Source organism: Musa acuminata, chromosome BXJ1-11 (genome assembly GCF_036884655.1).
Source record: "Musa acuminata AAA Group cultivar baxijiao chromosome BXJ1-11, Cavendish_Baxijiao_AAA, whole genome shotgun sequence".
NCBI classification, from domain to species: domain Eukaryota; kingdom Viridiplantae; phylum Streptophyta; class Magnoliopsida; order Zingiberales; family Musaceae; genus Musa; species Musa acuminata.
Window position 1 is genome coordinate 13,806,417 of NC_088337.1, and position 72,089 is coordinate 13,878,505.

The 72,089-nt window shown below is 38.2% G+C and overlaps 1 protein-coding gene and 1 non-coding gene across 2 annotated transcripts; one reads left to right on the forward strand and one right to left on the reverse strand.

Moving 5' to 3' along the window:
* Positions 1–4,682: 4,682 nt before the first annotated feature.
* Positions 4,683–4,753, forward strand: TRNAG-GCC (transfer RNA glycine (anticodon GCC)). The gene has a single exon. It is a non-coding gene; the product is annotated as a tRNA-Gly (tRNA).
* A 33,100-nt stretch (positions 4,754–37,853) lies between these two features.
* LOC135596598 (sugar transport protein MST4-like) lies at positions 37,854–39,751 on the reverse strand. The gene is made up of 3 exons (XM_065088659.1): positions 39,333–39,751; positions 38,542–39,168; positions 37,854–38,437 (listed from the first exon to the last, which is right to left on the reverse strand). The coding sequence occupies exons 1-3, from the start codon at positions 39,741–39,743 to the stop codon at positions 38,000–38,002; spliced, it is 1,476 nt and encodes a 491-aa protein (XP_064944731.1). The 5' UTR covers positions 39,744–39,751; the 3' UTR covers positions 37,854–37,999.
* Positions 39,752–72,089: the final 32,338 nt, after the last annotated feature.

The window sequence follows — 72,089 nt, forward strand, 5'->3', positions numbered from 1 at the left end:
GAATGGAGGAGCAGTGTGCTGGAAGAGTTCCAAGCAAGATACCACTACTGACTCGACCACAGAGGCGGAGTACATTGCAGCATCAGATGCAGCAAAAGAGTGAGTCTGGGTGAAGAAGTTCATCACAGATTTGGGAGTTGTGTCAGTTAGCGAGGAGCTGATCTCCTTATATTGCGACAACAACGGGGCGATTACTCAAATAAGGGAACCCGGGTCTCAACAGAAGTGTTCTGTGGAGGTTCCAACTAATTAGAGAGATCGTAATCCGAGAAGATATATCAGTGGAAAGAGTTCCATACGAAGATAACATTGCAGATCCACTAACAATGCCGTTGTCTCATTTTGTCTTTGAGCGTCACAGGGGTCTGATGGGGATCAGACACATAAGTGATTGGCTTTAGGTCAAGTGGGAGATTGCTATTCATAGGTGCTCAACAAGCCAATCACGTGAGTGATGACATATGTTTTTTTTTTTTGGTAAGTAAAAGTAAATTGATTATGTGTAAAGTTTCTACAACTAGCTTTATCTATACAAGTCATAGACAAAGCCAAGTAACTCATAGAGTGCGAATGCGATAGTTATGACTACACATGCTGTAGACTATAACTACCTGTGGGTACATTATTTGGCATCATTCCCAAGATCTTTAGCTAATAGCAAAATTAAATTTGATAAAAATATCTTTTTCTCTTCGGGTGAAGTGCTCGGTTTTGAGATCATGCTCCATACAGGATCTTGAGTCTCTAATAATCTCTTTCAAGAGCTGAGCATTGTTTGTGTGTTGACATTCAAAGATTCTATTACATCTCTCCTTCCACATCCACCAAATAGCGCATCTGAAAGTAACCTTTGCCAGTTGTGTAAGAGGCCCTTTTCTTGAGAAACATTGCATAAGGTCGCCTAGTTCTTGGTGCAAGTTTGGTTGTGGCAGTCTATTGAGTTCAAATCGCTGGAGAATCTCCTTCCATATCCATTTTGTATAATCACAAGCAAAATAGAGGTGGTCAACAGTTTCTTCTTGTTGCAAACAAAGGGAGCATCGGTTAACATGATACATACCTCTTCTTTTCATATTGTCTATTGTAGGTAGTTTATCGAGAAGGGCCTGCCATGTACATAAGGAGTGTCTTTGTGATCCCGGTCGATCCCATGTCCAACTGCTTGGGACCCACTTGTTATTTCTTTGCCTAATTTGATTCCATGCGGATGTGGCACTAAATTTGCCATTGTCATGAGGCCAAATAAGTGTATCTGAAGAGTTGTTCCTGATTGGAATAGCTATGATAGTCGGCCAAAGTGATAACATTTCGGGAGAAATAGAATTAGGGAGACACCAAGTACCGTTAGCAATGAACTCGGAAACCTTCCAATCTTTGGGAGCCCCAAGATCTTTTCGTATTCTGTCGCCATATAATTGAAATATACTCTTCCCATTCACCCAAGGATCGTACCACATATTAGTACTAGTTCCAGAAGAGATTGCATACGAAATGTGTTTGATTAGCCAATTCCTTGCCTTTAAAATTCCTTTCCAAGCTGCAGAGTGGTATGTTCTTGTTGAAATTTCCCAGATTGATTCCTTTGAAAGATACCTAGCAGAAACCCATTGTGACCATAAGGAACATTTGTTTTGCAAAAGATCCCACAATTGTTGTACCAGGCTTGCTTGATTCCAATCTCTAGTATTTCTCAAGTTTAGCCCCCCTTCATCTTTCGGTTTGCAAATGCTATCCCAATTTACCATATGCATTGCCTTATCATTTGTGCCATTCCAGAAGAAGTTCATTAATAACCGTTCAATATCTTGGAGAAGTCCAGCAGGCAAAAGAAATGCATTACACCAATATATAGAGTAGGAGTGCAATACAGAACGAATGAGTTCGAGTCGTCCTGCTTTTGATAGAAGCCTATTTTTCCAAGAAGAAATTCTATTCTTTATTTTTTGCAGGATAGGCTGACAGTGGGTTTTGTGAATGCCTGTGGATATGAGCGGGAGACCCAAATAAGGAACAGGCAGGCTTCCTTCACTAACCCCCAAAGTTTGTGCAATAAAGACCTTATCCTCAACGTAAGGGCTCATATATACTTTACTTTTCGCATGATTTAACTGAAGTCCAGAAACCATACCAAAGTCATGCATAATAGTAGCCAGGTTTTTTACTGAAGTTGGATCATTTAGGAGGAAGATAAGTAAATCATCTGCAAATGTTATATGTGATATATGAATAGAGCCAGCATTGGGTACCTTAATGCTGCCATTTAAGACTGCATGTTCCAACATACAGCTAAGTCCTTCCATCGCAATAGTAAAGAGATACGGAGAGAGTGGATCACCTTGTCGGATGCCATTCGTGCTCCCAAAAAAACCAATAGGTGAGCCATTAAAGAGTATCGAAAACTTTGGAGTTTCCAGGCAAGATTGAATCCAATTAACCCATTGCTGTGGGAAGTTCATATCGAGGAGCATCTTATAGATAAATTTCCTATTAACTGAATCAAAGGCTTTCCGTAAATCAGCTTTAAAACATATTTTTGTCCCTCTTGCTTTTGAATGTAAATCTTTGACCAAGTCATTAGCAAGCAAAATGTTATGATGTATACTTCTCCCTTTGATGAAAGCAGCTTGATTTGGGCTAATGATCTTGTGTATTACCTTTTGCATTCTATTTGCCAATACTTTGGAGATGATCTTGTAAATAAAGTTGCATAATGATATGGGTCGATAGTTCTCTAGTGAATCTGCCCTTGCATTCTTCGGGATTAAAGAAATAAAAGTACAATTCATCTCTCTAAGAATTTGACCTGAAGAGAAAAAATGTTGGCAAGCCTTGATCACATCATTTCCAATAATAGACCAAGCAGTTTGGTAAAATTCAGCTGGAAATCCATCTGGACCTGGGCTTTTGTGCTTTGGTGACTTAAAGACAACACATACAATTTCATCGTCTGTAATTGGGGCATTGAGGATTGAAATAGCTTCCGAATCAAGTTTTCTAGTCGGCTCCACATGAATGTTATTAGTTTTCCCAGCTTGATTGAGTAATGAATAAAAAAATTGCTCTGTGTGTGCTTTAACCTCATCTAAATTCTCAATAAGATTATCATCTTTGTCTCTGCATTTGCTGATACGGTTAACAGCCCTTCGAGTAGCAATTGAAGCATAGAAAAATTTAGTATTGGAATCTCCTAGTGTAAGCCAATGCTGTCGAGACTTCTGTTTTGCAAAGCTTTCCTCCTGTTTTAAGGCTTGCATGAAGTTATTTCTAGCTTCTGTCTCTTTGTAGATAATATTCTCATCATTTGGCTGAAGTTGCAGCTCATGTTGCAATGACATTAGTTCCTTCCTGCAAAATTGAACTGTGGTGGTAATATTGCCAAAGGTATTTTTATTCCACTCCTTTAGTGCTGCTTTACAGGCTTTGAGCTTTTGACATAAGATGTAAGGGGGGGATCCATGCACGTTAACATTCCAAGCAGATCTGATAACATCAAGAAATTGAGGATGAGTACTCCACATGTTAAAGAATCTAAACGGTTTCTTGCCTCTTGGTGTCGCTTTGTCTGCGTGTATATACATTAAAGAATGGTCAGAAAACAAAGGAGCACCATACTCAAGAAGTGAATCTGGGTAAACTGTTAACCATTCATGATTAATCAAACACCTATCAAGTCGGGCCATTATTTTTCTGTTAGCTGCACCTTGATTACTCCAGGAGAGCCAATTACCCACAGATTTCATATCAAACAAAGCTGCAGTGTCAATGTAATCATTAAAACTTTGAAGCTGGCTTTCTGAAAGTTGTCTACCCCCCTCTTTTTCATTTGTGTACCGAACAGTATTAAAGTCTCCAAGAACAATCCAAGGTACATTGAGACAGCCATTTGCAATATTAGTCAGGTCAAACCAAAGAGTATTTCTTTCTTGCATACTATTTGAAGCATATATACCAGTGAAATTGAATTGACAGCCATTCTTTTTGTCCTCTACCTTAAGATGAATGAATTGATCAGTAGCAGAAATAAACCAAGCATTAATAGAGTTAGGATGCCATAAGACCCATATTCTACCAAAAGTTTCATTTGAGTCATTGGTAAACAGTTCTGCGTCCGGCCATATTAAATTCTTTTGAGCTTGAATGCGCGATTGCTTAATTTTCGTTTCTACTAAAATAACAATATCACATGCGGCAGACTTGATTATTCTGTTGAGCTCCCGACATTTCTCCGGCTTATTAAGTCCGCAAACATTCCAACATGTTATCTTCATCAGTAATAAAGAAATGAAAAGGTGGTAAGGTATTCATCTTATGACTTTGGTTGGGCTGTACCATCCTTTTTCTTATCCTTTGGTTTTGTATTTTCCTCCCGCACAATATCCTTACCTTTTATGGCTTTATTCCTATATTTATCCACTTCATCTACAGCTTGCAGATTTTTAAACTTTAAAATACCTTGAATCATGTGGTCTTGATTGGCAGGGTTTGTTGATGCACGATAAGATTGTTGCAGCACAATATCCTGGATAGTACTTGTTGGAGTAGCCTGGCTAGAGAGGTTTGTTGGGGCATGAGTTTGTTGAGATAGAATATCCTTGTTGACGATGTTTGTTGTGGCCTGAGTTTGTTGAGGAAGAATATCCTTGCTGGCTAGATTTGTTTGTTGGGGCATGCACTCCAAAACAGCACCAGTGGTCTAGTGGTAGAATAGTACCCTGCCACGGTGCAGACCCGGGTTCGATTCCCGGCTGGTGCACGCGTAATTATCATGTTTTACAGTATTTTGAGCGGCGGCCAGATCTAGGGCGACCACTGTAGCGGCGACGACACTGTAGCGGCGACCAGATCTAGGGCGACCACTGTAGCGGCGACGACACTGTAGCGGCGGCCAGATCTCCCTAGGGCGATCTGACTCCTGCAGCATCGGCTTTCTCCCACGGGCGGCTGACTCCTGCAGCATCGGCTTTCTCCCACGGGCGGTACTGTAGCGACGACGACACTGTAGCGACGAAACAGCATCGAAGTAGGTCGCGCTCTAGATCGCGGCAGCCTGCCCTCATTTCCAGTGACCCTAGGCCTTGGACTAGCCTCCGGTTGGAAGTCCGGATCTAAGCTTGGAATTCTTTACTCCAGAAGTTCAGGCTGATAAGAAGATTGCTGTATACGAGACTGCTGATTCAGCAGAGCTTATTGAGACATGGTCTATGGTGATTGTTGGCTATGTGGTAGGTCTCAAAACATCTTATTTCCCACTATCATCATTTATCAAAACTCGATGGGGAATATCGTCATTTGATCTTCATATGCTGGAGAACGGATTCTTTGTTTGCAAGCTATACTCTGAAGAAGATTTACAATGGGTCCTCGAAGGATTCTGGACTATTCGCGGCCATCCAATGATTCTACGACGCTGGTCTCCTGATGTCCGTTTGGAGTTAGATAGCCTACAGTCTATTCCATTATGGGTATCCTTTCAAGGTCTTCCTCTACATCTTTGGAGTCGACATTTTATTGCAAAGTTATGCAGCACTCTGGGACAGCCACTCTACATCGACAAAGCAACAGCTGCTCAGACGAGATTAGCATTTGCACGAGCATGTGTACTGGTTTCTTCCGACGAAGATCTTCCAAATGAGGTTTTCTATCGTGATCTTGACGGGAACACTCGGAAGGTACATGTCTCATATTCTTGGAAGCCACAACGATGTCAGCATTGCTTATCTTTTGGTCATGCAAATGGAGCTTGTCAGCAAACTCCAAAACAAATCACAAAAGTCTATCGACCACGTCAAGCACCTCAGCAACAAAGCGAGTCTTCTCTAATGGCAGTAGCACCGATGGTGGCGAAGACTATTGAGCATTCCGACTCGCAAGGACAGCACCGCGGACAGAAAGACAAATCCAAAACTATATCTCTTCCTATAATGTCGGAGCCTTCCACAACAGAGGTTTCCGTTGGTACTAGTGGACAGGAGAAACATAAGTCAGGAACTTCATCTCTTCTAATATCATTGGATCCGTCCACAATAACTCAAAAAACTCAAGAGTGATGACATATGTGACTTGATACAGAATCTTTTTGCTTATTATATTTTGGCGTTTATCACTTTATAACTATTGCATTTGTGTATATATATATTGTGATGTCCTTGGATTTGTGCAATGGGAATCAGATCGTGATGAGATCCCGATAATGAGATTGATTCACCTTTAAACACATATCCTAAATAATCCCGGTCATAGGTGACTCGAGAGGGACATCGTGATAACCGGATAGACTGGTGTGCTGTATACCCGTCCATATGATGGATGCAGCTGGTCTCATAGCTGCTCGTGTAGGGACACTAGGGATACAGTACAGGTGCGCATTGGAGAATGAGTTTACTGATTGATCCGCTTACGGAATGTTGGATGGTTGATGATGCCTTATTGTCAGACAGCGATTCCGTAGTCCTAGTGGTAAATTTGGTCCTTATACTTGAGACACCAAGGATGTCCTGTATAACTGCTCCACTCTTTGATACCAGACTTATAGGTTTGGCTGTCCTAGATCTAGTACAGCTGGTCATTAGGAGTGGTAGTCGACCTTACGAGGGCTATTGAGTGTCGATAGAGGATCATCCACTCTCGGCGTCATGAGAGGAATATCCCATGTGTTCTTGCTCATACAAATCCCTGGCCAGGGTCATTCGAGTTGAGAGAGAAAGAATTCTCCGGGAGAATCCGATTAGAGAGACTCGAGTAGAAACCGTATGGGTCTGACAGCACCATGCTCGATATACGGTCTCTGGGATATTAGATGGATGAGGGACTACATATACATGGTAATTGAGGACAGACAGGTCCAATGGATTAGATTCCACTATATCGTATGGGGACTACGACGTAGTGGCCTAGTACGTCCGTAGTCGATGAGTCAAGTGAATTATTACAGATATAATAATTCACTAAGCTAGAAGGAGTTCTGACAGGTATGACTCACGGCCAGCTCGATATTGGGCCTAGAGGGTCACACACATATGGTAGGCATTGCGATGAGTAGAGGTTCGGATATGAGATATCCGACGGAGCCCTTGTCTTATTGGATGCAGATCCAATACCCACTAGGGGAGGACCCATTAGGGTTTGATAGGGGACCTCTATAAATAGGAGGGATTCAGAGCCTCATAGGCTAGAGCCTTTGCTTTCCTCTCCTATTCTCCTTCCCCTCTCCACCTCAGAGCAGGCTTGGAGTTTTGAGAAGCGTCATCGCAACCCTGCTGTGTGGATCACCACTAGAGAGGAGGACGCTTGACCTCCTTCACCCTCTCCTAAGGATCTGCAAGGAAACAGGGATATACGATCTCCCTAGGTAACATAATCTACTCTATATTTAGTCTTAAGTTTCACGGATTTTACGCACCAATCTTCGCACGACGACGAACATCTCTTTGGGAATCGGGGATTTTATTTTCTTGTTCTTTCGTTGCGCATATGATGTCGCCCCCTAGATTTCCCAACATATATGATGCAACCTGAGGGATTCATATCCAAGAACTGCTCAGATAAAGTGTGCAGGTTTCTTAAATCCATTTATGGACTAAAGCAAGCTTCCCGAAGTTGTAACATAAGATTTGATAAGGGAATCAGATCTTATGACTTCGTTAAGAACGAAGATGAGCCTTGTGTGTACAGGAAGGTAAGTGGGAGCACTATCACCTTTTTGGCGTTATATGTGGATGACATTCTCATCATCGGGAATGACGTAGGAATGCTATCCACAGTAAATACTTGGTTATCTATACATTTCTCCATGAATGACTTAGGGGAAGCATCCTATATCTTGGGGATTAGAATCTATAGAGATAGATCCAAGAGGATGCTTGGCTTGTCCCAGTCCAAGTACATAGAAACCATTGTCAAATGGTTTGGCATGAAAAATTCTAAGGGAGGTCTCATATCGATGAGATATAGGATATCATTTTCTACGAGTATGTCCCTATAGACGCCAAAAGAAAGGGCGAACATGGATATGATACCTTATGTCTCAGCAATAGGGTCTATCATGTATGTCATGCTATGTACTAGGCCTGATATAGCGCAGGCTCTGAGTGTCACGAGCAGGTATCAGGCAGATCCAGGCTTGGAGCACTGGAAAGCAGTAAAGTGTATCCTTAAGTACTTGAGAAGGACCAAGGATCTCTTACTAGTATATGGAGGTAATAGCCTTAAGGTTGAAGGCTACACGAACTCAAGTTTTCAGTCTAATGTCGATAATAGCAAGTCGAATTCAGGGTATGTGTACACCTTGAATGGAGGAGCAGTGTGCTGGAAGAGTTCCAAGCAAGATACTATTACTGACTCGATCACAGAGGCGGAGTACATTGCTGCATCGGATGTAGCAAAGGAGGGAGTCTAGGTGAAGAAGTTCATCACAGATTTGGGAGTCGTGCCGAGTAGCGAGGAGCCGACTTCCTTATATTGCGACAATTATGGGGCGATTACTCAAATAAGGGAACTCGGGTCTCATTAGGAGTGTTCTGAGGAGGTTCCAGCTTATATCAAAGAGATCGTAACCCGAGAAGATGTAGTAGTGGAAAAAGTTCCATCCGAAGATAACATTACAGATCCATTAACAAAGTCGTTGTCTCAGATTGTCTTTGAGCGTCACAGGGGTCTGATGGGGATCAGACACATAGGTGATTGGCTTTAGGTCAAGTGAGAAATTGCTAGTTATAGGTGCCCAACAAGCCAATCACGTGAGTGATGGCACGTGTGACTTGATACAGAATCTTTTTGCTTATTATATTTTGGCGTATATCACTTTATAACTGTTGCATATGTGTATATATATATTTTGATGTCTTTGGATTTGTGCAATGGGAATCGGATCGTGATGAGATTACGATAATGAGATCGATTCACCTTTAAACACAGATGCTAAATAATCCCGGTCATAGGTTACTCGAAAGGGGCATCGTGATAACCAGACAGACTAGTGTGTTATATACTTGTCCATATGATGGATGCAGCTGGTCTTATAGCTGCTCGTGTAGGGACACTAGGGATACAGTACAGGTGCTCATTGGAGAATGAGTTCACTGATTGATCCGCTTACGGAATGCTGGATGGTTGTTGATGCCTTATTGTCAGATAGCGATTCTGTAGTCCTAGTGGTGTATTGGTCCTTAGACTTGAGACACCAAAGATGTCCTGTATGAGTGGTCCACTCTTTGATACCAGACTTAGAGGTTTGGCTGTCCTAGATCTAGTACAGTTGGTCATTGGTAGTGGTAGTCGACCTTACGAGGGCTATTGAGTGTAGATAGAGGATCATCCACTCTCGGCGTCATGAGAGGAATATCCCATGTGTTCTTGCTCAGACAAATCCTTGGCCAGGGTCATTCGAGTTGAGAGAGAAAGAGTTCTCCGGGAGAATCCGATTAGAGCGAGACTCGAGTAGAAACTGTATGGGTCTGACAGCACCATGCTCGATATACGATCTTTGGGATATTAGAGGGATGAGGGACTATAGGTATACGGTAACTGAGGACAGATAGGTCCAATGGATTGGATTCCCCTATATCGTCTAGGGACTACGGCGTAGTGGCCTAGTACGTCCGTAGTCGATGAGTCGAGTGAATTATTACAGAGATAATAATTCACTGAGTTAGAAGCAGTTCTGATAGGTATGACTCACGGCCAGTTCGATATTTGGCCTAGAGGGTCACACACATATGGTAGGCATTGCGATGAGTAGAGGTTCGGATATGAGATATCCAACGGAGCCCTTGTTTTATTGGATGCAGATCCAATACCCACTAGGGGAGGACCCATTAGGGTTCGACAAGGGACCTCTATAAATAGGAGGGATTCAGAGCCTCATAGGCTAGAGCCTTTGTTTACCTTTCCTATTCTCCTATCCCTCTCCACCTCAGAGCAGGCCTGGAGTTTTGAGGAGCGTCGTCGCAACCCTGCTGTGTGGATCACCGCTAGAGAGGAGGACGCTTGACCTCCTTCACCCTCTCCTAAGGATCTGCAAGGAAATAGGGATATACGATCTCCCTAGGTAACATAATCTACTCTATACGCAGTTTTAAGTTTCGCGGATTTTGCGTACCAATCTTCGCACGGCGACGAACATCTCTTTGGGAATCGGGGATTTTGTTTTCTTGTTCTTTCGCTGCGCATATGATGTCACCCCCAAGATTTCCCAACACCAATGACAAGAGCGAAAACTAAAAGGATGAAAGAAGCCTTAACTTGTTTATTAGAAGGCATTTGGAAGGAGCAAGCTAGTCAAAACTTGGTTAAGGTTCTATGGATACAAGAAGAGCCTAAAATAATCAACCTGATTCAAATAAGTCAACATCATGAAGAGAAAGTCCAACCTTGAGAGAAGGATAAATTTTTAGCCATCTTTGAAAAATAAAGGTCATTCAGCCATATTGGACCATATTAGGAATTGTGGGCTTATTCATGAATAATTATTCAAAACAATTCAATGTAGATTTATGAGTAATCTACATTCATGTATTAGGAATATGAATATCATTTAATATATTCATTCTCTTTGTACTTGGCCTTTGTACTATATAAACAAGGCTGACTCTCTTTGTAAGGGGATTGGAGAAGCATATTCAACTTACAACACCAGTGAGTGTTTTGTTTTTAAGTAGTTGCATGAACTTTGGACTTATCAAGCATTTCTGTTTGTGGCATTCAAAACCCAAGAAAAATCTTTGTTTTTCCTTTCAACTTATCAAGCTTCTTAGTTTGTGGCATTTTAAGGGAATCAAAGTACTATTCTAATTACTTCATCAAATTTTTATTGATTATGTGATTAGAATAGTTTTCCTAACTTCAATCTTGAACGATCCATCTTGTTTCAAATTGTTGGAGGGGGTCAATTTGCATTCCATATATCATAGCTCTTTAGCTATCGGGGTATATGGTTGCTAAGTTAAAGATTTCCATCAGCAAGACTAGCTTTGATCATGAGAGGTAAATTGATTGAAGCAGGAGGAATTGAATGTTGGGCTAAAGTGGAATATGTCTGAAAATTAGACGTCAAGCTGGAGGATCTGTCAACGTGTTGGCAGAAGGCTTCGTGCCATGAGTTCGGGCATCGGGCCTAGAATAGCGGACATTGCGCTAAGAAAATCGGAGTTACGGAGGTCAACATGCCAATTGGGCAAAAGGCCATAAAAGAGGACGATGCGTCGAAGGATTGGACGAAGCGTCGATAAACCAATGATATGACGGACAATTTAGTATTCTTGTTTGTAATAATTTGTCTAAATCGAGTTAGTTTAGGTCGTAATTGGGTTGGTTTAGAATGTAATTAAGCCAATATAATTAGGGGCCAATTGGGCCTAAAGTGGGGTTATTTTAGGTCAAGAAAAAGGCCTATATAGTGACCTAAAAGTTGGGTCAAGTGGTGGCACTACCGGTCTAGGTGTTGGCACTGCTAGTGACTCTATCTATGAGACAATCTTCAAGATTGTGTCAAGCGGCAGTACTACCAAACTAGGCGGTGGTACTGCCAGTCTAGGTAGTAGTACCGACCAGACATACTCTCCTAAACTATGTCAAGCGGTGGTACCGCCCAATGTCAGTGCTACAAGCGGTGGTACCGCTAGTACCCCGAAAATCGAGGATGAGACACTTTTTGGCTCCAAGTTTCAATCCACTTAGAGCCTATAAATATCCCTCTCATCCTTGCTCAGAATACACAATAATTTTTTTTGGTAAGTAAAAGTAAATTGATTATGTGTAAAGTTTCTACAACTAGCTTTATCTATACAAGTCATAGACAAAGCCAAGTAACTCATAGAGTGCGAATGCGATAGTTATGACTACACATGCTGTAGACTATAACTACCTGTGGGTACATTATTTGGCATCATTCCCAAGATCTTTAGCTAATAGCAAAATTAAATTTGATAAAAATATCTTTTTCTCTTCGGGTGAAGTGCTCGGTTTTGAGATCATGCTCCATACAGGATCTTGAGTCTCTAATAATCTCTTTCAAGAGCTGAGCATTGTTTGTGTGTTGACATTCAAAGATTCTATTACATCTCTCCTTCCACATCCACCAAATAGCGCATCTGAAAGTAACCTTTGCCAGTTGTGTAAGAGGCCCTTTTCTTGAGAAACATTGCATAAGGTCGCCTAGTTCTTGGTGCAAGTTTGGTTGCGGCAGTCTATTGAGTTCAAATCGCTGGAGAATCTCCTTCCATATCCATTTTGTATAATCACAAGCAAAATAGAGGTGGTCAACAGTTTCTTCTTGTTGCAAACAAAGGGAGCATCGGTTAACATGATACATACCTCTTCTTTTCATATTGTCTATTGTAGGTAGTTTATCGAGAAGGGCCTGCCATGTACATAAGGAGTGTCTTTGTGATCCCGGTCGATCCCATGTCCAACTGCTTGGGACCCACTTGTTATTTCTTTGCCTAATTTGATTCCATGCGGATGTGGCACTAAATTTGCCATTGTCATGAGGCCAAATAAGTGTATCTGAAGAGTTGTTCCTGATTGGAATAGCTATGATAGTCGGCCAAAGTGATAACATTTCGGGAGAAATAGGATTAGGGAGACACCAAGTACCGTTAGCAATGAACTCGGAAACCTTCCAATCTTTGGGAGCCCCAAGATCTTTTCGTATTCTGTCGCCATATAATTGAAATATACTCTTCCCATTCACCCAAGGATCGTACCACATATTAGTACTAGTTCCAGAAGAGATTGCATACGAAATGTGTTTGATTAGCCAATTCCTTGCCTTTAAAATTCCTTTCCAAGCTGCAGAGTGGTATGTTCTTGTTGAAATTTCCCAGATTGATTCCTTTGAAAGATACCTAGCAGAAACCCATTGTGACCATAAGGAACATTTGTTTTGCAAAAGATCCCACAATTGTTGTACCAGGCTTGCTTGATTCCAATCTCTAGTATTTCTCAAGTTTAGCCCCCCTTCATCTTTCGGTTTGCAAATGCTATCCCAATTTACCATATGCATTGCCTTATCATTTGTGCCATTCCAGAAGAAGTTCATTAATAACCGTTCAATATCTTGGAGAAGTCCAGCAGGCAAAAGAAATGCATTACACCAATATATAGAGTAGGAGTGCAATACAGAACGAATGAGTTCGAGTCGTCCTGCTTTTGATAGAAGCCTATTTTTTCAAGAAGAAATTCTATTCTTTATTTTTTGCAGGATAGGCTGACAGTGGGTTTTGTGAATGCCTGTGGATATGAGCGGGAGACCCAAATAAGGAACAGGCAGGCTTCCTTCACTAACCCCCAAAGTTTGTGCAATAAAGACCTTATCCTCAACGTAAGGGCTCATATATACTTTACTTTTCGCATGATTTAACTGAAGTCCAGAAACCATACCAAAGTCATGCATAATAGTAGCCAGGTTTTTTACTGAAGTTGGATCATTTAGGAGGAAGATAAGTAAATCATCTGCAAATGTTATATGTGATATATGAATAGAGCCAGCATTGGGTACCTTAATGCTGCCATTTAAGACTGCATGTTCCAACATACAGCTAAGTCCTTCCATCGCAATAGTAAAGAGATACGGAGAGAGTGGATCACCTTGTCGGATGCCATTCGTGCTCCCAAAAAAACCAATAGGTGAGCCATTAAAGAGTATCGAAAACTTTGGAGTTTCCAGGCAAGATTGAATCCAATTAACCCATTGCTGTGGGAAGTTCATATCGAGGAGCATCTTATAGATAAATTTCCTATTAACTGAATCAAAGGCTTTCCGTAAATCAGCTTTAAAACATATTTTTGTCCCTCTTGCTTTTGAATGTAAATCTTTGACCAAGTCATTAGCAAGCAAAATGTTATGATGTATACTTCTCCCTTTGATGAAAGCAGCTTGATTTGGGCTAATGATCTTGTGTATTACCTTTTGCATTCTATTTGCCAATACTTTGGAGATGATCTTGTAAATAAAGTTGCATAATGATATGGGTCGATAGTTCTCTAGTGAATCTGCCCCTGCATTCTTCGGGATTAAAGAAATAAAAGTACAATTCATCTCTCTAAGAATTTGACCTGAAGAGAAAAAATGTTGGCAAGCCTTGATCACATCATTTCCAATAATAGACCAAGCAGTTTGGTAAAATTCAGCTGGAAATCCATCTGGACCTGGGCTTTTGTGCTTTGGTGACTTAAAGACAACACATACAATTTCATCGTCTGTAATTGGGGCATTGAGGATTGAAATAGCTTCCGAATCAAGTTTTCTAGTCGGCTCCACATGAATGTTATTAGTTTTCCCAGCTTGATTGAGTAATGAATAAAAAAATTGCTCTGTGTGTGCTTTAACCTCATCTAAATTCTCAATAAGATTATCATCTTTGTCTCTGCATTTGCTGATACGGTTAACAGCCCTTCGAGTAGCAATTGAAGCATAGAAAAATTTAGTATTGGAATCTCCTAGTGTAAGCCAATGCTGTCGAGACTTCTGTTTTGCAAAGCTTTCCTCCTGTTTTAAGGCTTGCATGAAGTTATTTCTAGCTTCTGTCTCTTTGTAGATAATATTCTCATCATTTGGCTGAAGTTGCAGCTCATGTTGCAATGACATTAGTTCCTTCCTGCAAAATTGAACTGAGGTGGTAATATTGCCAAAGGTATTTTTATTCCACTCCTTTAGTGCTGCTTTACAGGCTTTGAGCTTTTGACATAAGATGTAAGGGGGGGATCCATGCACGTTAACATTCCAAGCAGATCTGATAACATCAAGAAATTGAGGATGAGTACTCCACATGTTAAAGAATCTAAACGGTTTCTTGCCTCTTGGTGTCGCTTTGTCTGCGTGTATATACATTAAAGAATGGTCAGAAAACAAAGGAGCACCATACTCAAGAAGTGAATCTGGGTAAACTGTTAACCATTCATGATTAATCAAACACCTATCAAGTCGGGCCATTATTTTTCTGTTAGCTGCACCTTGATTACTCCAGGAGAGCCAATTACCCACAGATTTCATATCAAACAAAGCTGCAGTGTCAATGTAATCATTAAAACTTTGAAGCTGGCTTTCTGAAAGTTGTCTACCCCCCTCTTTTTCATTTGTGTACCGAACAGTATTAAAGTCTCCAAGAACAATCCAAGGTACATTGAGACAGCCATTTGCAATATTAGTCAGGTCAAACCAAAGAGTATTTCTTTCTTGCATACTATTTGAAGCATATATACCAGTGAAATTGAATTGACAGCCATTCTTTTTGTCCTCTACCTTAAGATGAATGAATTGATCAGTAGCAGAAATAAACCAAGCATTAATAGAGTTAGGATGCCATAAGACCCATATTCTACCAAAAGTTTCATTTGAGTCATTGGTAAACAGTTCTGCGTCCGGCCATATTAAATTCTTTTGAGCTTGAATGCGCGATTGCTTAATTTTCGTTTCTACTAAAATAACAATATCACATGCGGCAGACTTGATTATTCTGTTGAGCTCCCGACATTTCTCCGGCTTATTAAGTCCGCGAACATTCCAACATGTTATCTTCATCAGTAATAAAGAAATGAAAAGGTGGTAAGGTATTCATCTTATGACTTTGGTTGGGCTGTACCATCCTTTTTCTTATCCTTTGGTTTTGTATTTTCCTCCCGCACAATATCCTTACCTTTTATGGCTTTATTCCTATATTTATCCACTTCATCTACAGCTTGCAGATTTTTAAACTTTAAAATACCTTGAATCATGTGGTCTTGATTGGCAGGGTTTGTTGATGCACGATAAGATTGTTGCAGCACAATATCCTGGATAGTACTTGTTGGAGTAGCCTGGCTAGAGAGGTTTGTTGGGGCATGAGTTTGTTGAGATAGAATATCCTTGTTGACGATGTTTGTTGTGGCCTGAGTTTGTTGAGGAAGAATATCCTTGCTGGCTAGATTTGTTTGGGCCTGAGTTTTTTGAGTTATTGTGGACGGATCCAATGATATTAGAAGAGATGAAGTTCCTGACTTATGTTTCTCCTGTCCACTAGTACCAACGGAAACCTCTGTTGTGGAAGGCTCCGACATTATAGGAAGAGATATAGTTTTGGATTTGTCTTTCTGTCCGCGGTGCTGTCCTTGCGAGTCGGAATGCTCAATAGTCTTCGCCACCATCGGTGCTACTGCCATTAGAGAAGACTCGCTTTGTTGCTGAGGTGCTTGAAGTGGTCGATAGACTTTTGTGATTTGTTTTGGAGTTTGCTGACAAGCTCCATTTGCATGACCAAAAGATAAGCAATGCTGACATCGTTGTGGCTTCCAAGAATATGAGACATGTACCTTCCGAGTGTTCCCGTCAAGATCATGATAGAAAACCTCATTTGGAAGATCTTCGTCGGAAGAAACCAGTACACATGCTCGTGCAAATGCTAATCTCGTCTGAGCAGCTGTTGCTTTGTCGATGTAGAGTGGCTGTCCCAGAGTGCTGCATAACTTTGCAATAAAACGTCGACTCCAAAGATGTAGAGGTAGACCTTGAAAGGATACCCATAATGGAATAGACTGTAGGCTATCTAACTCCAAACGGACATCAGGAGACCAGCGTCGTAGAATCATTGGATGGCCGCGAATAGTCCAGAATCCTTCGAGGACCCGTTGTAAATCTTCTTCAGAGTATAGCTTGCAAACAAAGAATCCGTTCTCCAGCATATGAAGATCAAATGACGATATTCCCCATCGAGTTTTGATAAATGATGATAGTGGGAAATAAGATGTTTTGAGACCTACCACATAGCCAACAATCGCCATAGACCATGTCTCAATAAGCTCTGCTGAATCAGCAGTCTCGTATACAGCAATCTTCTTATCAGCCTGAACTTCTGGAGTAAAGAATTCCAAGCTTAGATCCGGACTTCCAACCGGAGCCTTGAAGAGGCTAGTCCAAGGCCTAGGGTCACTGGAAATGAGGGCAGGCTGCCGCGATCTAGAGCGCGACCTACTTCGATGCTGTTTCGTCGAAGGAGTTTCTCTCTGGAGAGGATATGAAGGAGGAGCCAATTGAGGGGTAACGGTAGGGAGTCTTACCATCGTATCAACCCTCCCGCCACCGTCGCCAGCCCTAGGGGCCGTCGCTGCCATGTTTGATCCCTCTTCTGGTCACGGCTATAGAATCGTCTCCATAGGGAAAAGCCACCGTCGCAGTATATCAGATCGCCGATACAGTACTGTCGCCCTAGAGAGATCTGGTCGCCACTAGAAGCCGACGTTGCAGGAGATCCGATCACCACTACAGTAAGGGAGATCAAATCGTTGCTATAGTATAGTCGCCCGTGGGAGAAAGCCAACGCTGCAGGAGTCAGATCGCCCTAGGGAGATCTCGTCGCCGCTACAGTGTTGTCGTCGCTACAGTACCGTCGCTGCTACAGTGTCGTCGCCGCCGCTACAGTACCGTCGCTTGTGGGAAACAACCGATGCTGCAGGAAATCAGATCTCCGCTACAGTGTCGTCGCCCGTCGCCCGTGGGAGAAAGCCGATGCTGCAGGAGTCAGATCGCCCTAGGGAGATCTGGCCGCCGCTACAGTGTTGTCGCCTCTACAGTGGTCGCCCTAGATCTGGCCGCCGCTACAGTCAGAATACACAATAATTGAGAGCAAAAAAGAAAGAAAAACTCTATTATAATATTATGAGAACCCCTCTCAAACTCTAAGTGTTGGTGAAGTTTAAGAGAGGAGGTAGTGGGGGTGCAAAGGTTCTCTCTTGAACCTGCCAAAAGGAGAATTGAGTTGTAAAGGTAGTTGATCTTCACCTATTGAAAGAAGACCGTTAGTGGATGCCGGTGGCCTCGACGAAAGAGGAAACGAGAGTGGATGTAGGTCATGACAATCAAACCACTATAAAACTTAGTTTACATTTCTATTCTTATTATTTACCTTTACTGTAAACTTCCTTACTTGCTTACTACTTTTACTACGCTTTCGTATGCTTTCAAAGTTAAGCATTTCCGATATCGATTTTTATCGAAACAAAGATTTTTCAAACCGATGTTATTTTTATCGTAAGCACTAATTCACCCCACTCTTAGTACCGACTCGATCCTAACAGTTAGTATTAGAACAAGGTCACTCTCATTTTGGTTTGAAACTCAAGAGATGGTGTTTGCCAGCAACCAAGAGGGTCACTCAATCACACGTCCACCCATATTCAATGGGACGGATTACACCTATTGAAAAACTAGAATGAGATTTTTTCTAATTTTTATGGATTTTGAGTTATAGAACATTGTGGAAAACGACTTTCAAAAGTCTTCTCTTCCAATAAATGAATGGAATGAGTTGGAGAAGAAGACTTTCTCTTTAAATGCCAAGGCTATAAATGTCTTATTTTACGCTTTAAATAAAAATGAGTTCAATCGAGTGTCTGAAACGACTTTCGATTTTGCATACTCTTGAAATCATACACGAAGGCACTAGTAGAGTTAAAGATTCAAAAATTAATCTGTTGATACATGATTTTGAATTGTTTCATATGAAGCTAAGCGAAACTATTATTGATATGTATACTTATTTTACAGATGTCGTCAATAGTTTAAAAGCTCTTGGCAAATATTTTTCAAATTTTAAACTTGTTAATAAGATATTAAAATCCCTTCCAAAGAGTTGGGATCCAAAGTAACTATAATACTAGAGGCAAAGAAGTTAAATAATTTTTCACTCGAAGAACTAATTGGTTCATTGATGACATGAAATGACGTGCAAGGCACATGATGAACTTAAGAATAACCTTCCAAAGAATAGGAAAGATTTAGCACTTCGAACAATAGAATACCACTCAAGTGAAAGCTCAAGTGATGATGACTTTGAACTCTTAACAATAAAGCTTAAAAATTTTATGAAACAAGAATCAAAGAATAAAAACAAACTTAAAAAGAATACAACTACTTGCTATGAACACAAGAAGCCGGGTCTCTCCAAAGATTATAACACCCCTCATTTTTAAAAAATTTATAAGGTTTTATTTGTAATATAGGGACCTAAATATAAATATTAGAAATTAGATATGATTTGTGAAAAATTTATATTAAGTTTTAACAAAAAAAAAATATAGGATATGTCACTAGCTAACCTAAGGAGGGTGCCACCTATGTTTGTTATAAGAATGACACAAGGGCTTCTTTCATGCATGCTTGCTACATAGGAAATTCTTATATTACCTAAACCTAAGTAATTAAAGGAGAAACTAAATGAAAACTCAAAAGCTACAGCACAAGTTTGAGAAGAGAAAGAAGAGGAATTGAAGTAGAGGAAGAAAAAACTTTGCCTTGGCTTGACATTTTGAATCAATTCCACACTTTTGGGACTCAAAATTGTTTAAGACAAGTGTTCTAACCCCTTCCTACAGAACTCTTGATCTTTGATTTCATCTTAATCCTAAAAATTTTGAAAGATTTTGGCTTCATACTTGATATTTCTTTCATTTGAGAACAAAACTGTGAATTTGAAATTTTTTAAAGATTTAACCTTTCTATATTGTTCTAGTCATAACTTACTATACTAATTTTAGATTTAGCAGACTAAGTTTAGCTAAAAATAGACTCATAGTTATTTCTTTTGACACATAGAAAGGTAAATTTAGAGTATATTTGCCTATCTAAACTATTATTTCAATTGACCATATAAAATATGTAAGACAAAGACTGTTGGTTTTGACCTTTCAGGATTCTATTACTTATAACTCTCTGTTGAAAACTCTGATCTATGCAAAATATAATTTATTAGAAGCTAGACTCATAGATCTTTCTATTAATATCTGATTTGAATGATTTAGATCATAAATGTATATTGAATCATCTATTCAAATCAACTCTATAAATTCTGTAAAACAGAGATAATATTCTTTGACCTTTGGTTACTAAACTGTTGATAACTTAATGTTGGAATCTCCAATTCATACAAAACTTGATTTATCCAAATCTAAATTGATACATCTTTTGAATGATCCCTCTTTTGGACAAATTGGAGTATAATTGGTTATCTAAATAATTGATGCAATATGCCTCTCAGATTTTGTCAAAATCAAGCTTTGATCGATTCCGCCTATTCTTATTTCATCTCTTTAGAAATTGATTTCAGCCAACATCCTTACTTCAGTTGAGCTTTACATTATTTTTTTAAATCCCTATATACTCTTGTCATTTAATTATTTATATATCTGAATATGTTATGTAAACTTTATGTTTGTATCGCAATGTTTCATATAGGCATATGCATTCCATTATTCCGTATGTGTTTTTGATATATCACAATTTATTGTTTATAATACCCTTTTATACTCTAGTGTTTGTAGGATAATATGAAACTTTGTCAGAAATGATAAAGGGATTTTTTGGATCTTTGCTAGAAATGGTAAAGAGTACGTGCTTAGAGCCCGCGATTCTCTAGATTATGTTTGGTGGTCATTCAGAAATAGATGGTCCATATTATGTTATGATCCCACTTCACCTTCTATCTATTTGATATGGTATCTAGAGATTTGGTTATATGATACTATATATGCTTTCGATAAGAATGAAATGTGTGCAACATCAAATGCGACGTTTGAGCTTCTATTTTGTATTCGTTCTTTGATATGCTTCGAAATGCTTCATATACCATTGATATATTCCAAAGCATTTCATCTGCCATTGATATGTTCTGAAATATTTCATCTACTATTGATATGCTCCAAAATGCTTCATATGGCATTGATATGTTCCGAAACATTTCATCCGTCATTGATATGTTCCGAAATATTTTATTTATTATTGATATACTCCAAAACATTTCATACATTCTTGATATACTCTAAAATGCTTCATATGCCATTAATATGTTCCGAAGCATTTTATCTGCCATTGATATATTCTGAAATATTTCATCTGCCATTGATTTGCTCTATAACATTTCATATGCCATTGATATGCTCTGAAATACTTCTTATGTCATTGATATACTTCGAAATGCTTCATATGCCAATGATATATTTCGAAGCATTTCATCCATCATTGATATATTCTGAAATGCTTCATATGCCATTGATATGTTTCAAAGCATTTCATACGTCCTTGATATGCTCCGAAATGCTTCATATGCCATTGATATACTCCGTAACATTTCATATGTCATTGATATGCTCCGAAATGCTTTCTATGCCATTGATATACTCTGAAATGCTTCATATGCCATTGATATGTTCCGAATCATTTCATCCGTCATTGATATATTCTGAAATGTTTCATTTGTTATTGGTGTACTCCAAAACATTTCATACGTCCTTGATGTCACGCCCCTCGAAATATCGATAATATTAAAATTCAAGAAAACAAATCAATGTAGGATCCAAACTAACATTTGAGGTCACTAAGAAAGCATTTAGATTAAAATTTCACCTCTATAATCTATAAATTTATAAACCCTGTGCAGTTCATAAATAAACAACACATCACTCGATGATTCATAAAATCTGAACCCAACTCACCAAAATAATAACCACAACATAAATTCACAAATTTATAAACCCTGTGCAGTTCATAATCATATAACACATCGCTCGATGATTCATAAAATCTGAACCCAACTCACCAAAATAATAACCACAACATAAATTCACAAGTGTGGGAGTTTGTACAATCATAAAACCAACGTTTACCATAAGTTCATATCGTTACACGAATTAAACTTAACATTCCAGAATCTTAAACATGAGAGGTCTTTTAAACTTTTACAAAATCCACAAGTTTAGATTCATCGTCAACATTTCATTAGATGCAGCGTGTGCTTATACAACAAAAACATATATACTAATAAAGATCTGCCCAAAATCTTTTAGCTTTCCACTGCCTCAGCCCAATATTAACATTTAAGCAAGCGACAAGCTATCCTGAAAAATTTATACAACAACGGGGTGAGCATATAAAGCTCAGCAAGTGACTAACATATCCATGTCAAAAGAGGATAATTTTCAAAGAGATAAGGTTTCAAAATGCAAGGCAGAATATAAGAATTCATAGACATAATATCATTAGGTGCAGAATCACAATTGTCATTTCAATCATACATATTTGGTTCATAATAGATGGGGCATAGAGTAATTGGAGCATATCAACCATGAATGAAACGTTTCAGAGCATATCAATAACAAATGAAACATTTCAGAGCTTATCAATGATGTATAAAATGTTTCGGAGCATATCAACGGCATATGGAACATTTTGAAGCATATCAACAATGAATGAAACATTTCGGAGCTTATCAATGGCATATGAAATATTTCGGAGCATATCAACGGCATACGGAACATTTCGAAGCATATCAACAATGAATGAAACATTTCGGAGCATATAAGTAACAAATGAAATGTTTCGGAGCTTATCAGTGGCGTATGAAATGTTCCGGAGCATATCAACGGCGTATGGAATATTTCGGAGCATATCAATAACAAATACCAAACAGAAGCTCAAATGTCGTCTTTGACGTTACATTCATATCATTCTTATCCATAGCATGTACAGAAACACATAACCAAAGCTCTGGATATCATATCAAACATACAGAAGATGAAGTGGGACCATAACATAATATGGTACATCCATTTTTGAATGACCACCAAACATAAGTCTCCCACGTCTGGGAGGTCTCCCACGTCTGGGAGGTCTCCCACGTCTGGGAGCTCCATCCACCCATGTTTGAGTGAAGTCATAGGGGCCGGCAGAGCATCTCAGGCTCTATGCATAACTCCCTTCACCATTTCTGGCGAAGGTTCACAATATCCCACAAACACCAGAGTACAAAAGGATAGTATGAACAATGAATAGCACATATCGGAAGCACACGCAGAACAACAAAACGTACATGTGCCTTTACGAGTCAATCCGAAGTAAGCAATAATCTTTCACAATTATATTCAGATTTGAAAGGAATTAAAAGCAAGGGCACATATGGAATCCAAGCAATCACATACAACTCAATTCAAATAAGAAGGTTAGATGAATTCGATATCCAAAGGAATGAAACTAGAATAGGCACAAATCGAAAGCAAATGCGGAATAATGGGATATACATGTGCCTATATAAGTCAATGTGATATAGCATAAACGTTACATAATATGTTCAGGAATGGTAATAATTTATAGACAAGAGCAAACGAGAATTCAAACATTAATATAAGCCATAATTGAGTGATAGGAACTGAACAAAATCTATTTCCAAATGAACGAAAACAGAAGATACGAAATCGATCAAAGCTCGATTTCTGACAGAATTCGAGAGGCTCATTGGATAAATACTTCAGATTGTCAATTATGCTCCAATACCCTCAACAAGGCTATTGTCGAAAGATATATCAATCTATTTTCTGTTGAAACAAGTTTCGTACAAATCATGGTTTCCAACAAGGAGTTACCTTTGATTTGGTAACACAAGGTCAAAAACAAAATCACTGTTTTGCAGAATTCATAGGGTCGGATTCAACAGATAATAGGGTAGGCATTTGAATTCTAAATTTTTCAATCTATATGTCAAAAGAAAGGTCTACAAGTCTAGTTTCGAACAAAATTAGTTTGGTACAAATCAGAATTTCCAACAGGGACTTATAGCTATTTTAGTATCGAAAGGTCAGAAATTTTGATCCCTGTTCGGTAGCATCTATAGGCTCATTTGAAACAGACGTTTGGGTAAGTATTCGGTGTCCAAAATCTACAAAATCCATGTCAAAAGAAAGATATAAGAGTCTAATTTCATATGAGCTAGGTCCTGCCTGAATCCACATTTGGTGCTAAAAATTATAGGTGAAATAGTGTATAGGGGTCAGTTTACCGAAAAAATTTCAGATCATTGGTTTTTTGTCCAAAGAGAGAAATATCAGGTTCTAAGCATAAATCTTTCAGAATCAATATAGGAACATAGACTAATACTTTTGTAGGATAGGGTTAGAATACTTGCCTTTGAGAATTCTGACCCTAAATGAGAAGATTTGAGCAAGAAACCTCAATGCCCCAAATTTTTTTCTTCTTCTTCTTCCCCCTTTTTCTTCTCTTTTTCTTTCTTTCTTTCTCCTGTGCTTCCATGCAGCTGCTTCCATGCAGCTGCCTTCTCTGGTTCCTTATGAACGAAGGCAGGGAGGCTTAAACGGTGGGATTTGTAATTTTGTACATTTTACAGTTTAGTCCTTGTATTATTATATTTTCGATTAGGTCCTTAGGGTTTACATATAGGTCCTCAAAACTTTTTTTTTTTTTGAACAAATCCCCCAAATCTTATGAATAAGTTCTCAGATTCATACTTTGCCTCTTTTATCAAATTTAAAATAGATACTTACATTATAACTAGAAACTTATACGAAAATTTCGATAATGAGGGATGTTACACTCTCCCCCTCTTAAAAGAAAAAATTAGTCCTCTAAATTTATCATACCTCTATCGATGAAAAGATGGGGATAAACCTTTTTCATTTCCTCCTCTAGCTCCCAGGTTGTTTCCTCTCCAGAATGATGATTCCAAATTACTTGAACCAGAGGGATAACCCGATTCCTTAGGATCTTTTCCTTCATATCAACAATTGAGTGGCCTCTTCCACATAAGATAAATCTTTATCGATCTCCATCAGCTTATACTTAATGATATGAGAAGGATCTGGTATATACTTTCTAATCATCGAAACATGAAATAAATTATGGATATGACACAATGATGGTGGCAAAGCAATCCTGTAAGCGACAGAACCAACCCAATCTTGCGCTTAACTTTCCTTTACGATTTGGTTCTTGATATTTGGTTCATTAGGTACACATATTCTATCCCCAAATCTCAATAGGCCATCCTTTGAAACTTGAAATTTTGGCTTCAATTCCTTTTCTACTTCATTCCTCAAGTAGATTAAACGTGGATCTCGTAATTGTCCTTTCTTAATTTGTTGAATAAGATCAGATTGCACCTGAATGGAGGCCATCAAAATTATTGAGTCTTGCTCTTTCCTCATAGCATTCAAATCAAAATTTTCTTCTAATAACTTTCATTGCTTCATGACCAGACTAGCCATAAAACATGTAGATTTTCTACAAAGAGCATCAGCTACCACATTGGCTTTGCCCGGGTGATAACGGATGGCACAATCATAATCCTTAGAAGTTCTATCCATCTTCATTGCCTCATGTTTAAGTCTTTCTGAGTGAAAATATATTTCAAATTCTTGTGATCAGTAAAGATTTCAAATTGTCGACCATACAAATAATGTCTCTAAATCTTTAGAGCAAAAATAATTACTGCCAATTACAAATCATGAGTTGGATAATTCAATTCATAACCTTTTAGTTGCCTAGAAGCATAAGCAATCACTCTCCCTTCCTGCATCAAAACACATCCAAGGCCCTTTCTTGAAGCATCAGTATAAACTACAAATCCCTCACTACCACTTGGAATAGTGAGAATAGGAGCACTAGTCAATCTTCTTTTTAACTCTTGAAAACTTTGCTCACAATCATCACCCCATACAAATTTCATATTCTTTTAGTGAGTTTGGTGAGAGGTTGAGCGATTCAAGAAAATCCCTCCACAAATCTCCTATAATAACCTGCCATGCCCAAGAAGCTTCTAATTTCTATTACATTTGTTGGTACTTCCCATCTAACTACAGCTTCTATTTTCTTTGGATCAACGGATATACCCTTCCCTAAAATCACATGGCCTAAGAAAGCAACTTTATTCAACCACAATTCACATTTGCTGAACTTTGCATACAACTTCTTTTCTCTTAGTATGGACAATGCATTTCTCAAGTGTTCCTCATGCTCCTGATTACTCCTTGAATACACCAATATGTCATCAATAAATACCATTACATAGCCATTCAAGAGCGGTTGAAATATCCTATTCATTAGTTCCATAAAAGCTGTAGGGGCATTAGTCAAACCAAAAGGTATCACCAAGAATTCATAGTGACCATATCGAGTTTTGAAAACTATTTTTGGAATATCCTCCTCCTTAATCTTCAACTCATAGTAACCTTACCTCAGGTCAATCTTAGAGAATACTTGTGCACCCTGCAGTTGATCAAACAAATCATCAATTCTGGGTATGGGATACTTGTTTTTTATGGTCACCTGATTCAACTATCTATACTCAATACAAAGCCTCAATGTTCCATCCTTCTTCTTCACTAATAGTACCGGAGCACCCCATAGAGATACGCTGGGTCGTATGAGACCCTTATCTAATAATTCTTGTAGTTGATTCTTTAATTCCTCTAGCTCGAGTGGTGCCATTCTGTAGGGAGGCTTAGATATTGGGGTATACTAGGGACCAGATCAATAGCAATTTCACTCTCTCTATCTAGAGGTAAACCAAGCAAGTTATCTAGAAATACATTAGGGAACTCTTTGACCACTGAAATTTCATCTAGATGGGTTTCCTGATTTGAATGCTCCTTTACACACACCATATAACAGAAACAACCCTTCTGCATAAGGCGATAAGCTTGAAGTGCTGATATCAAGCAAGGAGGCAAATCATGCCTAATGCCCTCAAAGTAAAATATAGGCTGATCTAGTATGCAGAAAGTAATTATTTTTTTGTAACAATCAATACTAGCGTGATGAGAAGATAAACAATCCATGCCAAGTATAATATCAAACTCCAAATCTTTAGGAGAACTAAATCAGCAAAAAGTTCAAGTTCTCCAATAAAATCAGACAAGAGGACCAGATTCAAGTTCATTATCAAAGAATCTCCAATGATCATATTTACATATAACACAATGCAATGGTCTAGGTTGCATACTCAAGTGATAAGCAAAATATTACGAATCAAATCGTAGATAGGACCCATGGTCAAACAAATATTTACATTCTTTCATAAGCATGCATAATACCTTCGATCACTAATTCAGAAGTTTTAGAATCATATTCAGTGATAGCATACACTCTGATATGGGCAGATGATTTATGAGACAGTGACTCTTTCTTATTGTTCAAAGGGTAGTCTTTTATTTTATGATCCAACTTTCCGCACGCAAAATAGACTCTAGCCACCCACAAACACAAACTTGTTTCATAATTTAACTTTCAATTCACACATGATTGAGTCTTTTGTGGTGACTTCCCTTTTCAAATCCAAATATCTTGACCCTCTTGTTATCACTTTCTGATTAATTTCCAATCACATTCTTATTGGTAAACTTGTCCTTATCATTCTTGTCACTGATCTCCAAAAATTCTTTTCATTGTTACCATTAATGATCAGCCTCTACTTCAAATATAAGGTGGCAGAAGAAAATTTTTGATCATCCGAACAATTTTGTACATCAAATATCTTCTTTGTTTGCATCATCCATTTTTCTACCACCAATGAAATTAGGTTCACCAAGCTTTCATTGCGCTACTTTGATTTGATATCCCCGATCAACCCTTTCATCCCATTTAATTAATCAGAAACAATTGAAATAGGAGGACCAAATTGCCTCATCATCCTTGATTCCTAAAATGCATCAAAGAAAATTTCCACCAATCACTATAGTTCACTAGACCTCAATATATTTTGCACGTCAACATATCAAATATTTCAGTGATCCTCAAACCATGCTCTGATACCACCTCTGTCACGCCCCTCAAAATATCGATAATATTAAAATTCAAGAAAACAAATCAATCCATGATCCAAACTAACATTTGAGGTAACTAAGAAAACATTCAGATTAAAATTTTACCTCTATAATCTATAAATTTATAAACACTGTGCAATTCATAAACATACAACACATCGCTCGATGATTCATAAAATCTGAACCCAACTCACCAAAATAATAACCACAACATAAATTCATAAATTTATAAACCCTGTGCAGTTCATAATCATATAACACATCGCTTGATGATTCATAAAATCTGAACCCAACTCACCAAAATAATAACCACAACATAAATTCATAAGTGTGGGAGTTTGTACAATCATAAAACCAACGTTTACCATAAGTTCATATCGTTACACGAATTAAACTTAACATTCCAGAATCTTAAACATGAGAGGTCCTTTAAACTTTTACAAAATCCACAAGTTTAGATTCATCGTCAACATTTCATTAGATACAGCGTGTGCTTATACAACAAAAACATATATACTAATAAAGATCTGCCCAAAATCTTTTAGCTTTCCACTGCCTTAGCCCAATCTTAACATTTAAGCAAGCGACAAGCTATCCTGAAAAATTTATACCACAACGGGGTGAGCATATAAAGCTCAGCAAGTGACTAACATATCCATGTCAAAAGAGGACAATTTCCAAAGAGATAAGGTTTCAAAATGCAAGACAGAATATATGAATTCATAGACGTAATATCATTAGGTGCAGAATCATAATTGTCATTTCAATCATACATATTTGGTTCATAACAGATGGGGCATAGAGTAATTGGAGCATATCAACCACGAATGAAACATTTCGGAGCATATCAATAACAAATGAAACATTTTGGAGCTTATCAATGACGTATGAAATGTTCCGGAGCATATCAATGGCATAAGGAACATTTCGAAGCATATCAACAATGAATGAAACATTTCGGAGCTTATCAATGGCATATGAAATGTTTCAAAGCATATTAACGGCATATGGAACATTTCGAAGCATATCAACAATGAATGAAACATTTCGGAGCATATAAGTAACAAATGAAATGTTTCGGAGCTTATCAGTGGCATATGAAATGTTCCGGAGCATATCAACGGCGTATTGAACATTTCGGAGCATATCAATAATAAATACCAAACAGAAGCTCAAACGTCGTCTTTGGCGTTGCATTCATATCATTCTTATCCAAAGCTTGCATAGAAACACAACCAAAGCTTTGGATATCATATCAAACATACAGAAGGTGAAGTGGGACTATAACATAATATGGTACATCCATTTCTGAATGACCACCAAACATAAGTCTCCCACGTCTAGGAGGTCTCCCACGTCTGGGAGCTCCATCCACCCACGTCTGAGTGAAGTCATAGGGGCCGGCAAAGCATCTCAAGCTCTATGCATAACTCCCTTCACCATTTCTGGCAAAGGTTCATAATATCACACAAACACCAGAGTACAAAAGGATAGTATGAACAATGAATAGCACATATCGGAAGCACACGCGGAACAACAAAACGTACATGTGCCTTTACGAGTAAATCCGAAGTAAGCAATAATCTTTCACAATTATTTTCAGATTTGAAAGGAATTGAAAGCAAGGGCACATATGGAATCCAAGCAATCACATACAACTCAATTCAAATAAGAAGGTTAGATGAATTCGATATCCAAAGGAATGAAACTAGAATAGGCACACATCGAAAGCAAATGCGGAACAATGGGTTATACATGTGCCTATATAAGTCAATGTGATATAGCATAAACGTTACACAATATGTTTAGGAATGGTAATAATTTATAGAGAAGAGCAAACGAGAATTCAAACATTAATATAAGCCACAATAGAGTGAAGGGAACTGAACAAAATCTATTTCCAAACGAACGAAAATAGAAGATACGAAATCGATCAAAGCTCAATTTCTGACAGAATTCGAGAGGCTCATTGGATAAATACTTCAAATTGTCAATTATGCTCCAATACCCTCAACAAGGCTATTGTCGAAAGATATATCAATCGATTTTCCGTTGAAACAAGTTTCGTACAAATCATGGTTTCCAACAAGGAGTTACCTTTGATTTGGTAACACAAGGTCAAAAACAAAATCACTGTTTTACAGAATTCATAGGGTCGGATTCAACAGATAATAGGGTAGGCATTTGAATTCCAAATTTTTCAATCTATATGTCAAAAGAAAGGTCTACAAGTCTAGTTTCGAACAAAATCAGTTTGGTACAAAAGAATGGTCAGAAATTTTGATCCCTATTCTGCAGCATCTATAGGCTCATTTGAAACAGACGTTTGGGTAAGTATTCGGTGTCCAAAATCTACAAAATCCATGTCAAAAGAAAGACATAAGAGTCTAATTTCATACGAGCTAGGTCCTGCCTGAATCCACATTTGGTGCTAAAAACTATAGCTGAAACAGTGTATAAGGGTCAGTTTACCGAAAAAATTTCAGATCATTGGTTTTATGTCCAAAGAGAGAAATATCAGGTTCTAAGCATAAATCTTTCAGAATCAATATAGGAACATAGACTAATACTTATATAGGATGGGGTTAGAACACTTGCCTTTGAGAATTTTGACCCTAAATGAGAAGATTTGAGCAAGAAACCTCAAAGCCCCAAATTTTTTTCTTCTTCTTCTTGGCTTAAACGGTGGGATTTGTAATTTTATGCATTTTGCAGTTTAGTCCTTGTATTATTATATTTACGATTAGGTCCTTAGGGTTTACATATAGGTTCTCAAAACTTTTTTTTTTTTGAACAAATCCCCCAAATCTTATGAATAAGTTCTCAGATTCATACTTTGGTTCTTTTATCAAATTTAAAATAGATACTTACATTATAACTAGAAACTTATACGAAAATTTTGATAATGAGGGATGTTACACTTGATATGCTCCGAAATGTCTCATATGCCATTAATATGCTTCGTAAAATTTTATATGTCATTGATATGCTCCGAAATGCTTCCTATGCCATTAGTATACTCTAAAATGCTTCATATGTCATTGATATGTTCCGAAGCATTTCATTTGCCATTGATATGTTCCAAAATGTTTCATTACATCAATGATTTACTCTAATGAGTCTTTACTCCCTTGTTATGAACAAAACATGCTTCGAATGAAATGACATTGTAATTTTGCATTCGTTTAGTGGTTATCTATGAACTCTTGTATCCCTGTCTTGTATTTGGTACCTTATTTGCTTTAAAATTATCCTTTTTCACCATTGATATGTTAGTCGTTTCTGAGCTCTACATGCTCACCTCGTTACTATATAAATTTTTCAAGATACCTTGTTGCTAGCTAGAATGTTTAAATTGAGCTACGATAGTGGAAAGCTAAAAGACTTTGGGCAAACCTTTAGTAGATGATATGTTTTTGTTGTTTAAGTACACTTGGTGTCTAATGGAATATTAATGGTAAATCTAAACTTATGAGTTTTGTAAAAGTTTAATGGACCTCTCATGTTAGGATTTTGGAGTATTAAGTTAATTTGTGTATTGATATGAACATGTGGTAAATATCGATTTTTGTGATTATATAGAATCCCACACTTGTGGATTTATGAGGTGGTTCTTGTCTTGGTGAGTTAGTTTCATATTTTATAATTCATCGAGTGATGTGGTATATGAATTTAAACTGCATAGGTTTTATGAACTGAGGAATTATAAATATGAATGACTTGAATGTTTTCTCAGTGTCCTCAAATGTGTGTTTGGATCCTAGAATGTATTGTTGAATATAATATTATCGATCCGGGGAGGGGGGGTGCAGTGACAAAGATGAGTATATAAAACTGAAAAAGAAGTTTCGAAAGGACAAATCGAGCACGTCTAAAGATAAGGAGAAAACCAACAAAGACGAGATGGCCTTTCACAATGAGGTATGTAACTCATCCGAAATGTATTTACCTTATTTTGAAATAACTTGATGCATTTCTTGAGTTATTTTTAAATTAGTTTAGAAAAATTATATATATAAAAAGAAAATTGATTATAAAAATTCCATATTTTATGATAAAGGAACAAAATATTAGATTTAAATCTAATGCTTGTACATCTAATAAGATTAATCCTATATATGTTTTTAAGAAGCAATAATGTGTGTCTTGATGATTTCAGTATTGCTTTTCGATTTTGATTAAAAATGCTTTGTGTTTAATGAAATCATGCTTGATGATTTAATTATGCCCAAAGTAATGATGATTTTTATGATTTATGGTATATCGATCTTGATGATTTCTATGATAAAAATTGCTCTTTCGGTTTTAAACGATGATGCATGTTTTGATTTGGCGTAAAAAGACTACAGCATGCTTTTATAAAATTAAATTACTTAAATTGAAACAAAAAGGGGAGAATGCATGTTTCTTGAAAATATGTCTAAAGCTTTTTGGTTTTTTTTCAACAAGTGATTCTTAGTAATGAATCTATTTTATGTTATCTCTTAAATTATGAAAAATAAGTTTTATGATTTGTTAATTTAAATATTTTGAAAATAAATGTTTGTATCATATTTGATGATTTTATATTTTAAAACTATACATGATAAGTTGAAGTAATAATGGTTTGAATGCACAAATCGATAATCTTTTTATCACACGAATCATGATTCCTTCACTTGATACTCTAAATTTTTTATGATTCATGATGAATTGAGATATTATGCATAAATCAAGTTCTCATATGAATCTATTTGTGTTGCCTTTATTAAATTTTTTGAAAAGTGATTTTGATGATGATTTAGGATCTATTTTCATATGACTCATTTGACTAATGAGATGATATATCCAACTAAATCATTTATCGTATTTATGACTTGTGATATATTCAACATGAAACATCTTTCTTTATGCACGTATGATTCACTCTTTTAAGAGAAATTTATCAAATTGTGATAAGTTAATATTTTCTTTATATGAATCAAGATTTTTCATTATTCTCCTATGATTCTACTTGCTATAATATTAAAAAGAAGCATTAGTGAAATCATGATCTTGAATTCTCGGAATCAAAACTTGATATTTTCCTTATGTGAATCAAGATCCCTCACTTTTCATTCTCGAATGATTTCTTACATTTTATTAAAGAAAATATTTATCAAAATGAATCATGTCTTTTGGTATTCACATGATCTTATCTTTCATGATATGATTTTTTTGTATAATTTTTTATATTCATGAAGTATACCTCATTACCAAATTTTTCTTGATATCTTCCAAGTGATTACTTGAATATTTACACATTTGTGCTATTCCCCTCGTTTTACCTATGACAAAGGGGGATAAAGAATTGCTAGTGTACACATATCAAGAAAAGCATATTGCTAGCTTGCAAAAAAAGGCAAAACTTACGCACATCTTAAGAGAGATAGTCTTACTAGCTTGTGCATCACAAAAATTAGTAAAAAAGTGTTAGCTTGCACATTGTAAAGAGAAGCTAAAAGTTGCTATCTCAAGAGAAGCAAAAACTTTGCTAAACTTCACATCTCAAAAAACTTGCTAGCTTGTATGTTCTAAAATCATGTAAAATTTTCTAGCTTGTACACTCTAAAATGATATAAAATTTGCTAGCTTGTATGTTCTAAAATGATGTAAAACTTGCTAAATTTGCTAGTTTACAAATTACAAGGAGAAAAACTTTCTAGGAAGCAAATTGCTAGCTTGCACTTCTTAAAAGAGAAGAAAGAACTTGCTATCTTGAACATCACCAAGAATTGCTAGTTTGCAATCTCAAGAGAAGCAAAAGTGCTATCATGCCTATCACAAGAAGCAAAACTTGCAAACTTGTATATCTAAAAAAAGAAGCTAAATTTGCAAACTTGCATAACTTAAAATTGTTGCTAGCTTTTATGTTGTAAAACTTGCATATCTTAAAAACTTGCTAGATGCACTTCTCCTTTTTATTGATGACAAAGGGGGAGAAGTAATGATGATGATTTGAATCATGTGTGATATGATATATTTTTATATTTTGAAATATTGTATGATTTTCTTAATTTAAAGGTTCTATCAATATGACATATTGATAGGGGGAGTTAAGGTTAACTCCGTCATCAATTGGTTGTCATCATAAAAAATGGAGAGATTATTGAATCTCAGATTTTGATAATAAAACCAATTAATAATGTTATGATCTAATCTATATTTTGAGTGACATAGGACTAGCTTCAATCAGGAAAGGCAAATTGATTGAAGCAAGAGGAATCGAATGTTGTGCTGGAGTGAAACATGTCAAAAGATTGGACGTCGAGCCGGAGGATCGGTCAACGTGTTGGTAGAAGGTTTCGTGCCATGAGTTCGGGCATCGGGCCTAGAAGAGCGGACATTGTGCCAAGAAGATCGAAGTTATGGAGGCCAACATACCGTTTGGGCAAAAGGCTATAAAAGAGAACGTTGCACCGAAGGATTGGATGAAGCGCCACTAATAACACGCTGGACAACTTAGTATTCTTGCTTGTAATAATTTGTCTAGATCGAGTTAGTTTAGGTCGTAATTGGGTTGGTTTAGAATGTAATTAAGCCAATAAAATTAGGGCCCAATTGGGCCCAAAGTGGGGCTGTTTTGGGCCAAACTAAAGGCCCATTCTATGACCCAAAAGTTGGGTCAAGCGGTGGCACCACTAGTGGCTCAGCCTATGAGACATAGTTTCCAAGACTATGTTAGGTGGTAGTACCGTTAGACTGGGCAGTAGTATTGCCTAGTGTTAGTGCTGTAGGTAGTGGTACTATTGGAAAATCTGAGGGCGACATCACATGCATAGCGGAAGAACAGAAAAAATAAAATCTCTAATTTCTCAAAAGATGTGCTCGTTGTCCTGTGAAGATTGGTGGGCAAAACCTATAAAACTTAAATCTACGTATATGAAAGATTGTGTTACCTAAGGAGATCACATATCCCTTAATCTCTATAGATCTCTAAGATAGGGTGAAGAAGGTCAAGCGTCCTCTCTCTAGTGGTGATCCACACAGCAAGGTTATGACGATGCTCCTTAAAACTTCAAGCCTACTATGTGAGGATAATGGGAGGAGAATAGGAGAGGCAACCTAAAAAGGCTCTAGCTTATGAACCATTGGTTCCCTCCTATTTATAGAGATCCCTTATCAACTTAACCCTAATGGATCCTCCTCTAATGGGTATTAGATCTCCATCCAATTATCCAAGCCTCTTAGATTAATGGATCTATATCCAATAAGCTCTCATTGGCTCTTATTGGATCTCATCCATAGGATCCAATAATTCAGGGGCTTATTGGATATCCAATACGATAGGAGCTCTAACGGATATCTCATATTTGAACTTCTACTCATCACAATATCTACCATATGTGTGTGACCCTCTAGGCCCAATATCGAGCTGGTCGTGAGTCATACCTGTCAAAACTCCTTCTAGCTTAGTGAATTATTATCTCCATAATAATTCACTCAACTCATTAACTACGAATGTACTAGGCCACTACGCCGTAGTCCCTAAACGATATAGGGGAATCCAATCCATTGGACCTGTCTATTCTCAATTATCATATACCTATAGTCTCTCATCTATTTAATATCCCAGAGACCGTATATCGGGTATCGTGCTGTCAGACCTATACGGTTTCTACTTGGGTCTCGCTCTAATCGAATTCTCTCGAAGAACTCTTTCTCCCTCAATCCGAATGACCCTAGCCATGGATTTGTTTGAGCAAAAATATATGGGATATTCCTCTCATGACACCGAAAGTGGATGATCCTCTATCGACACTCAATAGTCCTCGTAAGGTTGGCTACTACTTTTGATGACCCACTATACAAGATCTGAAACCTCTAAACCTATAAGTCTGGTATCAAAGAGTAGAGTACTCATACAGGACATCCTTGGCATCTCAAGTCTAAGGGCCAGATATACCATTAGGACTACGAAATCATTGTTTGACAATAAGGCTATTGAATCTCAGATTTTGATGATAAAATCAATTGTAAATTGTTTGATCTAATCCATATGTTGAGAAAAGTATGCAGGATTAACTACGATAGCATTAAGACATAGAGAGCAAGTGTTGTGCCATAGTCAAGATCGGGACTTCGTTGGGAGTTCGAGAGTTCGTTGGAAGTCCGGACATTCATCGGAAATTCTGCTAGAACTGACCGAGAAGTCCAAGAGCTTGCCAAAGAGGCTCATCAGAACTCGCCAAGAAGATTATCGTAAAGTCCAGAAGCTTGCCGAGAGTCCTTCGGAACTTTGCCGAAGAGATCGTCAGAAGTTTGCCGGAAGATCGTCGAAAGCTCACCAAAAGAACAATTGGCGTATCGGAACAAGAGTGCCTTGTTAAATATCTTAGTTATTGTAGTTAGACCGTAAGTTAAGTTAGGATTAGGCGATAATCCCACTAACTCAGTTAGGGGTCAACTAAGCCCTTAATAGGGTTGATTTGGGTCGGATTAAATAACCCATTCAACACCTGAAACCATGGTCGACGATGACACCGTCAAGGCCGGTAGTGGCACCACCTAGTGACCCAGTCTCCAAGGTAGTCTGAGTGATGGTACCACAGGTAGTTAATGCTGCCAGCGGTGGTACCATCCTTGTCAAGCGGTGGTACCACCAGAGCTCGGTCTTCGAGCTTTGTCAAGCAGTCGTACTGCCTAGACTAGACGATGGTACCGCCCAATGTCAGACTATAGGCGATAGTACCACCCAGTAATGGTGGTGGTACTACTAGTATCCCGAAATTCGGGAATGTGATACTTTTTTGCTCCAATTTTGAAACCATTGTGGCCTATAAATACCCCACCCTTTTCTGCATGAAAGAGCACTAAAATGTTAACATAATCTTGAATTATTGGGGTGTTAAAGTATTATAAAAGTGAGAAGAGTCCTCCCCTCCCTCTCTTAGCTTTGTAACCATCCAAGAAAAAGGAGTGAGACTTATAAGAATTATCTCCTAAACACAGTAAAAGGAGAAAGAGCTGTAAAAGGTGGTTGGTCTTCGTCTATTGAAGGAAGACCATTAGTGGACACCGGTGACCTCGACGGAAGAGGAATCGAAAGTGGATGTAGGTCACAATGATTGAACCACTCTAAATTCTGGTTTGCGTTTCTATTTAAGAAATTTACATTATTGTAATCTTCCTTAATTTTCTCTTTACACTCTTACAAACGCCTTCAAGTTTAATATATTTCCAAAATAGATTTAATCGAAACGAATATTTTTCGAAATCATCGATTTTTTCACTGCACTAATTCACCGTGCCGCTCTTGATCCTAACAATTGGTATCAGAGCAAGGTCACTCTCATTTGGTTTGAAACCCAAGAGAGATGGCATTTACCGGCAACCAAGAGGGTCACTCAATTAAACGTCTGCCTATGTTCAATGGAACAAATTACACCTATTAGAAGACTAGAAGGAGGATTTTTCTAATTTTTATGGATTTCAAATTATGAAATATTGTAGAAAATGGGTTTCAAAAGTCTTCTCTTCCAATAAATGATTGGAATGAGTTGGAGAAGAAGGCTTTCACAATGCCAAGTCTTTGAATGTCTTGTTTTGTGCTTTAGATAAAAATGAGTTCAATTGAGTGTCCATTTGTGAAATAGCTTTTGATATTTGACAAACACTCGAAGTTACTCACGAATGCACTAGCAGAGTAAAAGAGTCAAAAATTAATCTTTTAGTCGATACTTATGAGTTGTTTCGGATGAAACCGAGTGAGACCATTAGAGACATGTACACCTGATCTACGGATTTCGGCAATGGTCTAAAAGGACTTAGTAAAACCGTAATTTCTAAATTTTGGTAACTCGGAATTGGCTTGTAAGATTCTCAAAATTATGGAAAGATGTGACCAAAAACTCATAATATTTTGATTTACATAATATTGAATCAAATGCCCCAACAATTTCTAGCAAATTGTGGGCGCCAATGACATTCTACCTCAAAAATTATTTTTGGTTATGTTGTTTTATGATCAAATCTATTCAAAATAATAGTTTTATTAATTTTAATTTTATAATTATTTTTTATTTAGTTACAAATATTAGCATAACACAAAGATAAAATAAAACAATAGTCTCATATTCTTAGGATATCAATATTCAAAAGGGAAGATTATATATTGATAAAAATATTAAATAATGAACTCAAAAATTATTTTTGGTTATGTTGTTTTATGATCAAATCTATTCAAAATAATAGTTTTATTAATTTTAATTTTTTAATTATATTTTATTTAGTTATATATATTAGCATAACACGAAGACAAAACAAAATGATAACCTCATATTCTTACAATATTACTATTCAAAAGTAAAGATTATATATCGATAAAAGCATTAAATAATGAACTCGACATAAAGATCATGTTGACGAGGTTAGCCCCGACATCCTCAAGGTAAACACAAATCATCGAGTCTTAGACGGAGTGTTTTTTGTCTTCTTCCTCATCCATGAATCTCTTCCAGAACCAATGTTGCTTCCAAACCTTCTCGGTCATTTCATCGATCGGCACGTTCTTGGTCTCGGGCAATAAGAAGATGACGAACAGACCCATCACCACAATCCATGCACCAAAGAAGAAGAAGATCCCGGCACGTAGATGACACATCATAGATAGGAAAGCTTGGGCAATGACAAAGGTGAAAAGCATGTTGGAGCTGACGGCAAAGGCATAGCCGGCGGTCCTCGTCGCCAGGGGGAAAGTTTCACTAGGAATCAACCAGCCAAGTGGACCCCAAGACCAAGCAAAGCTCGAAACGAATAGGCACACGAGCACCACCACCCAAACTGCCACTCCGTGTCCCAGCTCATTGGTTGCTTTCAAATTCACAAGCAAAATGCCTCCAATAGCCACCTGCATGCAAATCACCCCCCACTAGAGTTAGAATCTCATATTTCAAACGATTCCTCGTAATCTATAATTACATGTTTAATATGCCCATGGCTTGTGTCCCTAACCTGTGTGATCAACATCTGGCCACAAGCTTCAAGAAGCAGGAATCTCCTCCCGACTTTGTCCACTAAGACCACTGATACGACGGTAGACAGAACATTGACGATCCCCGTGATGACCGCAGAAAGAAGTGAAGCATCATTCTTAAATCCGATGGTCTGAAAGAGGACTGGTGCATAGAACATGATGGCGTTGATCCCAGTGAACTGCTGGAAGACTTGCATCACGATGGCAATAACCAATTGTGGTCGGCTACTTCTCTTCATGAGATTCTTGAAAGGTTGCTTCACCTGTCGTGCCATCTCGCAGGCGTGTAGTATTTCCTCGTACTCTGCATCGACATTGTCGGTCCCCCGGATCTTCTTCAACATGGCCAAGCCTTCCATAAGCATCTCACGCTCGATGAGGCTCGTCGGGGTCTCCGCAATCACCATGGAGCCCAAGCAAAGCATCATCGCCGGCACTCCAGCCAAGCCAAGCGCAAGTCTCCACCCCCAGGGGTGGATATTGGACACCAAGTAGTTTACAATGTTCGCCACAAAGATCCCGATGGTCACGTCAAGTTGGAAGAGGATGTTTAAGGCTCCACGGACGTGAACTGGTGCGATCTCCGACAAGAATAGAGGAACTGCCTACAGGATGAATAATAGTAGCAAACATATGACACGGAAAGTGAGTTTAACAAAAGATACATCTTCCAGGAGAAATTGGAAGTTAATAGGGAAATTGAGACGGAAACTGAAGAGAAGAGAAACTCTAGAATGAAAAATTGTATGAAAAAGAAAGTAGAGCAAACCTGATTGGCAAATCCAACACCAACTCCGAGGAGAATCCTTCCGATGATCAGCATGGCAATGTTCACAGCAGCTGCGTTCAGGATGACACCAACCAAGAAGAATATTGATGCTGCTTGCATAGTGAGCTTCCGGCCATGTTTCGTGCAAATCTTCGAAGCTACGAAGCTGGCTACCAAGGCAGCAAGGTACAATGATGAAGTGAAAAGCTGAAGGTTTTGGTTATCAAACTTGCAATAGTTGTCTTCCTTGGCTTTGTGCTTCCTCTCAAAGACCGCAGGGAAGAACTCCTCCAAGAAGTCATCCATAGATGTCACTCCCCCTGCAGATTGACCGTACAGATACGATTGATTAGCTCCATGATCAGAAATAGATTGGAGCTGAATGAGGAAGGCTTTAGGCAAAAGCAACATATATGAGGCAGTTGATGACAAAGAGAAAGAACCATCACACAACCAAGTGGAAAATCCAAGCAAGATCTGCAAGCAACCATCTCTTATCTTGTATGATAGAGCATCTCTCTCACCGTATTATCAATACCATCAAATGGGCTAATGTCAACTAAAGAAAATAAACAATCATCTTCCTGTTGTACCTCAATAACAAGTTGTTCCTTTTGTTTTTTTCTTTTATAATAAGTAGGTCTAATTATCTGATTTAACCTATGACGACAACGTAAGACAAACCTGGCCATACTTTCGATGCTAGATAATAAAACAAATAAATCTAGGGAAGGATTTAGGCAAAAGCAACATATGAGGCAGTTGATGACAAAGAGAAACAACCATCACACAACCAAGTGGAAAATCCATGCATGGAATCCCAAGCAAAGTTATTACAAGATCTGCAAGCAACCATCACCTATCTTGTATGATAGACCATCTATCACTCTGCAATGCAATGGAGGTGGAGATTGGATTATTAATACCATCCAATGGGCTTATGTCAAGTAAAGAAAATAAACAATCATCTTCCTGTTGTAGTTAAAACCTCAATAACAAGTTGTTCCCTTTCTTTTTGTAAAAAGTGCGTCTAATTATCTTATTTAACCTATGACAACAAACCAAGACAAACCTGGCCATACTTCCGATGCTAGATAATATAACAAATAAATCTACTACTGAATTAATACAAAATGGAATTTACCTGATATCCCAATGTCATAACCAAACATGAGGCCTCCTGTGGCTGCAATTATTCCACAGATTACAACATATATCGTGATCCTTCCCTCAAATTTCTTTGCACCACCAGGCCCCGCATTTGACATCACCATCGCCGGCATCTTGTCCTTCCTCTCTCGGCTGCAATATTGCACCTGGTTTACACAAAAGACCAAGTGCAAGATTGTCCGAAGAGGTGAAGAAAAAAGGAAAACAGAAGATGGAGATGCCAACTTGAAAGGAGACAAGAAAAAGGGTATATATATAGAGGTCTTCGAGGGACGATAATTAAGCAGAAATTTGATTTTAACCAAAGAAATGCCAATAATAGTGAAAATGCTCGCAGAAGGCCAACATAACTTTGTCAAGAATAGGGTCTTATCTAACATTAAGTTAAAAACTAAAGCTAAATGGAAGGATTAAAAACTTTGGAATTTGTTGAAGTGGAGTAGGCCAATAAATTGAAAGGCATGCTGGCTATCCATATGGTCATCTTACTTGGATTGCACAATCAAAGTGTTATCTTCCTCCTTAAATCAAACTTGGAACAACTATCCCTCTTTGACATAGACTTCTTGAACTATTAGAGAAGATGGATAACACTTTTTGATGTCAAACCCATAAACCAATATTGTAGATATCTGATAGCACAGATCATGATCAATTAGTGTAACTATCTATCGCATTGAAATAGCACCTTGCTCAGAAAGGATTGTAAAAACAGGATGGGCTAACTCTGAGATCCCATATGATATAAGCCCCAATATTGTAATGTAGCTGCCTTGGGTCTACAAGTATAAATGATACTAGTTATATAAGCATGGCAAGCAGGTAAAACAAATACTAATAATAAAAAGAAATATAATGATTTATTATATCGAGATGCTCACAACAAGGCAGCATAATGGTAAAAACCAATCATATAGTAGAAAATCCAAGGGTTTCATGTTCCTATACATTTTTGAATCACTGGATACCAATTCAGATATAGATATCAGAAAAATATTAAATTCAATAACCTTATTTGTCAAAAAAAAGAAAAAGGATAAGGATTCAGATGGATGGATTTTAGCTGGAGGAATATGGGAACATTACATGAATTGCGGACGGCATGAAAAAAAATGTTTAAATAACTAAATCAAAGTGATCGATCATATTTATTTTATAGATAAAATTTAAAATATATTAATACAGGAAGCATAAGAAAAAAATGTGTTTACATGTAAAATCTATTAACAACTTCAAATTTTCATTTTTTTTTTTGGTAAGTCATATATTCAAATTCGTTTAGAAATAAAAACACATTTAGAGATTAGCCCATATCTATACCAGTAGTATCAGGATGATATTGGATAAGCAGGCAAGAGTAAGGATATACGATGGGCACATTTCCATCTCTATCCACCGCTTGCTACGTATTTGGATGGACAATATCAAACCACTTACAGCTACAATAATAGCAACGATAAAACTTAGCAAAACTAAATATGTATATGATAAGCAATATGTACAATTTAATTTGTAGAATGTTTTTTTAATATATTAAACCATACTCTTGCTGTAGCTTGCATATCCCATCAGGCCTGGGTTGTCTTTTGTCAGATCCAAAATTGCTGGTTGACCATCTGTTGAATGGTTCCAAATTGCAGAGGTCGAGCTACCACTGGTTCAAAATACTTATTCATTCAGGGAAGGACTCCATCTCGCTACAATGGAAGGAAAGACCAAATTTAAATCAAGATGGATGGATGTTACACCGATTATCAATATTCTTTTCAAGGCAAGTTGATCCTCCATGGAAATTGTTAATCCTTGCCAGAGATGTTGGTTCTTGTCGTAACCTGTTACTTGAGTAAACATCTTTATTGTAACCTTTTACTAGGGGTTAAGTTTCAGTGATTCTACAAAACAGCACACCACTCCATGAATCACTAGGTAGGAAACATGAGTAGTTGCACAGAAGATACAAAAGAACACCTCATAGTGCAAAATTTAAAGCAAGCAGGGTGCAGAGATCAGACCTGAATGACTTGTACGATGGTGCATGTGATGGCGGTCGCCGCCCTTCCGGTGTAATGCCCCACCGGTGACGATTCGATTGAAGAGCTCCCTCACGACGTGGACATCACAGTCATCTTGGTAGGTGTCGTGGTGGCTCACGATGTTGGGGTTGGCAGACAAGTGCCTCATAATCTCAACCTCCCTGCGCACGTCCTTGATGAGCCACAGCCTGGCATAGTTTCTTCTTGGAGATGGACTTGCAGGCGAGGTGCTCCCCCGTGGCCTTGTTGGTGCAAAGGTAGGTGACACCGAACTAGCCACAGTCGAGCACCTGCCCCAACTCGTACCGACTGTCGATGTCGCGACCGGTGGGGTTCCTGAGGACGACAAGGCTAGGGACTAGCCCACAGTAGTAGTCGATGATAGTAGATAAAATTTTTTCAACTGCATAATAAAATCTCTAAGTAGTTGAGAAAAATCATCTATGCTAATATGTATAAATAGCCATCAAGTTCACTATATCAAACACACTCTGTAATTATATTTCATATTTTATCATAGTATCGGAGATGGAGGAGCAAGAAAATGATAAAAAACAGAATACTATGATGCAATTAAAAGGAATCCTTTCGATCAAGAAAACCAATGTAGTATTTAAAACAAGAGGATTGACATAGACCACTTTCAAGATATTCTCAAGTGTACTCTGCTTCTCTTTGCTTCATGAAATACGATCATATTTATAGGACATAGTGATAACTACCTCACTCCCCATATCATCCATGATTGAGATAGTTATAGGAACTACCATATAACTTCTAAATCATGGGCAACTTCTTGAAACATGCCTAAAACTATCCAGAACATGATAACTACCTAGATAACTACCATGAATCAATTCTTAACACTCCCCCTTGATTCCTAGTTACATACACCGATTTGCGACATGAAATAAAAATTAGTTTGATTGTCTAAATAAGATTTTTGAAAAAAAATTAGATTATCACAATAAAAGTGCATTTAATCTCTTTTTTTCTTTTTCCCAAATAACTCAAGTTAAGGCATTATTTTATTTGATACATCATAATAAATAATAATAATGATGATGATGAGGATGATAATGATGATGATAATGATGATGATGATTATTATTATTATTATTATTATTATTATTATTATTATTATTATTATTATTATAACAAAATTCAGTGCTACTGCATTCATCAACAAATGAACCGAGCTGCATTCAGAAAATAAAGGAACTTCTTTTAACTTGTATATCAAGAAATTTATTTTTTCTAAGGATAAATATTCTAAAATAACACCATTATGATAAAAAATATATATATAATAGAGAAAGATTCATATATTCAGAATCATAAACAATTCGATGATACAAAAAGTTTTAATTATTACCTAATATTGATCCTCCTCCATGATCGAGATCCTTTATTGTTGATCCTAAAATGGTATCATCTTTTCAAATGGAGATGTTTTCTTCTCAAGAGCAACGAAAGAGGAGTCCCTTGGAAGAAAAATAGATATGATATATGTTGAATCACGTATTTTGATGATGAAACTACTTGATATATGTTTATGATTTAATCTGCGTTTTGAGTGACGTAGGATGCTTTGATCAGGATGAGACAATTAAAGCAGGAAAATCATGTTGTGCCGGAGGAACATGTTAGAAGATTGGACGTCGGGCCGGTGGATCGGTCGACGTATCGACAGAAGGCTTCGGGCCGTGGACTCGGGCATCGGGCCAAGAAGAGCGGGTATTGTGCCAAGGATATCGGAGTTGCAGAGCCAACTGGCCGATTAGGCAATAGGCCGCAGGAAAGGACGATGCGCCGAAGAATCGGACGAAGCGTCGAGGGACCAATGACATGCAGGACAACTTGGTTAATCGCTTAGGATTAATTGTCTCAATCGAAGTTTTGTTTTGAGTGTGCAGGATTAACTACGATGAAAGTTAGACAAGCAGCAGGAGTTGCGCCGGAGTCAAGTTCATGATCACGTTGGGAGTTCGAGAGTTCGACGGAAGTTCGGACGGTCGTCGGAGGTTCTGCGAGAACAGATCCGAGAAGTCCAGAAGCTTGCCTAGCGAAGCTCGTCGGAACTCGCCAAGTGGATCGTCGCAAAGTCCAGGAGTTTGCCGGAAGTCCGCAGGAGCATCACCGAGGGTTCATCGGATGATCGACGGAAGTTCATCGGAAACTCGCCGGAAGAAGCGATTGACGCACCGAAGCAAAGCTGCAGAAATTGTCTTAGATCTAATCGTAGTTAGCACGTTGATTAAGTTGGAAAATGGGAGGTGATCCCATTAGCCTAATCTTGGGGCAATTGGGCCCCTGAAAGACTGAAATTGGGCCGAATGGAGCTAACCATTCGGACCCTGATTGCACCAGGAGGTGCAACCGCCTAGGCCAGGAGGTGGCACCGCCTGGGCTAAGCCTCCCAGCGAGACTGGGCGGTGCAACCTCCCCAGCCAGGAGGTGGCACCGCCTGAGCTCAGTCTTCGAGCTAGACTGGGCGGTGCAACCTCCCTGACAGAGAGGTGGCACCGCCTGAGCTCAGTCTTCGAGCAAGACTGGGCGGTGCAACCTCCCTGACAGAGAGGTGGCACCGCTTGAGCTCAGTCTTCAAGCTCTGGCAGAGAGGTGCAACCGCCTCAGTCAAGAGGTGGCACCGCCTGGGCTCAGTCTTCGAGCTCTACCAAGCGGTGCAACCTCTCCAGTCAGGAGGTGCAACCGCCTAATCCCGGAATTCCGGGATTTGATCGTTTTGAGCTCCAAATTTGAACTGGGTTGGGGCCTATAAATACCCCACCCATTCAGCACTGAAAGCACAGAACACACACTCGAAATCTTGCTATCTTTCTGTGTTTCTTAGAGCTCAAAACTACTAGTTCTCCTCTTTCTATTCTTCAAGTTTGAGTTGTAAAGAGAGGAGAGAAAACTTCTGTAAGGGTTGTCTCCTAAGCCCGTCAAAAGGAGTGAATCTGTAAGAGGGTAGTTGGCCTTCGCCTATTGAAGGAAGGCTTCTAGTTGACGTCGGTGACCTCGTCGGTGGAGGAAGCCAAAAGTGGAGTAGGTCAAGACTGACCGAACCACTCTAAATCTCTGGTTTGCGTTTATTTTGAGCACTTTATCATTACTGCAAACCTCCTACATAGCTACTGCTCTCTGCGCCTTTACGAACAAGTTTCTAAGTGCTGATCTTTCCGAATCTGCATTCAGACGTAAATCGGTGTTTTCATACATTACAGTTTACGTTTACGTTTTGATTCTGCAAAACTGTCTTCTGCGCTTTTACGAACGAAGTTTCTAAGTTCAGATCCCTTTAAAACTGCGTTTAGACGTAAACTGCGCAAACTGTGTTTAGACGTAAAACTGTGTTTTAGACGTAAACTACTTTTAAACGTAAAACTACGTTTAGACGTAAAACTATGTTTAGACGCAAACTGCGTTTAGACGTAAAACTACGTTTAGACATAAAACTGCGTTTAGACGCAAACTGCGTTTAGAAGTAAAACTACGTTTAAACGTAAAACTGTGTTTAGACGTAAAACTGCGTTTAGACGCAAACTGCACTGCGCTTAGACGCAATTTGATTTTAGACGTAAACTGCGCTTAGACGCAAACTGCGCTTAAACGCAATCTGCGCTTAGACGCAAACTGCGCTTAGACGCAAACTGCGCTCAGACGCAATCTGAGTTTAGATGTAAACTGCGCTTAGACGCAAACTGCGCTTAAACGCAATCTGAGCTTAGACGCAAACTGCGCTTAGATGCAAACTGCGCTTAGACGTAATCTGCATTTAGACGCAAACTGCAAACTGCGTAAATTGCGCTTAGACGCAAACTATGTTTAGACATAAACTGCACTTAATCATAAGTAATCTTAGAATTGGCTTTTGCATCAAAATAGTTTTTATCGAACGAACGCAGCTTTCGTTTTTAATCGCTGAAAGATTTCCACTACACTAATTCACCCCCCCTCTTAGTTCTCTCGATCCTAACAATATACTAAAATATCTTAATATCTTCATTTTTTAAAGTATTTGTAATATTCATTATGCTCTAAGTCTTGAAGTAAATCTTACGAGTATTATAATATTTTCCTTCCAAAGAAAAAATCTAGTCCTCTAAATTTAATATATCTGAATAAAAAAATAATTAAGGATAATTGATCTTTATTATGACTCGACTGCAACTTAACATATGATATTATTCTTAGTATTAAAATTTGTCTTTTTCCATTAACATTGTGAATAGCTTGCTCCTCATGTATCATGTCTTTTCCAACTGAATTGATGCATATTTGGTTACACGATATGGATCCTCAATATATTTTCTTAATATTATCGCATGAAATATATCATGAGCTTCAATATTTTTAAAATCTCACATGATCAAGTACATCTATCAATCGATTTGTCAACTACTCTAAATCTCGTGATAATTTTGCTTGAAAAAAATTTAGTAATAATGATTTCGGTCTAAAATTTCAATCAACATAAATCCCTGTTGCTTTGAGTTGCATGCGTTATCTAATCAATTTAATCTTTCAAATGTTTCTTCAATTTATAAGTGAGATTTTCTTTCACTTATATCATCAAAATTTATAAGTGTGATTAGTGAGATTATATTAGGGATCGGGAATGAAATGCTTATGGAAATATCTAATTCAATTAATTAATAAAAAGATTATGTTATCAAGAATGAAATGCTCATCCATATAACATATCTCATGTCATTAAAGAGTAATTTTATCCTGTCCACAAAACTCAAGATTATTAAATGCATTCCTGATAATTTCAAAGAAAAATACTCATAAACCATTAACTTCACATAAATATTTATACAATACTTATAATCTAGGATAAATGCATTAAAAAAATGTTTATGTTCTTCGATTTAAAGGTTGGTTTCTCTAGATGTCTAATGACTTTGAATATATAACAAGATCATCCTTTTGCATATAAATTTTGAGTATTCACATTAGCTTAAAGTTTGTTATTCCATAATATCTCCAAAATAAACAACTTAAATTAAGTTCTTAACTTATTTAAAATAATGCTATAGCTTTGTGTTATATCAATCTTACTTATTCCTCAGTTATATTCAATCTACCTTTTTTTTTTTTCTCACATCTTTCTTCAATTATTTAAGAACTAATGCTACAGTTTTTCTTGTCTGATAGAAGCAATAGTTCCTTAGTATTTTATTTTCAAAAAATTATATAAAAACATGTTAGGATCGAGTCGATACTAAGACTAGAGGTTGAATTAGTGCAGCAGATAAAAATATCGTCGGTGTTGAATCTCGAATTTTGATGATAAAATCAATTATAAATTGTTTGAACTAACCTATATGTTGAGAAAAGTATGCAGGATTAACTACGATAGTAGTAAGACATAAAGCAGGTATTGTGCTGGAGTCAAGATCGAGATCTTGTTGGAAGTTCAAGAGTTCGTCAGAAGTCCGGACGTTTGTTGGAAGTTCTATCGGAACCAACCGAGAAATCTAGGAGCTTGCCAAAGAAGCTTGTCGGAACTCGCCAAGAAGATCATCGTAAAGTCCAAGAGCTTGCCGGGAGTCCATCGGAACATTGCCGAGAGTTCGTCGGAAGATCGCCGGAAGAGCAATTGACGTACCGGAACAAGAAGTGCTTTAATTATGTCTTAGTTATTGTAGTTAGATCAAAAATGGAGTTAGGATTCGGAGATAATCCAACTTAGTTAGGGGCCAACTGGGCCCTTAACAGGACTAAATTGGGCCGAATTGAATAGCCCATTCAACCCCTGAAAATATGGCCGGCGATGGCACCGCCTAGAAGACCTATTATCCTAGGTGGTTTGGGCCGTAGTACCACCTAGACTGGGTGGTGGTACCGCTGGTAATCAATATTGCCAGCGATGGTACCACCCTTGTCAAGCAGTGGTACCACCAGAGCTCGATCTCCGAGCTCTGTCAGGTGGTGGTACTGCTCATTAATAGTGGTGGTACCGCCAGCATCCTGAAATATAAGGATTTGAATTTTTTGGCTCCAACTTTTGAAGTCATTGGGGCCTATAAATACCCCACCCTTTTCTACATGAAAGGGTAACAAAGTGCTATCATATGTGTGAAAACTTATAAGTATTTGGGGTGTAAAAAGTGTTGTAAAAGTGAGAAGAGTTCTCCTCCTCCCTCTCTTAGCCTTGTAACCATCCAAGAAAGAGGAGTGAAACTTGTAAGGGTTATCTCCTAAACCGAGAAAAAGGAGAAAGCACTATAAAAGGTAGTTGGTCTTCGCCTATTGAATGAAGGCCTTTAGTGGACGCCGGTGACCTCGACGGAGGAGGAATCCGAAGTGGACGTAGGTCTCATTGACCGAACTACTCTAAATTCTGGTTTGTTTTTCATTTTATGTAATTTACTTACTGCAAATCTCATTGAGCTTCTCCTTACATTCTTATGAAAGTTTTAAGTTCAACATCTTTTCGAAACGATTTGAATCTAGACGAACTTTCTATGAAATCGAAGAATTTTCTACTGTACTAATTCACCTTCCTCTCTTAGTGCCGCTCTTGATCCTAACAATTTGTATCAAAGCAAGGTTCACTCTCATTTGGTTTAAAACCCAAGAGAGATGGCATTTATCGGCAACCAAGAGGGTCATTTAATTACACATCCGCCTATGTTTAATGGGACGGATTACACATATTGAAAGACTAGAATGAGGATATTCCTAATTTCAATGGATTTCGAATTATGAAATATTGTTGAAAATGGGTTTCAAAAGTCTTCTCTTCCAATGAATGATTGGAATGAGTTAGAGAAGAAGACTTTCGCTTTAAATGCCGAGGCTATGAATGCCTTGTTTTGTGCTTTAGAAAAAAACGAGTTCAATCGTGTGTCTATTTATGAAACCACTTTTGATATTTGGCACATACTCGAAGTGACTCATGAAGGTACTAGTAAAGTAAAGGAGTCAAAAATTAATCTTTTAGTGCATACTTTTGAGTTGTTTCGGATGAAACCGAGTGAGACCATTGGAGACATATACACCCGATTTACGGATATCGTCAATGGTCTAAAAGATTCTAAGATCCCTTCCAAAGAGTTAGGATCCTAATGTCATGGTCATTCAAGATGCCAAAGATTTAAATAACTTTCCTCTTAAAGAATTAATCGGGTCACTAATGACCTATGAGATGACTTGTAATACTCATGAAGAGCTTAAAAACAACCTTCCAAAGAATAGGAAGGATATGACACTAAGAACTCAAGAAGACTTCTTGAAAGAAAATTCAAGTGATGAGAACTTTGATGAAGACTTGGCATGCTTGACAAAAAAGTTCAAAAAATTCATAAAAAAATAAATTTAAAAATGATACAAAACATAAATTTAAACCTAAGAAAGAACAAATGATATGCTATGAATGCAAAAAGCCGGGATACTTCAAGAGTGAATGTCCCCAAGTAAGGATGAAGCAACTGAAGAAGTAGAAGGCTCTTAAAGCAACTTGGGACGACTTAAGTGCATCCGAAGAAGAGGAGCCAACCAACACCGAGCAAGTTGCTCACTATGCGCTAATGGTTATTGGAGATGAGGTGAGGAGTTCCTTTGATGCAAATTTATCCTTTGATGAACTATTAAATGATTTTCATGATTTATTTGATGAATGTAAATTAATTAGTAAAAAGTATAAATTATTAAAAAAAGAGCATGCTTCTCTTGCTAGTGATTTCGATAGATTAAAAGTTGAGCACAATGATAGTTTAGCTCCATGTACAAAATGTGATGAAGTAGAAATACTTCAAAAGGAAAACTTGCTACTCAAAGAAACCTTAAAAAAATTTGAGGTTGGTAGCAAGTCCTTGAACTTGATCCTTGCCGACAAGGGTCACATTCATAGAAAAGGCGAAATCGGATTTGTGAGTAGCTCTCACCAAAATCCAACCACCTTTGTTAATGGCTCTACTTTGCATGTTTCACCCTGAAATAAATGTAACTTTTATTGTAAATTTGGAAATATAACTTATCATTATCCATTTAAGAAATATAGTCCACACAAACTGATTTGGGTTCCTAAAGGAATCGTAAAGAATTTCATGCAAAATGATGAGTTAAGCCAATCGATTTTTGAGACACCCAAGGTCAAATGAGTACATAAAAATCATCCTTTTTTGTAGAAATGGTTACCATCACAAGCTAGGAGCAAGAGATGGTACCTTGATAGTGGATGCTCAAGGCATATGACTAGAGATCCATCTCAATTCTCTAAGCTCACTAGCCTATACAAAGGATATGTCACATTCAGAGACAACAACAATGGTAAAATCATTGGAAAAGGAACCATAGGTAATACATCCAACTTTTTTATTGAAGATGTGTTGTTAGTTGATGGCTTAAAGAATAACCTTTTGAGCATTAGTCAATTGTGTGATAAACGATATATTGTTAGATTTGAATCGAATGCTTATATTATAGAAAAACCATACAAAAATATATCTATGATTACCCTAAAATAAAATAATGTATATACTATCAACATTGATGATCTTTGTAATAAAATGTGTCTTTCGATTTTAAATGATGATGCTTAGCTTTGGCATATGAGATTAGGTCATGCTAGCATGAAACTAATCTCTCAAATCTCATCTAAAAAACATACAAGAGGAATTCCTCACATTAAGTTAATTAAAGACAATATATATGATGTATGTCAACTAGGAAAACAAATAAAAAAGTAGCTTCAAACCAAAGAACTAAATAAGCACCTCTAAACCATTACAATTGATCCATATGGACTTGTTCAAACCAATTGCTACATCAAGCCTAGGAGGTAGCAAATACGCCTTTGTTATCATGGATGATTATAGTAGATACACGTGGACTTACTTTTTGACACACAAAAGTGATTGCTTTAGGTATTTCTCTAAGTTTTGTAAATTTGTTCAAAACGAAAAGGGTTTTATGATTTCATCAATTCGAAGTGATCAAGGTGGTGAATTTCAAAATCGTAATTTCCAAGAATTTTGTGAATCCAATGGATACAACCATAATTTCTCTACTTTAAGAAATCCTCAACAAAATGGAGTAGTAGAAGGAAAAATAGAAACTTACAAGAAATGGCAAGAACCATGTTAAATGAATATAGTCTACCCAAATATTTTTGAGCTGAAGCCATAAATACGACATGCTATGTCATGAATAGGGTTCTAGTAAGACCATTACTCTCCAAAACTCCTTATGAGTTGTGGAACAACAAAAAACCCAACATTTCATATTTTAAAGTTGTCGAATGTAAATGCTTTATCTTGAATGAAAAAGATGCCTTAGGAAAGTTTGATGTAAAATTGGATGAAAGAATTTTTCTTGGTTATTCTTCTATTTCTAAGGCTTTTTGTATCTTTAATAAAAGAACCTTGATTATAGAAGTCTATTCATGTGGTTTTTAAGGAAGTTCCATAACTAAGAAAATGATTTTGATGATGATCTTAACTTTGATGCTTTAAATTTAAATAAAACCCTTTCTCCATTTAGCAACTTGGATGCATCTTCTTCTAAAACATTCTTACGAAAGAAATGGAAGTATGTAGATGCTCATCCTAAGGAGCTAATCATAGGAGACACATCAAAAGGGGGTTCAAACTCGTTCTTCTCTTAAGAAATTTTGTGCCAACATCGCTTTTCTCTCCCAAATTGGACCTAAATGCATTGACGAGGCCTTGAAAGATGATTCATGGGTTATCGCAATCCAAGAAAAGTTAAATTAATTTAAGGAAAATGAGGTGTGGAAGCTTGTTCCAAGGCCAAATGACCATTTATTTATTGGTACTAAATGAGTATTTAGAAACAAGCAAGATGAATTTGGTATCGTAGTTAGAAACTAGGCTAGATTAGTGGCCAACAATTTCAACCAAGAAGAAGGTATCGATTATGAAGAAACCTTCGCTCTTGTGACACGATTAGAAGTCATAAAGATGCTCCTTGCCTATGCTAGTAGTAATAATTTTAAGTTGTTTCAAATGGATATTAAAAGTTCTTTTCTTAATGGCTTTATTTTCGAAGAAGTTTATGTTGAATAATCCCCCAGATTTGAGAATGATAAGTTCCCCAATCATGTATCTAAATTGACTATAAAGCTCTCTATGGTTTAAAACAAGCCCCAAGGGCTTGGTATGAGAGACATAGCTCTTTTCTTATTCAAAATAATTTCTCTAAAGGCAAGGTCGATACTATATTATTTATTAAAAATTTTAAAAATAATTTTTTTACTATTCAAATTTATGTTGATGATATTATTTTTGGCTCTATAAATGAATCCTTATGTGAATCATTTGCTAAAAGCATGAGTCTAGAGTTTGAAATGAGCCTAATTGGGGAACTAACCTTCTTTTTAGGCTTACAAATCAAACAACTTAAAGATAATATTTTTATTAGTCAAACAAAATATGTATTAGACTTGCTAAAATAATTTAATATGAAAAGTTCAAAAACTATCAATACTCCTATGAGTACCTCCACTAAGTTAGACATTGATGAAAGTAGAGAAAGCTTTGATCAAAAAGCTTACAAGGGTATGATAGGTAGTTTACTATACCTCACCGCAACTAGACCGGATATCATGTTTAGTGTAGGACTTTGTGCCTGTTAGAACCCTTGTAGATTCTAAACTTGGGGTTGATCTCTTTACCCACAGATTTCATATCAAACAATGCTGCAATGTCAATGTAATCATTAAAACTTTGAAGCTGACTTTCTGAAAGTTTTTTTTTTTTGTAAGTAAAAGTAAATTGATTATGTGTAAAGTTTCTATAAATAGCTTTATCTATACAAGTCATAGATAAAGCCAAGTAACTCATAGAGTGCGAATGCGATAGTTATGACTACACATGCTGTGGACTATAACTCCTAATTATAGTCAACATAGAAAATATTTATCCAGATATATCAAAACTACCTGTGGGTACATAATTTGGCATCATTCCCAAGATCTTTAGCTAATAGCAAAATTAAATTTGATAAAAATATCTTTTTCTCTTTGGGTAAAGTGCTCCGTTTTGAAATCTTGCTCCATATAGGATCTTGAGGCTCTAATAATCTCTTTCAAGAGCTGAGCATTATTTGTGTGTTGACATTCAAAGATTCTGTTACATCTCTCCTTCCACATCCACCAAATAGCACATCTGAAAGTAACCTTTGCTAGTTGTGTGAGAGGCCCTTTTCTTGAGAAATATTGCATGAGGTCGCCTAGTTCTTGGTGCAAGTTTGGTTGCGGCAGTCTATTGAGTTCAAATCGCTGGAGAATCTCCTTCCATATCCATTTTGTATAATCACAAGCAAAATAGAGGTGGTCAACAGTTTCTTCTTATTGCATACAAAGGGAGCATCGGTTAACATGATAGATACCTCTTCTTTTCATATTTATCTATTGTAGGTAGTTTATTGAGAAGGGCCTGCCATGTACATAAGGAATGTCTTTGTGATCCCGGTCGATCCCATGTCCAACTACTTGGGAACCACTTGTTATTTCTTTGCCTAATTTGATTCCATGCGGATGTGGCACTAAATTTGCCATTGTCATGAGGCCAAATAAGTATATCTGAAGAGTTGTTCCTGATTGGAATAGCTATAATAGTCGGCCAAAGTGATAACATTTCGGGAGAAATAGGATTAGGGAGACACCAGGTACCGTTAGCAATGAACTCGGAAACCTTCCAATCTTTGGGAGCCCCAAGATCCTTTCGTATTCTGTCGCCATATAATTGAAATATACTCTTCCCATTCACCCAAGGATCGTACCATATATTAGTACTAGTTCCAGAAGAGATTACATAAGAAATGTGTTTGATTAGCCAATTCCTTGCCTTTAAAATTCCTTTCCAAGCTGCAGAGTGGTATGTTCTTGTTGAAATTTCCCAGATTGATTCCTTTGAAAGATACCTAGCAGAAACCCAATGTGACCATAAGGAACATTTGTTTTGCAAAAGATCCCACAATTGCTATACCAGACATGTTTGATTCCAATCTCTAGTATTTCTCAAGTTCCCCTTCATCTTTCGGTTTGCAAATGCTATCCAATTTATCATATGCATTGCCTTATTATTTGTGTCATTCCAGAAGAAGTTCATTAATAACCGTTCAATATCTTGGAGAAGTCCAGCAGGCAGAAGAAATGCATTACACCAATATATAGAATAGGATTGCAATACCGAACGGATGAGTTCGAGTCGTCCTGCTTTTGATAGAAACCTATTTTTCCAAGAAGAGAGATTCTATTTTTTATTTTTTGCAAGATAAGCTGATAGTGGGTTTTGTGAATGTTTGTGAATATGAGCGGGAGACCCAAATAAGGAACTGGCAAGCTTCCCTCACTAACCCCCAAAGTTTGTGCAATAAATATCTTATCCTCAACGTAAGGGCTTATATATACTTTACCTTTCGCATGATTTAACTGAAGTCCAAAAACCATACCAAAGTCATTCATAATAGTACCAGGTTCTTTATTGAAGTTGGTTCATTTTGGAGAAAGATAAGTAAATCATCTGCAAATGTTATATGTGATATATGAATAGAACCAGCAATGGGTACCTTAATGCTGCCATTTAAGACTGCGTGTTCCAACATACAGCTAAGTCCTTCCATCGCAATAGTAAAGAGATACGGAGAGAGTGGATCACCTTGTAGGATGCCATTCTTGCTCCCAAAAAAACCAATAGGTGAGCCATTAAGGAGTATCGAAAACTTTGGAGTTTCCAGGCAAGATTTAATCCAATTAACCCATTGCAGTGAAAAGTTCATATCGAGGAGCATCTTATAGATAAATTTCCTATTAATTGAATCAAAGGCTTTCCATAAATCAGCTTTAAAACAGATTTTTATCCCTCTTGCTTTTGAGTGCAAATCTTTGACCAAGTCATTAGCAAGCAAAATGTTATGATGTATACTTCTCCCTTTGATGAAAGCAGCTTGATTTGGGCTAATGATCTTGTGTATTACCTTTTGCATTCTATTTGTCAATACTTTGGAGATGATCTTGTAAATAAAGTTGCATAATGATATGGGTCGATAGTTCTCTAGTGAGTCAGCCCCTGCATTCTTCGGAATTAAAGAAATAAAAGTGCAATTCATCTCTCTAAGAATATGACCTGAAGAGAAAAAATGTTGGCAAGCCTTGATCACATCATTTCCAATAATAGACCAACAGTTTGGTAAAATTCAGCTGGAGATCCATCTGGACCTGGGCTTTTGTGCTTTGGTGACTTAAAGACAACACATACAATTTCGTCATCTGTAATTGGGGCATTGAGGATTGAAATAGCTTCCGAATCAAGTTTTCTAGTCGGCTCCACATGAATGTTATTAGGTTTCCCAGCTTGATTGAGTAAGGAATACAAAAATTGCTCTGTGTATGCTTTAACCTTATCTAAATTCTCAATAAGATTATCATTTTGTCTCTGCATTTGCTGATACGATTAATAGCCCTTCGAGTAGCAATTGAAGCATAGAAAAATTTAGTATTGGAATCCCCTAGTGTAAGCCAATGCTGTCCAGACTTTTGCTCTGCAAAACTTTCCTCCTGTTTTAAGGCTTGCATGAAGTTATTTCTGGCTTCTATCTCTCTGTAGATAATATTCTCATCATTTGGCTGAAGTTGCAGCTCATGTTGCAATGACATTAGTTCCTTTCTGCAAAATTGAACTATGGTGGTAATATTGCCAAAGGTATTTGTATTCCACTCCTTTAGTGCTGCTTTACAGGCTTTGAGCTTTTGACATAAGATGTAAGGGGGCGATCCATGCACATTAACATTCCAAGCAGATCTGATAACATCAAGAAATTGAGGATGAGTACTCCACATGTTAAAGAATCTAAACGGTTTCTTGCCTCTTGGTGTCGCTTTGTCTGCGTGTATATACATTAAAGAATGGTTAGAAAACAAAGGAGCACCATACTCAAGAAGTGAATCTGGGTAAACTGTTAACCATTCATGATTAATCAAACACGTATCAAGTCGAGCCATTATTTTTCTTTTAGCGGCACCTTGATTACTCCAGGAGAACCAATTACCCACAGATTTGTTATCAAACAATGCTGCAGTGTCAATGTAATCATTAAAACTTTGAAGCTGGCTTTCTGAAAGTTGTCTACCCCCCTCTTTTTCATTTGTATACCGAACAGTATTAAAGTCTCCAAGAGCAATCCAAGGTACATTGAGACAGCCATTTACAATATTAGTCAGGTCAGACCAAAGGGTATTTCTTTCTTGCATACTGTTTGAAGCATATATACCAATGAAATTGAATTGACAGCCATTCTTTTTGTCCTCTATCTTAAGATGAATCAATTGATCAGTAGTAGAAATAAACCAAGCATTAATAGAGTTAGGAAGCCATAAGACCTATATTCTACCAAAAGTTTCATTTGAGTCATTGGTAAACAGTTCTGCGTCCGGCCATATTAAATTCTTTTGAGCTTGAACGCGCGATTGTTTAATTTTCGTTTCCACTAGAATAACAATATCACATGCGGCAGACTTGATTATTCTGTTGAGCTCCCGACATTTCTCCGGCTTATTAAGTCCGCGAACATTCCAGCATGTTTTCTTCATTAGTAATAAACAAATGAAGAGGTGGTAAGGTATTCATTCTACGACTTTGGATGGAGTGTACCATCCTTTTTCTTATCCTTCGGTTTTGTATTTTCCTCCCGCACAATATCCTTACCTTTTATGGCTTTATTCCTATATTTATCCACTTCATCTACAGCTTACTTATTTTTAAACTTTAAAGCACCTTGAATCATGTGGTCTTGATTGGCAGGGTTTGTTGAAGCACGATAAGATTGTTGCGGCACAATATCCTGGATAGTACTTGTTGGATCAGCCTGGCTAGAGAGGTTTGTTGGGGCATGAGTTTGTTGAGACAGAATATCCTTGTTGGCGATGTTTGTTGTGGCGTGAGTTTGTTGAGGAAGAATATCCTTGCTGGCGAGATTTCTTTGGGCCTGAGTTCGTTGAGCTATTGTGGACGGATCCGATGATATTGGAAGAGATGAAGTTCCTGACTTATTTTTGTCCTGTCCACTAGTACCATGGGAAACCTCTGTTGTGGAAGGCTCCGACATTATAGGAAGAGATAAAGTTTTAGATTTGTCCTTCTGTCCGCGGTGCTTTCCTTGTGAGTCGGAATGCTCAATAGTTTTCGCCACCATCGGTGCTACTGCCATTAGAGAAGAATCACATTGTTGCTGAGGCGCTTGACGTGGTCGATAGACCTTTGTGGTTGGTTTTGGGGTTTGCTGACAAGCTCCATTTGCATGACCAAAAGATAAGCAACACTGACATCGTTGTGGCTTCCAGGAATATGAGACATATACCTTCCGAGTGTTCCTGTCAAGATCACGATAGAAAACCTCATTAGGAAGATCTTCGTCAGAAGAAACCAGCACACATGCTCGTGCAAATGCTAATCTCGTCTGAGTTGCTGTTGCTTTGTCGATGTAGAGTGGCTGTCCTAGAGTGCTGCATAACTTTACAATAAAACGTCAACTCCAAAGATGTAGAGGCAGTCCTTGAAAGGATACCCATAATGGAATAGACTGTAGGCTGTCTAACTCCAAACGGACATCAGGAGACCAACGTCGTAGAATCATTGGATAACCGCGGATAGTCCAGAATCCTTCGAGGATTCGTTGTAAATCTTCTTCAGAGTATAGCTTACAAACAAAGAATCTGTTCTCCAGCATATGAAGATCAAATGACGATATTCCCCATCGAGTTTTGATAAATGAGGATAGTAGAAAATAAGATGTTTTGAGACCTACCACATAGCCAACAATCGCCATAGACCATGTCTCAATAAGCTCTGCTGAATCAGCAGTCTCGTATACAGCAATCTTCTTATCAGCCTGAACTTCTGGAGTATAAGCTTAGATCTGGACTTCCAACCGGAGCCTTGAAGAGGCTCGTCCAAGGCCGAGGATCGCTGGAAATGAGAGCAGGATGCCGCGATCTAGAGCGCGACCTGCTTCGATGCTGCTTCGTCGAAGGAGTTTCTCTCTGGAGAGGATATGGTGGAGGAGCAACTTGAGGGGTATGGGTAGGGAGTCTTGCCCCAACCCTCCCGCCACCGTCGCCAGCCCTAGGGGCCATCGCTGCCATGTTTGATCCCTCTTCTGGTCGCCGCTACAGAATCATCGCCATAGGGAAATGCCACCGCTGCAGTATATCAGATCGCCGCTACAATACCTATTGAATCTCGTATTTTGATGATGAAACTACTTGATATATGTTTATGATTTAATCTGCGTTTTGAGTGACGCAGGATGCCTCGATCAGGATGAGACAATTAAAGCAGGAAAATCATGTTGTGCTGGAGGAACATGTCAGAAGATTGGACGTCGGTCCGTTGAATCGGTCGACGTATCGACAGAAGGCTTCGGGCCGTGGACTCGGGCATCGGGCCAAGAAGAGCGGGTATTGTGCCAAGGATATCGGAGTTGCGGAGTCAACTGGCCGATTGGGCAATAGGCTGCAGGAAAGGACGATGCGCCGAAGAATCGGACGAAGCGTCGAGGGACCAATGACATGCCGGACAACTTGGTTAATTGCTTAGGATTAATTCTCTCGATCAAAGTTTTTGTTTTGAGTGTGCAGGATTAACTACGATGAAAGTTAGACAAGCAGCAGGAGTTGCGCCGGATTCAAGTTCAGATCACGTAGGGAGTTCGAGAGTTCGACGGAAGTTCGGACGGTCGTCGGAGGTTCTGCGAGAACAGATCCGAGAAGTCCAGAAGTTTGCCAAGCGAAGCTCGTTGGAACTCGCCAAGTGGATCGTCGCAAAGTCCAGGAGTTTGCCGGAAGTCCGCAGAAGCATCACCGAGGGTTCATCGGATGATCGACGGAAGTTCGCCGGAAACTCGCCGGAAGAAGCGATTGACGCACCGAAGCAAAGCTGCAGAAATTGTCTTAGATCTAATCATAGTTAGCACATTGATTAAGTTGGAAAATGGGAGGTGATCCCATTAGCTTAATCTTGGGGCAATTGGGCCCCTGAAAGACTGAAATTGGGCCGAATGGAGCTAACCATTCGGACCGTGATTGCACCAGGAGGTGCAACCGCCTAGGCCAGGGGTGGCACCGCCTGGGCTAAGCCTCCCAGCGAGACTGGGCGGTGCAACCTCCCCAGCCAGGAGGTGGCACCGCCTGAGCTCAGTCTTCGAGCAAGACTAGGCGGTGCAACCTCCATGACAAAGAGGTGGCACCGCCTGAGCTCAGTCTTCGAGCAAGACTGGGCGGTGCAACCTCCCTGACAGAGAGGTGGCACCGCCTGAGCTCGGTCTTCGAGCTCTGGCAGAGAGGTGCAACCGCCTCAGTCAAGAGGTGGCACCGCCTGGGCTCAGTCTTCGAGCTCTGCCAGGCGGTGCAACCTCTCCACTCAGGAGGTGCAACCGCCTGATCCCGGAATTCCGGGATTTGATCGTTTTGAGCTCCAAATTTAAACTGGGTTGGGGCCTATAAATACCCCACCCATTCAGCACTGAAAGCACATAACACACTCTCGAAATATTGCTATCTTTTTGTGTTTCTTAGAGCTCAAAACTGCTAGTTCTCCTCTTTCTATTCTTCAAGTTTGAGTTGTAAAGAGAGGAGAGAAAACTTCTGTAAGGGTTGTCTCCTAAGCCCGTCAAAAGGAGTGAATCTGTAAGAGGGTAGTTGGCCTTCGCCTATTGAAGGAAGGCTTCTAGTTGATGTCGGTGACCTCGTCGGTGGAGGAAGCCAAAAGTGGAGTAGGTCAAGACTGACCGAACCACTCTAAATCTCTGGTTTGCGTTTATTTTGAGCACTTTATCATTACTGCAAACCTCCTACATAGCTACTGCTCTCTGCGCCTTTACGAACAAGTTTCTAAGTGCTGATCTTTTCAAATCTGCATTCAGACGTAAATCGGTGTTTTCGTACGATCTCTACATTGCGGTTTACACTTACATTTTGATTCTATTTATAACTGTAAACTGTCTTCTGCGCTTTTACAAACGAGTTTCTTTACAGTTTACGTTTACGTCTTGATTCTGTTTATAACTGCAAACTGATTTCTGCAAACAAGGTTCTTTGCAGTTTACGTTTACATCTTGATTCTGTTTAGACGTAAAACTATGTTTTAGACGTAAACTACTTTTAAACGTAAAACTACGTTTAGACGTAAAACTGCGTTTAGACGTAAACTGCGTTTAGACGTAAAACTACATTTAGACGTAAAACTACGTTTAGACGCAAACTGCGCTTAGACGCAAACTGCGCTTAGATGCAAACTGCGCTTAGACGCAATCTGCATTTAGACGCAAACTGCAAACTGCATAAATTGCGCTTAGACGCAAACTGTGTTTAGACATAAACTGCACTTAATCATAAGTAATCTTAGAATTGGCTTTTGCATCAAAATAGTTTTTATCGAACGAACGCAGCTTTCGTTTTTAATCGCTGAAAGATTTCCGCTGCACTAATTCCCCCTCCCCCTCTTAGTGCTCTCGATCCTAACAATTGGTATCAGAGCGGGGTATTTCTCATTTCGGATTTACACCCGAGAGAAATGGCTCTTCATGAGGGCTTTTCGGTCTTTCGTCCACCGTTCTTTAACGGATTGGACTACACTTATTGGAAAACTCGAATGAGAGTTTTCTTGATTTCTCTAAATCTGGATTTATGGAATATCGTTGAAAACGGTTTTCAACTTCCCTCTAAACCGATGAACGAATGGTCGGATTTAGAGAAGAAGTATTTTTCTTTAAACGCAAAGGCTATGAATGCCTTATTTTGCGCTTTGGATAAAAATGAGTTCAATCGGGTTTCTTTGTGTAAAACGGCTTTCGATATTTGGCGCACTCTTGAAATCACGCATGAGGGAACTAGTAGAGTCAAAGACTCGAAAGTTAACTTTTTATTGCATGATTTCGAGCTTTTTCGAATGCAACCAAACGAGACTATAGGCGACATGTACACCCGTTTCACGGATGTCGTCAATGGTTTAAAATCACTTGGTAAAAACTTTTCGGATTTTGAACTCGTTAACAAAGTTTTGCGCTCACTTTCTAAAACGTGGGATTCAAAAGTAACTGTAATACAAGAAGCTAAAAACCTAAACAACTTACCACTTGAAGAACTAATTGGTTCATTGATGACATATAAAATGGTGCACAATGCACATGATGAACATGTTGAACACAATCACCTTCCAAAGAACAGGAAGGATTTGGAACTCTGGACAAATGAATGCCACTTGAGCGATGACTCAAGTGATGAGGACAATGATGAACAAAACAACCTTCCAAAGAACAGAAAGGATTTGGGACATAAAACATTTGAAGACCACTCGAGCATAAGCTCAAGTGATGGTGAACTTAAACTACAAATGAAACGAAAATTAAAAAGCAAAAAGAATCGAACTACTTGCTTTAAACGCAAGAAGAAGAACAAAAATTGGGATGAATCGAGCTCCTCCGAAGAAGAGAAAGTCAACAAAAGCAAGGCGGCAAACTACGCCTTAACAGCCTACAATGATGAGGTAATCGAAATCCCCCTAATTTATTTTGAAATTACTTGATGCTTTCATGATGTATTTTTCTCTTTTAGTTTAAAATTAATTTTCTTAAAAATTACATGTTAAAAAAAAAAAATTTATTATGATCATACTAAGTAATTTCGAAAATGATAATATTGCATGATAAACAAATAAAATGATCTTGATTGAAAATATGAAATCATGGTTAAAAAGTAATAATATGTATTACGTTGATTTCCATTGTTATTTCTCGATTTTGATTAAAGATCATGTTTGATTTGAAGAAATGCATAATGATGAAATTAAATATTTTGATTAACAATTTCATGCATGAGATTTTAAGCCGATGATAAGCATGTGTTATTCTCATGAGTATATTTGAAAAACTATGGCAAAAAATGTGCTCGAATGCATGAACGTATTAAGATTATTTTTCGGACATTCTTGATTCAATGTTTAAAACACTTAATTGCCATGATGATTTTACACTATAACATGTTGGAAATTATATGTTTTGGATACATAAATTTTTATGATCATGAGCATGTTTTATCTTCATAATTGAACTTGAAAATCTATAGCAAAATCTTATCCGAATGCATGAAAGTACTAATTTCATTTTCGGATTCACTTAACAATTGGTATCCTAACAATCGGATTTTCTCATACACTTATGAAAAATATTTTTCTAAAATGGATTTGATGAAATGATTCCTGCTTATAAATTCCATCTTAAAATATGAATGATAGTGTCTTTGCTTGCAAAGATTTGTGTCACATACATATCTCCTATGATTCATGTGCAGAAAAAGAATTTATAAGTCATAATACAATGAGATTTCTTATGCAAAAATAAAGTGCTTTTGTGATTTTTTTTTTGGTAAGTAAAAGTAAATTGATTATGTGTAAAGTTTCTACAACTAGCTTTATCTATACAAGTCATAGACAAAGCCAAGTAACTCATAGAGTGCGAATGCGATAGTTATGACTACACATGCTGTAGACTATAACTACCTGTGGGTACATTATTTGGCATCATTCCCAAGATCTTTAGCTAATAGCAAAATTAAATTTGATAAAAATATCTTTTTCTCTTCGGGTGAAGTGCTCGGTTTTGAGATCATGCTCCATACAGGATCTTGAGTCTCTAATAATCTCTTTCAAGAGCTGAGCATTGTTTGTGTGTTGACATTCAAAGATTCTATTACATCTCTCCTTCCACATCCACCAAATAGCGCATCTGAAAGTAACCTTTGCCAGTTGTGTAAGAGGCCCTTTTCTTGAGAAACATTGCATAAGGTCGCCTAGTTCTTGGTGCAAGTTTGGTTGCGGCAGTCTATTGAGTTCAAATCGCTGGAGAATCTCCTTCCATATCCATTTTGTATAATCACAAGCAAAATAGAGGTGGTCAATAGTTTCTTCTTGTTGCAAACAAAGGGAGCATCGGTTAACATGATACATACCTCTTCTTTTCATATTGTCTATTGTAGGTAGTTTATCGAGAAGGGCCTGCCATGTACATAAGGAGTGTCTTTGTGATCCCGGTCGATCCCATGTCCAACTGCTTGGGACCCACTTGTTATTTCTTTGCCTAATTTGATTCCATGCGGATGTGGCACTAAATTTGCCATTGTCATGAGGCCAAATAAGTGTATCTGAAGAGTTGTTCCTGATTGGAATAGCTATGATAGTCGGCCAAAGTGATAACATTTCGGGAGAAATAGGATTAGGGAGACACCAAGTACCGTTAGCAATGAACTCGGAAACCTTCCAATCTTTGGGAGCCCCAAGATCTTTTCGTATTCTGTCGCCATATAATTGAAATATACTCTTCCCATTCACCCAAGGATCGTACCACATATTAGTACTAGTTCCAGAAGAGATTGCATACGAAATGTGTTTGATTAGCCAATTCCTTGCCTTTAAAATTCCTTTCCAAGCTGCAGAGTGGTATGTTCTTGTTGAAATTTCCCAGATTGATTCCTTTGAAAGATACCTAGCAGAAACCCATTGTGACCATAAGGAACATTTGTTTTGCAAAAGATCCCACAATTGTTGTACCAGGCTTGCTTGATTCCAATCTCTAGTATTTCTCAAGTTTAGCCCCCCTTCATCTTTCGGTTTACAAATGCTATCCCAATTTACCATATGCATTGCCTTATCATTTGTGCCATTCCAGAAGAAGTTCGTTAATAACCGTTCAATATCTTGGAGAAGTCCAGCAGGCAAAAGAAATGCATTACACCAATATATAGAGTAGGAGTGCAATACAGAACGAATGAGTTCGAGTCGTCCTGCTTTTGATAGAAGCCTATTTTTCCAAGAAGAAATTCTATTCTTTATTTTTTGCAGGATAGGCTGACAGTGGGTTTTGTGAATGCCTGTGGATATGAGCGGGAGACCCAAATAAGGAACAGGCAGGCTTCCTTCACTAACCCCCAAAGTTTGTGCAATAAAGACCTTATCCTCAACGTAAGGGCTCATATATACTTTACTTTTCGCATGATTTAACTGAAGTCCAGAAACCATACCAAAGTCATGCATAATAGTAGCCAGGTTTTTTACTGAAGTTGGATCATTTAGGAGGAAGATAAGTAAATCATCTGCAAATGTTATATGTGATATATGAATAGAGCCAGCATTGGGTACCTTAATGCTGCCATTTAAGACTGCATGTTCCAACATACAGCTAAGTCCTTCCATCGCAATAGTAAAGAGATACGGAGAGAGTGGATCACCTTGTCGGATGCCATTCGTGCTCCCAAAAAAACCAATAGGTGAGCCATTAAAGAGTATCGAAAACTTTGGAGTTTCCAGGCAAGATTGAATCCAATTAACCCATTGCTGTGGGAAGTTCATATCGAGGAGCATCTTATAGATAAATTTCCTATTAACTGAATCAAAGGCTTTCCGTAAATCAGCTTTAAAACATATTTTTGTCCCTCTTGCTTTTGAATGCAAATCTTTGACCAAGTCATTAGCAAGCAAAATGTTATGATATATACTTCTCCCTTTGATGAAAGCAGCTTGATTTGGGCTAATGATCTTGTGTATTACCTTTTGCATTCTATTTGCCAATACTTTGGAGATGATCTTGTAAATAAAGTTGCATAATGATATGGGTCGATAGTTCTCTAGTGAATCTGCCCCTGCATTCTTCGGGATTAAAGAAATAAAAGTACAATTCATCTCTCTAAGAATTTGACCTGAAGAGAAAAAATGTTGGCAAGCCTTGATCACATCATTTCCAATAATAGACCAAGCAGTTTGGTAAAATTCAGCTGGAAATCCATCTGGACCTGGGCTTTTGTGCTTTGGTGACTTAAAGACAACACATACAATTTCATCGTCTGTAATTGGGGCATTGAGGATTGAAATAGCTTCCGAATCAAGTTTTTTAGTCGGCTCCACATGAATGTTATTAGTTTTCCCAGCTTGATTGAGTAATGAATAAAAAAATTGCTCTTGTGATTCTTTGCTAAAGAGAATAATTATTAAAATCATGATCTTGATAATTATAACATGAAGCTCTTTATAAATCAAGATCGTTCATTATGCTCCCTACATTTATAAAAAAGGAGTTCTTCAAATGAAATGCAACTTGTCTTTTGATTTCATGATATTTTGTGAATTTCGAAATTAATTTTAATGACTTGATTATGAGTTTCAAGTTGACGATTTGATTTGAATAAGTTATGTCTAAATCATAATCATGATCTTGCAAAATTGAAATCACAAATAATATCTTTTGGCATTCATGAATTGATACTCACAATATGAAAGTATTGGTATTCATGACTTGATTTTGATTGAAACATTACATGCTTAAATTAATCATTCTTCTATGTTTCAAAAATTCTTTAAATGCCTTATGTGATGACTGAAAATTAATTTGCTTTATGATGAATCACGAATCATGACTTGATCTATGATATTGAAATATTTTAATCATGATTCTTGGTTATATAATTCCTTTGCCCTATTAAAAGGATTTGTTGAATGGATCATGTCCTTCTTGAACTTTCTTGATATCATGAAAAGATTTTGTAATATGGCCTGTATAATAATTAAAAAATTTTGGCCATTGATTTCTCCCTTCTTTTCGACAAAAACAAAGGGGAGAAAGCTTTTGCTAGTTAGAACATGCAAAGAAAAACAAGTGCAATCTTGCACATGAAGCAAGTGTTGAATTGCCATGATTGAACCTAAGAATCTTGCTATGCTTTTGTGCTTATATAGTGTGATGAAAATATAGCTTCATGTTATAAAAACTTGTATATATTTTAAAATAGCTAGAGCTACTTCTCCTTTTGTTGATGATAAAGGGGGAGAAATATATGAATTGATACTATAAGTATTTTCATCATGTTAAGATATCAAGAACTTGCATCGTAATTCTACTTGATGATATCTTGCCATGTGATGAAATGCTACGATTTGTTGCTAAAATGATGCATGCAATACTTATGCTTTCTACGTAATGTATTGCATATGATATGAACCTTGATTAAATTGCCTTGATTTGAATTCAAGGTTTATCTCAATTATGGAATTCAGAAATAAGAATGATTACTCACCTTTGTCATGATTTAGAAATTGACAGAAAGGGTTTTTCCCTTCTTTTTGACAATGACTAAGGAGGAGATAACTTGCATGCACAATTCAAGAAGAAAGCAAATTTTCACTTCTCAAAAGAGAAGAAATTGCTATCTTGAACATCTTAAGAAACAAAAAGAACAAAGGTGCTATCTTGCCTATCTCAAGAAGCAAAACATGCTAACTTGCGCATCTAGCAAAATGGACAAAATTTTCATATTTCAAGAAGCAAGAGTTGCCTTCTTGAACATCTCTAAATTGCTAGCTTGCATGTTATAAAAGTGCTATCTTATATGCTGTAAAACTTGCATATCTAAAACTTGATAGCTTGAATGTTCTAAGCATGATGTAACATTTGCTAAATTTTCTGGCTTCAAAACTGCATGATGATAAAACTTGATATTATGTTTTTCATGCAATGAGTTGAACCAATATCACAAACAGTTGATTGTGATACTTCTCCTTTTTGTTGATGACAAAGGGGGAGAAGTATGTTGATGAAAGTATGTTGATTACATGACATGTGATGCATAAGTTTATGCATAAGTTCATGATAACGTGTTGCAAGTATTCATGATGAATATTGCAATGACTTGAATTCAGTTTGAATTCAAGGTTCTATCAATATGGCATATTGATAGGGGGAGTTTGTTTAAACTCCGGGAGTTAAGTTTAACTCCGTCATCAAGTGGTTGTCATCATCAAAAAGGGGGAGATTGTTGAATCTCGTATTTTGATGATGAAACTACTTGATATATGTTTATGATTTAATCTGCGTTTTGAGTGACGCAGGATGCCTCGATCAGGATGAGACAATTAAAGCAGGAAAATCATGTTGTGCTGGAGGAACATGTCAGAAGATTGGACGTCGGTCCGTTGGATCGGTCGACGTATCGATAGAAGGCTTCGGGCCGTGGACTCAGGCATCGGGCCAAGAAGAGCGGGTATTGTGCCAAGGATATCGGAGTTGCTGAGTCAACTGGCCAATTCGGCAATAGGCTGCAGGAAAGGACGATGCGCCGAAGAATCGGACGAAGCGTCGAGGGACCAATGACATGCCGGACAACTTGGTTAATTGCTTAGGATTAATTGTCTCGATCGAAGTTTTTGTTTTGAGTGTGCAGGATTAACTACGATGAAAGTTAGACAAGCAGCAGGAGTTGCGCCGGAGTCAAGTTCATGATCACGTTGGGAGTTCGAGAGTTCGACGAAAGTTCGGACGGTCGTCGGAGGTTCTGCGAGAATAGATCCGAGAAGTCCAGAAGCTTGCCAAGCGAAGCTCATCGGAACTTGCCAAGTGGATTGTTGCAAAGTCCAGGAGTTTGCCGGAAGTCCGTAGAAGCATCACCGAGGGTTCATCGGATGATCGACGGAAGTTCGCCGGAAACTCGCCGGAAGAAGAGAATGACGCACCGAAGCAAAGCTGCAGAAATTGTCTTAGATCTAATCGTAGTTAGCACATTGATTAAGTTGGAAAATGGGAGGTGATCCTATTAGCTTAATCTTGGGGCAATTGGGCCCCTGAAAGACTGAAATTGGGCCGAATGGAGCTAACCATTCGGACCCTGATTGCACCAGGAGGTGCAACCGCCTAGGCCAGGAGGTGGCACCGCTTAGGCTAAGCCTCCCAGCGAGACTGGGCGGTGCAACCTCCCCAGCCAGGAGGTGGCACCGCCTGAGCTCAGTCTTCGAGCAAGACTGGGCAGTGCAACCTCCATGACAGAGAGGTGGCACCGCCTGAGCTCAGTCTTCGAGCAAGACTGGGCAGTGCAACCTCCCTGACAGAGAGGTGGCACCGCCTGAGCTCGGTCTTCGAGCTCTGGCAGAGAGGTGCAACCGGCTCAGTCAAGAGGTGGCACCGCTTGGGCTCAGTCTTCGAGCTCTGCCAGGCGGTGCAACCTCTCCAGTCAGGAGGTGCAACGGCCTGATCCCGGAATTCCGGGATTTGATCGTTTTGAGCTCCAAATTGGAACTGGGTTGGGGCCTATAAATACCCCACCCATTCAGCACTGAAAGCACAGAACACACTCTCGAAATCTTGCTATCTTTCTGTGTTTCTTAGAGCTCAAAACTGCTAGTTCTCCTCTTTCTATTCTTCAAGTTTGAGTTGTAAAGAGAGGAGAGAAAACTTCTGTAAGGGTTGTCTCCTAAGCCCGTCAAAAGGAGTGAATCTGTAAGAGGGTAGTTGGCCTTCGCCTATTGAAGGAAGGCTTCTAGTTGACGTCGGTGACCTCGTCGGTGGAGAAAGCCAAAAGTGGAGTAGATCAAGACTGACCGAACCACTCTAAATCTCTGGTTTGCGTTTATTTTGAGCACTTTATCATTACTACAAACCTCCTACATAGCTACTGCTCTTTGCGCCTTTACGAACAAGTTTCTAAGTGCTGATCTTTTCAAATCTGCATTCAGACGTAAATCGGTGTTTTCGTACGATCTCTACATTGCGGTTTACACTTACATTTTGATTCTATTTATAACTGTAAACTGTCTTCTTCGCTTTTACGAACGAGTTTCTTTGCAGTTTACGTTTACGTCTTGATTCTGTTTATAACTACAAACTGATTTCTGCGAAAGAGTTTCTTTGCAGTTTACGTTTACGTCTTGATTCTGTTTATAACTACAAACTGATTTCTACGAACAAGGTTCTTTGCAGTTTACGTTTACGTCTTGATTCTGTTTAGACGTAAAACTGTGTTTTAGACGTAAACTACTTTTAAACGTAAAACTACGTTTAGACGTAAAACTGCATTTAGACGTAAACTGCGTTTAGACGTAAAACTACGTTTAGACGTAAAACTGCGTTTAGACGCAAACTGCGTTTAGACGTAAAACTACATTTAGACGTAAAATTGTGTTTAGACGTAAAACTGCGTTTAGACGCAAACTGCACTGCGCTTATACGCAATCTGCGCTTAGACGCAAAGTGCGCTTAGACGCAAACTGCGCTTAGACGTAATCTGAGTTTAGACATAAACTGCGCCTAGATGCAAACTGCGCTTAGACGCAATATGCATTTAGACGCAAACTGCAAACTGCGTAAATTGCGCTTAAACGCAAACTATGTTTAGACATAAACTGCACTTAATCATAAGTAATCTTAGAATTGGCTTTTGCATCAAAATAGTTTTTATTGAACGAACGCAACTTTCGTTTTTAATCGCTGAAAGATTTCCGCTGCACTAATTCACCCCCCCCCCCCTCTTAGTGCTCTCGATCCTAATAGTACCATCGCCCTAGGGAGATCTGGTTGCCGCTACAGTATCGTTGCCCTTGGGGAGATGCCGATGCGTCGCCCATGGGAGAAAGCCAATGCTGCAGGAGTCAGATCTCCCTTGGGAGATTTGGTCGCTGCTACAGTATCGTCGCCCTTAGGGAGAAGCAGACGCAACACTCGTGGGAGAAAGCCAACGCTGCAGGAGTCAGATCGCTCTAGGGAGATCTGGTCGCCGCTACAGTGTCGCCGCACTAGATCTGGTCACCGCTACAGTGTCGCCCTAGATCTAGGCGAGCCTGCAGTTCCACTCGTGGGAGAAAGCCAACGCTACAGGACGCAGATCACTCTAGGGAGATCTCGTCGCTGCTATAGTGTCGTCGCCCTTGATCTGGTCGCCGCTACAGTGTTGTCGCCGCTAGTGTCGCCGCTATAGTGTCGCCCTAGATCTGGGCAAGCCTACAGTTCCACTCGTGGGAGAAAGCCAACGCTGCAGGAGGCAGATCACTCTAGGGAGATCTCGTCGCCGCTATAGTGTCGTCGCCCTAGATCTGGTCGCCGCTACAGTGTTGCCACCGCTACTAATCTATGAAATTTCATTTAAAAAAGATTGCAAATAGATGGGTTAAGGCAAACAATATACGGCTGAAATTTTCTGCAGCATAGATTTTCAAGTGTAGCAGATTGGATATAAAAGATTAGTTGATTATATTGAGAATTTTTCGATGAAACCAAAGAGAAATCCACTGTTAGGAAGTGTCAAAGATGTCATAAAAATTTTGTAGAAATTTGGATAGAAAAAGCACAGTAGCAAGATCAAACAAATGGTGCTATGCGGTTGGAATTCTGCAATGTATCTTTCGTCGTAGAGATGAAAACTTTGTGACGAAAAGTTTATGCAGCAATATAGGAACAATTTTTTTTTTTTTAAGATTTTCAAATAAGGATAACTAAATTGCAGCAGTAGTAAGGTAGGAAACCAGAACCTGTTGCAATTCACGGGGAGATCAAAGGATGATCCGTGGTGGTGGAGATGATGGCAGAATTTGGCGACGATCTTTTAAGCAATTGTGGGAATTGCTTTGGGCGGTTATGAAGGGTTGATGGATGGCTGTGGAAGGGCAGCGAGATGCCAAGAACTCTGCTCTGATACTAGGTGTTAGAACCCTTCAAGATTCTAAACTTGGGGTTGATCTCTTTAGGGGATCGGCCTCCTTGGAACTCTATAGGGGTTCCTCCCTCCAAGTTGCTGCTCAAAGGCTGTAGAAAAGATTCATCTATTGCTTATGAAAAGAGGAGGAATACATGACTATTTATAGGGCTTCTAAACTCTAACTCATAATAGGACTCCTACTCAAGATTCCTACTTCTAATCATCTCCTAATAGGACTCCTACTCAAGACTCTTATTCCTTTACAACTCCTAATTCTTCTCTAAGAAACAACCTCCTAACCCTAGCCGGCCTCTTCATCTCTTTAATAGGGGTTGGCTTAGGTAGGTTTTACATGAATGCCCCTCTCAATTAGGACTCTCCTAGATAGAGTCATAACAAAATTACGTCGAGAAACTGTTGTTTCTCCGACGACAATTCTACTCTTACAAGACAGCACATACTTGCTACAACTTCCACTTATTTCTATCAAACCTTTGCTACCATCTACCACAGATCCAAAACTTTCATCTACAGCCCTCAAACTCCACCAAACCACACCCTCAAACTACACCCAAAATAGTCACAAAACAAGCCTAAACCGTAGCCTACATCCACCAATCCACCAACTCTTTCGACCATCACCTCTCTTAACCAATACATACCTTTAACCCGACAACAAAAGAGAGATCTTAACAACACAGATTTGGCAGCATATACTATGGCATCTGAGGAGGTAATCAATGCTAAATTCGAAGCCTTCGAGGCACGAAAGGAGGATAAGATTCGGATGCTCTTTACCTAACTCAGATTAGGCCGACCACTAAGCCCGAAGAAATCACATCAAGGAGAGAGCTTTGCCCAATCACACCAAGCCCGAAGATATGACTTCCAAGAGAGGGGAAGCTCTATGACTGACCCCAACTATCCATGCATGAGAGTGGACTTCCCTAGATGGGAAGAAGGAGGCTCGATTGGTTGGATCTCGCACGCGGAGCGATATTTTCGGTACCACAAAACCGCGGATGCATCTATGGTGAAAATTGCAGGTATACATCTTGAAGGGGATGCTATACAATG

Coding starts and splice junctions, on each gene's coding strand:
- LOC135596598 (XM_065088659.1), bottom strand. CDS start 39,743: ATGTTGCTTTTGCCTAAAGCCTTCCTCATTCAGCTCCAATCTATTTCT. Junction 39,169..39,332: donor GTGTTGGATTTGCCAATCAG/GTTTGCTCTACT, acceptor TTCATCCTGTAG/GCAGTTCCTCTATTCTTGTC. Junction 38,438..38,541: donor GCCAGATGTTGATCACACAG/GTTAGGGACACA, acceptor ATTTGCATGCAG/GTGGCTATTGGAGGCATTTT.